The sequence below is a fragment of the Ictidomys tridecemlineatus genome, chromosome 6 (genome assembly GCF_052094955.1).
Source record: "Ictidomys tridecemlineatus isolate mIctTri1 chromosome 6, mIctTri1.hap1, whole genome shotgun sequence".
Lineage (NCBI taxonomy): Eukaryota > Metazoa > Chordata > Mammalia > Rodentia > Sciuridae > Ictidomys > Ictidomys tridecemlineatus.
In genome coordinates this window covers 47,552,304-47,624,392 of record NC_135482.1, presented here as the reverse complement: position 1 = coordinate 47,624,392, position 72,089 = coordinate 47,552,304, and the positions used below count along the sequence as shown (strand labels likewise).

At 40.3% G+C, this 72,089-nt stretch overlaps 1 long non-coding RNA gene across 1 annotated transcript; it reads left to right on the top strand.

The window, feature by feature from the left end:
• The first annotated feature begins 33,926 nt into the window (after window positions 1–33,926).
• LOC110598480 (uncharacterized) lies at window positions 33,927–62,502 on the top strand. The gene is made up of 4 exons (XR_002484318.3): window positions 33,927–34,253; window positions 45,351–45,457; window positions 46,288–46,389; window positions 61,773–62,502. It is a non-coding gene; the product is annotated as an uncharacterized LOC110598480 (long non-coding RNA).
• The last annotated feature ends 9,587 nt before the right edge of the window (window positions 62,503–72,089 follow it).

The following is a 72,089-nucleotide window of genomic DNA, read 5'->3' as shown; positions in this document are numbered from 1 at the left end:
GGTGGACACAACATCTTTATTTTTTATTTTTTTATGTGGTGCTGAGGATCGAACCCAGTGCCCCGTGCATGCCAGGCAAGCGCATTAATTACCACTTGAGCCACATCCCCAGCCTCTGCAGAGACGATTTTTGTTGCCCAATTGAGAAAACGTGTTTAAGGAGGGAGCCTGCCATGGATGAGGGTGGAGCAACTGCATCCAAATGGCATAGATCCAGCTGTATCTGAATTCTAGGAAAACTACTACTTGACTTTTTAATTGAAAACCAGTGCATTCCAGTTTGGTTCAAACTAATTTGAGTTTAATTTTGTCACTTGAAATAGAAACTATTCTGACTAATACGACAACATATGCAGAAATTCTTGGTCAAACAGGAAGTGAAGAAATAGGATTAATTTGCTCTCTATATTTGTCTTCTTCCACAGAAAATTTCACGGGGGCCAGTAAATGGTCTCCTGCTGTCAACTATGAATGAATCAAGAGTTCTTTTTGTTCCTGATTTTCTGCCAACACAGATCCATATGGAGTAACTGAAAGTTGCTTAGTCAGACTGTCTTCTGATTCTTCTCCATCCAGCTGGTGTAGGCTGTTTCTATACAACGAAGGACATAATTGTTCTGACCATAATTTTTGAAAAAAAAATATTAGTGATATTTTGTTCTTTGAAATCGGGATGCACTGTACTAGTCCCCAAAGTGTCCATTACTAAGAACATTTTTAATTTCTTTTCTGTATGAAATGTGTTGCTTATGAAAATATCACACTAAGTAATTTTGAATTTGATTTTATGATAAGGAATAAATCAATACATAGAAAACAATTGATAAGAATTGCTTATCATTTGCTAAAACCAGCATTTCTAGACAGAACTAGTATAATGTCCGCTGTAAAATGAAATTTTGAGTGTATTGTTATAGTCTCTTTTACTTTTTTTGCAATATTGTATATAATTGGTTTCCTGCATCTGTGGGAAACACATTCATCACACATGCCAACCACAGATCAAAAATATTCAGTAAAAAATTTCATCTGCATTGAACATGTACAGGCTTTTTAGTCATTATTCCCTAAACAATACAGCATAACAATTATATAACACTTACATTGCATTAGATATTATAAGTAATCTAGAGATGATAGAGTTGTGGGAGGATGTGTATAAGCTATATGTGAATACCAAGTCATTTTATATAAGAGACTTGAGCACTGAAGATTTTAACATCTTTGGGATGTCCCAGAACCTATCTCCTTTGGGTACCAAGAAATACCTATATATTGTAGACATAAATATATTGTAAATATTGTATATAAAAAGATAACTAGGTTCCAAAATGGTGGGCCAGAGGGAGGAAGCCATTTGTGTTGCCCCATGACCTGGGATTCAAGTTGTGAGAATAGGATTTCTCTGCCAGCTCTATTCCTGTCCCCTGTGCAGGAAGCACCATACTGTCCAGGGCTCCAGGCCTCAGCATCAAAGTAGGTCTCCCAACTACTGGCCCATGCAGTACTGGGTACCTGAGTGAGGCCATTGGTGGTGGTGGCAGCAGCACCCAGGAAGAAATTTCGGCCACCCACTCAGCAGAAATCATAGACACTGCTCCCACAGAGGACACCTGGCAGTTTCCCATGAGTAGGAACTCTGGCCACCCCCCCTGTGTGGACCCCCATCCACCAAAGTGGAGCTCTTCCGGTGGCCGCCATCTTGGGACTCTGAAGCAGCAGACATAGTCCCCTACACACAGTAGCCTGCCCGCATCTGGGAACTTCACACAAGCTCTGAAGTCAGCCAACACTGAAAGCCACAGAGGTCACGGGTGAACTCATCATCCAACACCATTGCCAAGCTCCCCCCCACCAGACCCGACACCCCACAGCTGAAAGCAGGAGCCTCCATCTTGAGTCACCTTGATCACTGTCTTCCAGGTACCGAGTTTCTAATTCCCCACTCTCCCCAGCAGCTGCTAACCCGGCACAATGACAACCCTGATTACCTTCATCATCCTGAGGGCGGAGATACCAGCTAACAGCAGACAACCCCACCTATTGGATGAGAAGGGAAGCAGGAAAGATTCTGATCTCCAACCAAAACAAGCCCTGTGTCTTCCTTCAAGATTTAAAAAAATATATATTTTATTTTCTCTCTCCCCCCGCCCCCGCCTTTCTTCTGCCTTCACATCCCCAACATATGTGAAACCAAGTACTTTGCATGAATTAGGATTTTGAGGTCTGGGAGTCTGAATAGTATATTATATTGTGTTGTACATTCTTTTTATTCTTTTTAATTTTTTTCTTTTTCTTATATTCCACCAATTTCTGCTATTTTAACATTTTAATTTTTCTTGATATATATTTGTGTTTGTTTTTTGTACTCTACAATCTTCCCAATTACTTGTCTACCTAAAAGTACTTCTTTTTCTTTCTCCTGCTACTAATCTTCCTATTTAGATTTCTCTTTCACACTTCCTAAGGTATAACAACTCTATATCCTCACCTCCTATTTCCTCAGCATATCATCCTACTCCTCACCCCCAGTTCTTTGTCTACCATCAGAAACTGTAAACCCTTTTACAAACCTTCTGAGTATATTGTAGATAATAATTGAATTCAACTTCTCTGTACATTGTGAACAAACTGTAAATGTCTCATTAGCAAACATTTGTATTTTAGGGTGTATATTATTTATATTGGGATCTGATAACATTGTCCTTCACTGCAAAGGAGAGTATTGGATTCCTATAGGAGCACAATAAGCCTATAGGGTAAAAAAGGTAACACCTAGGATCCACAGTGCCAGAACAGAAGACACATAAGCAATAGGAAAAGACAAGGGAAGAAAGTGCCCCAAACAAATCAAGATATCACATTATTAGACTCCATGGCCAGCACAGCAGAAGAAATGTCAGAGAAAGAGTTCAGGATGTACATGATTAAAATAGTCTGTGAATTAAAGGATAATATAAGAGAGCAAATACAGACAAAGAGCTACATAAACAAATACAGGAAGCAAAAGAGTACTTCAATAGGGAGATAGAGGTTCTAAAACAAAACAAAACAAACAAACAAAACCAAATCATTGAAATGAAAGAAACAATAAACAAATTAAAAGTTCAATTGAAAGCATCACCAACAGACTACTTAGAAGATGGAACCTCAGACAACAAAGACAAAATATATAATCTTGAAAAGAATGTAAACCACACAATGAAAATGGCAAGGAACCATGAGCAGAACATACAAGAAATAAGAGATAGCATAAAAAGACCAAATTTAAGAGATATTGGGATAGAGGAAGGACTAGAGTTCCAAATCAAAAGAATGAGCAGTCTATTCAATGAAATAATACCAGAAAATTTTTTAAACATGAAGAATGAATTAGAAAACTAAATTCAAGAGGCTTATGGGACATAAAATGTACAAAATCACAACAGATCCACACCAAGGCACATTATAATGAAAATGCCTAACATACAGAATAAGGAGAGAATATTAAAAGCCATGAGAGAAAGGAATCAGATTACATATAGAGGGAAACTGATTAGAGTATATGCAGATTTTTCAACCCAGACCCCGAAAACTAGGAGATACAAGAATAACATATATTAAGCTCTGAAAGAAAATGGATGCCAACCAAGAATGTTATATCCAGCAAAATTAAGCTTTAGATTTGTTGATGAAATTAAAACCTCTGATGATAAACAGAAGTTAAACGGTTTTGCAACTGGAAAGCCTGCATTATAGAACATCCTCAGCTAAATATTCTATGAAAAGGAATTGAAAAACAACAATGAAAATCAGCAAAGGGAGGTATTACACTAAAGGAAAAACAAATCAAAAGACAAACTAAGTCAAGTTAAAAACCCAAAATGAAAAAAAAATGGCTGGAAATACAAATCATGTCTCAATAATAACCCTGAATGTTAATGGCTTAAACTCAGCAATCAAAATACATAGACTGGCAGATTGGTTTTTAAAAAAATACCCCCCAAATATGCTGCCTCCAAGAGACTTATCTCATAGGAAAAGACATGTACAGACTCAAGATGAAAGGTTGGAAAAAATCATACCACTCACATGGACTGCAGAAGCAAGAAGGGATTTCCATCCTCATATCAACTGAAGCACATTCAAGCGAAAGTTAATCAAAAGGGATAAAAAAGGATATTTCATACTGCTTAAGGGAACAATTCATCAACAAGACCAACAATAATAAATTTATATGCCCCTAAACAATGGCACATCTACATTCATCAAACATACTCTTCTCAGGTTCAAGAGTCAAATAGACACAACACAATAATTCTGGGTGACTTTAACATATCTCTTTCACCACTGGATAGATATCTTCCAAACAAAAGCTGAGCAAAGAAACTATGGATCTCAATAATACAATCAATAACTTAGACTTAACTGACATATATAGAATAGTTAACTTTCTTCTCAGCAGCACATGGATCCTTCTCTAAACAGACTATATATTATTATGCCACAAAGCTACCCTTAGCAAATATAAAAAAGTAGAGATATTACCCTTCATTCTATCAGATCATAATAGAATGAAATTAGAAATCAATGATAAAATAAAAAATAAAAGCTACTCCAACACCTGGAGACTAAATAATATGCTACTGAATGAACAATGGAGGAGATTAAAACATTCTTAGAGGTGAATGAAAACATAGATACAACATATCAAAATCTCTGGGACACTATGAAGGCAGTACTAAGAGGAAAGTTCATTGCATGGAGTTCCTTCCTTAAAAGAAGAAAAAGTCAACAAATAAATGACTTAACATTCGTCTCAAAGCCCTAGAAAAAAGAAGAACAAATCAACACCAAAAGCAGTAGAAGACAGGAAATAATTAAAATCAGAATTGGAATCAATGAAATTGAAACAAAAGAAACAAGTGAATAAATTGACAGAACAAAAAAGTTGGCTCTTTGAAAAAATAAATAAAATTGACAGACCCTTATCCATCCTAATAAAGAGAAGGAGAGAGAAAACTCAAATTACTAACATACATGATGAAAAGGGAAATATTAAAATAGACACATTATAGAAATACAGAAGATAATTAGAAATTATTTTGAAAACTTGCTACTCTAATATAAGAGAAAATATCAAAGGCATTGACAAATTTCTAGAGTCATATGATTTATCCAATTGAATCAGGATGATATACACAAATTAAACAGATCAATTTTAAGTGATGAAATAGAAGACACCACTAGAAGCCTATCGACTAAGAAAAGCCGAGGACCAGATGAATACACAGCTGAGTTCTACAAGACCTTTAAAGAAGAACTAATACCAATACTCTTCAATTTATTCAGGAAATAGAAAAAGAGGGAGCACTTTAAAACTCATTCTATGAGGCCAATGTCACCCTGATTCCAAAACCAGGCAAAGACACATCAAAGAAAGAAAATACCTCTAATGAACATACATGCAAAATTTCTCAGTAAAATTCTGGCAAATCGAATACAAAAACATCTCAAGAAGATAGTGCACCATGATCAAGTGGGGTTCATCCCAGGGATGCAAAGTTGGTTCAACATACGGAAATCAATAAATGCAATTCATCACATCAATAGTCATAAAGATAAGAACCATATGATCATCTCAGTAGATGCAGAAAACGCATTTGATAAAATACAGCACCCCTTCATGTTAAAACACTAGAAAAGCTAGGGATAACAGGAACATGTCTCAACATCATAAAGGCTATCTATGCTAAGCCCCAGGCCAACATCATTCTAAATAGAGAAAAATTGAAGGCATTTCCTCTAAAAACTGAAACAAGACAGGGATGACCTCTTTAACCACTTCTATTTAACATAGTTCTTGAAACACTGGCCAGAGCAATTAGATGAAAGAAATTAAAGGGATACACATAGGAAAAGAAGAACCCAAATTAGCACTATTTGCTGACGATATGATTCTATACCTAAAAGCCCCAAAAAATTCCACCAGAAAACTTCTAGAACTAGTAAATGAATTCAGCAAAGTAACAGAATACAAAATCAACACCCATAAGCCAAAGGCATTTCTGTATATCAGTGACAAATCCTCAGAAAGGGAAATGAGGAAAACTATCCCACTTACAATAGCCTCAAAAAATAAAATAATTGGGAATCAATGAAAGAAGTGAAAGACCTATATAATGAAAATTACAGAACCCTAAAAAAAGGAGTCAAATAAGAGCTTAAAGGATGGAAGGAACTCCCTTATTCTTGAATAGGCAGAATAAATATTGTCAAAGTGAACATACTACCAAAAGTGCTATACAGATTTAATGCAATTCCAATAAAAATCACATTCCTCATAGAAATAGAAAAAGCAGTTATGAAATTCATCTGGAAAAACAGAATAGCCAAAGCAATTCTTAGCCAGAAGAGTGAAACTGGTGGCATCACTATACCAGACTTTAACTATACTACTGAGAAATAATAACAAAAACAGGATGGTATTGGCACCAAAATAGACTGGTAGACCAATGGTACAGAATAGTAGACACAGAGACTAACCCCAAAAATTACAGTTATATTAGACAAAGGTGCCAAGAACATGCATTGGGGAAAAGATAGCTACTTCAAAAAAATGGTGCTGGGAAAACTGGAAATCCATATGCAAAAAAAAAAAAAAAATGAGATTAAACCCCTATCTCTCACCATGCACAAAATTCAACTCAAAATGGATCAAGAACTTAAGAATACAACCAGAGACACTGTGTCTAATAGAAGAAAAAGTAGGCCCCAATCTCCACCATATTAGATTAGGCCCCTACTTCCGTAATAAAACTCTTATAGCACAAGAATTAAAATCAAGAATTAATAGATAGGATGGATTCAAACTAAAAAGCTTCTTCTTAGCAAAAGAAACAATCAGTGAGGTGAATAAAGACCCTACAGCTTGGCAGCAAATTTTTTTCCACTTGTAATCAGATAGAGCACTAATCTCTAGGGTATATACAGCACTCAAAAAGCTAAACACCAAAAAAAAAAAAACCCTAATATCCCAATCAATAAATGGGCCAAGCACCTGAACAGACACTTCTCAGAAGAGGATATGCCATCAATCAACAAATATATGAAAAAATTTTAATCATCTCTAGCAATTAGAGAAATGCAAATCAAAACTACTCTAAAATTTTATCTCACTTCAGTCACAATGGCAGCTATTATGAAGACATACAACAATAAGTGTTGGCAAGGATGTGAGGGAAAAGGTTCACTCATACATGCTGGTGGGACTGTAAATTGGAGCAGCCAATATGGAAAGCAGTATGTAGATTCCTTGGAAAATCAGGAATGGAACCACCGTTTGACCCAGCTATCCCACTCTTAGGTCTATACCCAAAGGACTTAAAAACAGCATACTGCAGGGACACAACTACATCAATATTTATAGCAGCATAATTCACAATAACTAAACTGTGGAACCAACCTAGATGCCCTTCAGTAGATGAATGGATAAAGAAAGTGTGGTATATATACACAATGGAATATTACTCAGCATTAAAAGAGAATAAAATCATGGCATCTGCAGGTAAATGGATGAAGTTGGAGAATATAATGCTAAGTGAAGTTAGCCAATCCCCAAAAACCCAAATGCCGAACTTTTTTTCTGATATAAGAGGATGATTCATAGTGGGGTTGGGAAGGGGAGCATGTGATGATTAGAGGAACTCTAGATAGGGAAAAGAGGAGGAAGAGGAATGGAGGGGGCAAGGGGTGTAAAAATGATCGTAGAATGAGGTGGACATCATTTCCCTAAATGTATGATTGAAGACACAAATGGTGTGAATATACTTTGTATACAACCAGAAATATGAAAAAAAAGTGCTCTATATGTGTATTATAAATTGTAATATTCTGTTGTCCTATAAAACAAATTAGAATTAATAAAATAAAATAAATGACAAAAACAAACAAACAGTATTTAAATAAAGATCATTCTAATTTAAAACTTATAAAAAAGATATTTATGTTCTTCTACCTTTGGACACTCAAATTGGACATATCTGATCTGGCATTAGGTTAAGTACTAGGAAGATACAATAACATAGGCCCTGCCCTGATGGAATTTATAGATCAACGTGTAGTGGAGAAAAAAACCAACCTTTCTTTCTCTACCCGTGTAGATTCTTTGACAGAGATGCTGCAAATTAGACTGACAAAAGACAGATTAAAAGGCAAGAAGGCATATAGATTTTTGTTTTACATGAAATAGAGCTTTTCCTAGGAAAAAAGCCCCCAAAGTTTGAATAGGCATGAGTCTGTAGGTTCCATTTTTAGCAAGGGATGATGAACTGTAGAGACATAGCAAGACAAAGAAAAGGCTTTGGGGCTTTTAAGGGTGGAAAAACCGTAGGAAGGTGAAGATAGGGGGAAGACTAACAGAAGATAAGGGTTACCTTAGCAAGGTTTGTTTTATCCATCTTGGTGCCAAATTTCCATCATCTTCAGGGCCTCAAGACTTTCCTGGGAGGGGGGATTTATGGCAGCTCTCATTTCTCAAAAGTTTCTACTTTTAGTCACATAACTCTGGGAAGGCTTCTTTTTGTATCTGTTGAATCTCAAATGTTTTCAGCTCAAAATTGCCTGTATGCCAAAGTGGCATATTTTGGAGTGGCATATTCTGCATCCCTTCAAGTTTCACTCATCCTTTCACCAAAAGTTTATTGACTGCTTCTCAAAAAAATTTCATTGCATACACATTCATTGTAATGAGACTTGGATTCTGCTCCTCAGGACTTTATAGCTTGATGGATGAGAAATGAAAGTAATTCCACTCTCAGGCCACTATTGCCCTCCTCCGTGCTATAGTAGATGGATATGCATCTTACACAATTGAGAAATTAGAATTCCATAAGAACACTGCGCACTGCCTGTAGCCCCTGCCTCAGTCAGCTGTGCTCAGTTTCTGCCACAGTGGAGGTACAGTTGATATTGTGTATCCACAGAGTAGTCACCATTGCCTGGCTGCAACATGATAGGCATGGGTGATGGGCCAGTAGGAAAACAGCAAGATGGTGACTGGTGTGTCAAGAACCAGAATGTTATAGGTGGGTTTGTTACAGATTGTTCTTTGAATGACAAATTGTTTATGCTGGATTTTCAGGTAATGTGATTGGGGTTAGATGTGGCTGAGCAGAATTCCACTCTGATTTCTGTAAGAGGCTTGTTTCACCAAGCTTCTTGTCCCATCATATACAGGATTATTTCAAGCACAAGGAGAGACCCTACTTCATACTGGGAGGGTTAAGGAAGGGTTCCTGGAGGATTGTCTCAGAGAGGGCCCAGGAGCATATTGAAAAGCAATTAGTAACAATTATCTGAAGAGACTGTGGCTGAACAATTGAATGCACAGTTATTGTCAGAACATTGTGTAATCATTCTGCCATCACATGGAAAAATTCTCTCAGCAAAGTAAGATCTGCAGCCAGGGACCTCCAGTGGTGTTTCCTGAATCTTTAAAACCCAGTGACTTCAAAGGGTCTTGAGATAGGGATTTAGTATAAGGAGAGAGACATATGCAATCTTAAGGGAAACGCCTTCAAGTCATTGAAATGCAGTATCAAGCCACTGAGATGCAGAAAACACAGTTGCAAACCTTGGCCCATGAGCTTGGCCCAAACTTGGCCCATGCCCTTGTAAAATGAGGGAAATACAAAATTGCAGGAAAAATGGCAGAAATTGTACAGCTCTACCCTGGTCCTGATCGACTTCCAGTTAGGCCCATTGATACAACCCTTCTATAAATATTGAACCCTCAGGAAACAGGGGGATAAGCATTGCTGCAGGGCTACTTTTCACTCTTGAGACAGCCCTCATTCTCTCTTTTGAATGTGTATCTACCTTTATAAATAAACTTCTGCCTATGCTATTGTCTGGCTAGTACTAAAATTCTTTTCTGTCACATAGGCCCCAAACCCTGCTGGTCCTGATCTCTGAAAATCCAGAGATCCTCCTCTCTTCTGGGACTCCTCAGATCCTTTTCTGGAGACTTTGCTTCTCCTGTGACAGTATTACTTCCAGAATCAAAAATGGGTATGACGGGAGACTCAGCTCCCACCTTAAAATCATGTCTTGTCAAACTTATGCAGACCTTCAGGACTTGTAGATTTATTCCTCTTTCCTATGCAAAAATGCATAGGAATATTTTCTCTGTGCATTAAGAAAGAGTCATGCTCTGGCAGCTGCATCCTGAGTAATCACTTTTGAGAGAGATCTATTTCCTAGCTTCAAAGGCTATATTTGAATTTCGCCAGCTGCTTTCTTAGTGATTACTAGAATATTTTTGGTAATGGCACTGGCTTCAGGAGAGATAATGATGCCACCTAATCTTTTCTTAATAAAGGAGATTTTTGCATCAGAGGAAATTACACTTATCTTCTTCCTGGGTGTCCCCTAATTCTGCCAGTCTTATTGATCATTTCAACTATTAGTACTCAAGTAAAAATGGTTTGAGATCCCATCGCACATGTAAAGGGGAGGACACCCACTTTTTTTGTCACCTATGCATGTCAGCTGTTTTATAGCAATAAATAAAACTTTCTCTAAGGAAAGTCTCAGGCATAGGGGTGGAATGGGATGGATGGAGTGGGGTAGGGTGGTATGACTTTCCTCCTAAACCTTCTGTTTTAGTGTCACTTCTGTATAGCCTCAGATGGTTTTCTAGCCTCATTCTTCATCTTCAATAAGTTATGCTTATGGAAAGGATCTGTGTATAATTGATTTTGAAAAAGGATTTGAGGAAACAGGGGGATAAGCATTGCTGCAGAGCATAGCAAATTTTTCAAACTAAATGCGATTTCCCCATTTATGTCTAAATGGAGATATCCTCAGCTCTTTCTGTCAGGTCAGTGAGAATTTCTCTCCAGCTCTCCTTTCCTGAGCCTCCAGATTCCATTTTCCTGGACCCTCTCCTCCCACCATCTCTTTCTACCTCCTTCTTTTTTCCACCAACTTGTCCTGTCCCCACCTTCTCTATCTGCTTTTGGACATTTTCTTATTCATTATCATTATGCAGGGGCACCTACTTCTTACTTTGGCTTACTGGTCTTCTTTATGGCCAATATTTCAGGAGTTAAAAAAGCTTTTTAAAGCACTCTATTGAGCAATAGACATTTCACTCTTAAGAGAACTTTCATCAACAGCTTTTAAAATAAAATCTTGTTATCCCCTTGCTATATTAAAGTCTTTATCTTTTCCATCATCATTATTTTTATAGTATTACCAAAAGAAGTCCATATGTATTAAAAATCATTTAGGAGATGTAAACTTCATTATGGCTAGAGTTTAAATTACATTCTTTCTATGTATGTATAATTTTTTTGTAATTTCTTCATGTTGCTTCCAGAGGAAAAGTTTCTTTCCTACAGGCAGTCATATTATTCTCTTCAAATAACATTTTATTTTTATTTTTTTGGCAGGATTGGCTTTTATTTCCAGGAAACTATGAGTTAACTGGAGCCAGATATTAAAATTAAAATGATAAAACTGAAGTTATATCCAATAGGTGCAAAACTAATAAATTTGGAGAGAGATGAAGTGCTTGCTTGCTTTCTCATCATCTTTGTTTCAGACAGAAATTTGTATGTGGAAACATCCAAGAACACAGTCTGGATAAAGCTCTGGCTTTGCATCAGGCATGTCCATTCATCATGCACGATCATGCATGTTCATTCTAGGTGCCTCATCACATCCCAAGACTATAAAACTCTTCCTTCCAGTCTTGGGAAATGAGAGTTGGTAAATCCCTGAGATGTTAATGTTGACAGCCATCCCATTGATGATTTGAAAGTAGTTTCCCTTTTCTACTTGATCATAATCTTCCTTGGTACCATGTCTTTAAGACAATGTTCTTTTCTTGTTTGCAGTTTGCTAAGAGGTTCCCAGGCAGCTCAGTTTGGATACAAAGGACTGTCATCATGGAAGCTTCCCACCAGGCACACTTCCAGCCTTCTGAAATGGGCCTGAGCTGAGATGATTTTTTGAGTTGAGGAGCAAGACATGTGTTGTGCACCCACAGCTAGACTTCCCCAGGATCACCTTGTGACTTCACATAGCAGCGATGCCTCCAAGGCCTTCAAAGCTCCTTGGGTCCTGTCCAGGCTTCTGGTGGGTGGCTCTTGCCTGATTCTTCAACCCTCGAACAGCAGGACCATTGCTAAGACATTCATCAGCTTAGCATTACATTTCTTCTCTAGATATTCCCTGGTTTTACCAACTGTGAATATAAAATAGAGTCATGTATCTATGATACAATATTAATGTCTCTGAAATCTTTCCATCTGTATGATCAGGAACCTAACACCCTGAGAGTGACCCTGGTCATCTCTGTGATTTTCCCAAAAGGGTTTTGTAAGAGCTCACAGAGCAGGTTGGTCATTTGGTGGCCCTCATGCTCTTTCTATCTCTATTTCTAGAACCCATTTTTCTCATCATCTATGTGTTTCACCTGTTTTATAACAATATATACAGGAAACATTTGCAGAGTTACTATCATGTACTAAATATTATTGCATAGGCCATGTAAGAATTTAGTCACTGAATCCTTATGGCCATTCTGTGAGATAGGAGCAGATGAGAAATCTGGCCCAGAGAGATGCCAGCAAGTAAGAGGTAGGATTCAGAATCCTTGCCTTTAACCATTTTCCGACTGCATGTGGTGGATTTGTGGTGTGTCGACTTTAAACCCTGCAAGGTATGAACACAGGCCTTGATAGGAGTCAGAGCTGGATTCTAATCCTAGCTCAAGCACTTACTCTTTACGTAACTTTGGTGAGTTACTTAATTTTTCTGACCCTCTGTATCCTCATTTGTAAATGGAGAGAATATTAGTACTTTCATCTTCAGATAGTTGTGAACATTAAGTGGAATAATGCATGTAACAACACAAACTGAAGTCCCTGTTATGTTGGAAGCATGCACTAAATGTTAACTCTTAACATAATAGCAGCAATAATCCTCAATATCCTTTTTACAGATTAGCAAACTGAAGTTTGGAAAAGTGGAAAACTTGTCCAAAATTAAATGGCTTTTGAGACAGAGGGCTTGGGGCTTTCAAGACTGTGCTCTTTTTTAGCTAGACCATCTCTGTCCATGAGCATCACTGATGCTGAAGACACCCTGTGCAAGATGCCACATGGGATATGGTTTTGATCAAGGAATCCCCCGCTCTTATACACAGTTACTGTGAGAATTTCCAAATGACAGCACTCAATGAAGTGTGGCTGGAGTGCTGAGCAGCGTGGAGGTCACGTGCCTTCTAGCCCAAATCATTTCTGGGTAGTTTCAAAACTTTGGCCCAGTGCCTAAATCCGCATTTCCCCTCTTGCTGTGCAACTCTTATTTTTCTTGAAACCCAAGAGTCCAACTCCACATGTAACGTAATATCATGTAAATGAGGGTGATCTTGGAAAGCAGACTGCTTGTCTTACTATGGTGGCTTTGTTTCTATAATGAAAACCACATGCTCCAAGGTATTTTTAGAGCAGTTAATATTAGCAGGTCAACAGCATTTTTATTTAGATATGGCTATTACAGCTGCTTTTTCTAGTTACTACAAGAGGATTCCAAGTTTCTACCAAACCATAAGAAAATCAGAAGAAACTGGCCAGTTGTTTGCACTGGCTTTTGTGGCTTCCACATGGAATTGCTATTTGTTTTCCAGAGTCTTTGCGGAAGAGGGTTGTGGCTGATCCAGCACTTTGCTTTCAACGAATGGTGGAACAAATAAGCAGGTGAAATGAATCATGAGATATGACTTGGCTTTGTCCTGGAGGCAGGAGAGTAGAAAAAAGAAGACAGAGGGAGGAAAGGGAGCATGCCCAACCATCTTGCTGAAGTCTTGGACTTTACTGACATGGTATGGTTATGATTATTATTTTCATTGTTTTGAAAAAGGGAGAATCCTTTCCATTCTTGAGGCCCCCCTTTGAATCTCAACATTTGCGTCTTTCAGGGGAAGTTTTATATTTTTTGGGAGAGGTCCTTAAATTTCTTTTCTACCTAAATTATGCCTCTTCTAAAAATGCCACTTCTTTCTCCCTGGGGAGGCAGGGTGGGGGGCAAACAAGGCAGATGGAAGGCTTTGACTTCAAATCTAATGATGTCTTTAAAAGCATCAATCTCAGTCCTTAGGTGGGGTCCTCATTACATCCAGGGACTGATTGATGGGCACTTTCTCCTCTGAGCTGCTGGCTGGAGGAAAGGGGTTTGAAAAGGAATTATTAGGGTTCTTCATAACAATCCTAAGGACAAAGATTCATTTCCTAAGGATCAGGTTTGTTTATGCCAAAGTCATGCAAGCATCATCCAGAACCCTCTGTCAGTAGAGGGCAGGACTGATGAGATTTTTTGCTTTGGCAATTTTTGTTTCCTTGCAACCATTGTGTTCTGTATATGCTGAGCCTAAAGCTATAAACAGGAAACTGCTTTATTTTTCCTGCCCTGACCACTTTGAGAATAAACTACTCAGCCTCTCCTCCTGGACTGCTTTGTAGTCTGATTCTTTGCATATATATATATATATATTTAAAAAGTGAGTCTTCTTTGGAGAACTATAATTCTTTTATGAATACTAAAAAAACCCAATAGAGTCTCAATGAAAACGCCAATCTCAGCTCTCCTCTCTCCAAATGAGTAAAGAGGGTCTGGCCTCAGGGTCTGTGTGTTCTCTTTTCTTGCTAACTCACACCTTTTCCTCTGGCTGCCTTTGTTCTCCAGGGCTGGAAGTGTAGCAGGAAGAGAAACAGAGGAAAGTGGTCTCTCCACATGGCTGTGCTGTCTGTGGATCTCTCCTGGCTGCCATTGCCAAGGCTGTGGGCCCTCATTATATCATCACACCAGATGTGTTGGGCTTTTCAGAAGGTCTCATTACCAATATGGGCAATATGAACTTCAGTTGAGCCCCGTGACCCACTTTCACTCTCATTCCTGTCCACAGGGTTATGTCACCAGACGATACTGCTGGTGTCCCCTTGCTCTAGTGTGCCATGCTCTGGGGTGGGGTCCTTTCAGGGTATTTTGAAATACATTCCATGGTGTTCACCAGGCTCACAGGAATGCATATTTTCATGCTCCACCACACTAAAAATGCAGGCTTCTTCCTCTGCCCCCTGTGTCCTGGCCTGCTCCCAGGCAGCCTCAGGTAGGTTCCTGCCTTCAGAATAGCCCAAGAGGGAGGCCAGCTATCCAATGCTCTGTATAACTATGTCCTCAAGTCTTGGAGGACATGAATTAGCTTCTTACATAGAGAGTGGAGAGTAGCCAAGTGATCCTTGTTCTTGGAAACTCCCTTCAACAAGCTCTCTTAGGGGATTTCAAGTCTTTGTCTATGTATTCCCAAGGTGAGACACCGGTTTGACCATCGCTCTGTGAGCTTGGGTACCCCCTCAGCAGGTCCTTATAGATTGGGGAGGGAGGTACTTGCTGCTTATTGTTTTCCTATTAGGGACATTAGTCAAAATGCAGAGACATCAGCAAAAGTCCAGTTTGCACCTAGTAGAAATTTGTAGGTTGAAAGTTCCCAGGGAGAATTTTCTGGATTGACTGCACTTTGAGATTTCCTCATGAATCATTTGGAAAAACATTTTCAGATTGTACTATCTCTGGGAATTAGTCCTTGTTCTTAGGAGATGTCTGTGACTATGTATATATCTGCTTCAACAATTATTTGTTAGATAAACAGAAAAATAATAGACATATCCACATGGGTGGGAAACCATACGTAGCTGCAGCTAAATACACCCTGCACTTCTTTGCTAAGCTCGCTGCTCTGTGTATGTCTTAACTATTTGAAGTCTCACTATTATTATCCCTATATCATAAATAAGGAGACTGAGGTATAGAGAAGTAAAAACACATGACCAAGGTCATACAACTATGAGAAGCAAAGCCGTATTCAAGCCTAGTTGCCTAGTTCCAGCGTTCCTGCTTATGCTCTCTGCATTCTTCTACCATGAGAGCTGACCTGCTCTGAGGCAGAGGGGTATGACCCCCTTGCTGGCCTCCTGACAAAGCCCCTCTGAGTTTTGTTAGGATGAATGAGTCAGGGAAGTGGACCCTGGGGAGGAAATGGATTATAGGTCAAGGTCAAATCTTTTGGGTGAAGGGTTGAATTGCTCATTGAATTGCTCTGTGGAGTGGGAAGAACGTGTATCTGGGGAGCTGTGAGCAGGAACAGGCTATGCCCATAATGAGAACCCTGTGAAGCAAGTCTACCTGTCTTGTCATTTCCCCATTAGGCCACTGGCAGAAAAACAAGCGGTATAAAGTTAAGTTTTGCAAGGGGAAAAGGGTCATCAGTTCCTTGAATTACCCCAATTGTTCAGATAGTACTTCCACTGCTTTGTGGTGACACTAGAAAACAAAGGGTCTGATCTCTTGGTTGAAGTGTGGTCAGCCCCATATCAACCTCTTATCTGAGTCAGGAGAAGGGAGAAGTACTCATTGAAGGGGGTGGTCTGGGAGTTCTGGAAGGTTGACCAACGGTGGGTGGCAAGGGCCAATGGCAGAGCAGGATTAGAACAGGATGCTCAGAAGCAAATTCTACTTCAGAGAAGTGATGGAAAATAAAGCTTCCCTTTCCCAATATACTCCTAGAGAACCGACCCTGTATCAGGGGAAGGGGAGGAAAGATTGGCTTAGATATTTCCTCACTACAGACCAATACAACTGTCATTTCCTGCATGGCTTCAAACACAGCAAATCAGTGAGAAAGTGCATAGAGTTTGGTAGAAACAGGGTCAAGAAGCCTGCTGGGTAAACAGGGGCAAGGGGATGTTAGGCATCCAGCTTTGATGGGGATCCCAGTCAGAGTATCCTAAGTGGGCAGCAAGGACAGCAGCCATCTGGGATTCAAGGGGAACTGGGGTCTGGGATAAAGTGGGAAGACAACCACACCACAACAAAGCCCAGGTGTAGCACCTCAGAAAAGCAGACCAGACAACACTTCATGTGCAGTGGATTTCATTCAAAGACCAATTGCGAAGAGCAATTTCCTTCCATTTCACAATGACTCTATTTACAATACCTGGCCTTGCACTGAGCCTGGGGACATCCTGTGACTGGAAGGATGCCATCTGTGATTGCACAGAGTTCCCAGTCCAGGGGGAGATCTGGAACATCAACACAGTGGTCCTGAGTGAATTAATGCTCTAGGCTCACAGGAGGGCACACAACCTAGATACAGTCAGGAAGGTGACATCAAAGAAGACTTCCTGGAGGAAGTAGTATCTACAGAGAGGCCTGAGGAGATAAGCCACTATTAACCCAGAAAACGGGGATGGAATGGGGAGGTTGTTTCAGGCTAGGAACCTCAACTTGGCTAAGAGCCCAGAGGCAAGAGGGAGCCTTGAGTGGTCTCATATGACTTAGGGAGGTTCTGCCAGGAGAAAGTGCCTAATCTGAGGGTGGAAAATAGAAGTAGGGGCAGATCAGGATGGGTTTTATATCAGCTGATGAGGAAGGTGGTGATGTCATCAGTTTATAGCTCAGGACAATGAGCTCAGAGGATGAAATGACTTGACATGAATCTTACAGTGCCGGTGGCAGACAGAGCTGGATTTATTTGTTTCTTTTTTGGTTTTGGTACTGGGGATTGAACTCAGGAGCACTTTACCAAGGAGCCACATTCCTAGCCCTTCTTATTTTTATTTTGAGATAGGGGTCTCACTAAGTTTATGAGGGCCTCACTAAATTGTGGAGACTGGCCTCAAACTTGGGGTCCTTTGGCCTGAGCCTCCCAGGTCACTGGGATTATGGGAGTGCACCCCTGTGCCTGGCTCAGAGCTGGATTTAAAATCTGACTAGTCCCAGAGATGAAGCTCCTTTGGGGCTTCACTCCTCCATGTGCTTTTTAATCTGGGAAAATTTAAAATTTGTTCCCAAATAAATAATGTGTCCATCTCCAATAGGCCTCTCTGCTCCCTGTTGAGGTTGAAGTTGCTGCATTCCTGTCAGGATTAAACAAATTGAAATTTATTTTAAAATATTCTTCATGGATCCTGATGGAGGCAGCAAATCACCAAGAACTCAGCTCTTTGCTCAAGACTAAAGTAGCTGTAAGCAAAACTTTGGGAGAGCCAGGCTACATCTGTGTTCCCAGGGAGAGTCAGAGAGAAAAGCACATATAAGTTCCTTTCGTAAGAATTTTAAAAGGACTAGTTTGTTCATGACCTTGCCTGATGGGGGTCAGGAACTCAATGTGATAATGCTTAATACATCAAAAAAAAAAAAAAAATCTGTTTTCTCACTGGCCTATGCTCTTGAGGAGACTTCCCCAGCTGTAATTTTTCTTCATTTAGCCCAGGGGAAATGCAAGTCAGTTTGGGTCTTGTTTTTTTTTTTTTTCTTTTTTCTTTTCATTTCCCCTTCTTTCCCCAGTTAGGGGCAAAATTTGATGTCATTATGGCATAATGATAAATGAAACATCATTTGAAAAACAACAAGTGTTGTCATAGCTCATAAAAATCTACAATCCCTGAATGGGGATGGCTGAATTTTCAACTAGACACGCCTGGTGACGATCCTTCTGTTATATCACGGGCTTTCGGCTCCAGTTACTGTATGTCTTCTGCCCTTGGGGACCAATTGAGATATAGGTAAAAACATCTTTGGGGGAACTGGGGTTGTGACTCAGTGGTGGAGAGCTCACCTGGCATCTGTGAGGCACTGGGTTTGATCCTCAGCACCACATAAAAAATAAATAAGGAAATAAAATAATTTCTTCTGTCCACCTATAACTAAAAAATATTTTTTAAAAATATTTTTGGAGTTGTCAAGATTCCTTTTCTTCCTCTCTCATGAGACTTTACACCCAATGGCTTAGATACCAGCACATTTTTTTTTCCATTCCATGAAAATGATGACCAGAAATGAATCTTAAACTTAATCTTTGGAGAAAAGGAAGGAAAAAAATATGATTATAAGAATTAAAATAATTTCTTCTGTCCACCTATAACTAAAAAATATTTTTTAAAAATGTTTTTGGAGTTGTCAAGATTCCTTTTCTTCCTCTCTCATGAGACTTTACACCCAATGGCTTAGATACCAGCACATTTTTTTTTCCATTCCATGAAAATGATGACCAGAAATGAATCTTAAACTTAATCTTTGGAGAAAAGGAAGGAAAAAAAATATGATTATAAGAATTGACACTTAGCATATATGATGTGCAAAACACATGGTTCTGAGTTTTATGTACATTACTCAATGAGTTAACAATAACTGGGCTCTAGAGAATACCATATCTCTCTGTTATTCATAGAGGTTAATTCACTGATGTAAAGTCACATAGGTAGAAAGTGGTAGAGAGATGGTCTGAATCCAGGAAGACTGGTCTTTTTCATGCCATTAACTTACAGAGAATGACTTATTTGAGAACGTGGGTGATTAATTGGCAAAGGTATTATAGGCACTGTTACTTACTATAATGCATTATTTAATTTAATTTTCATAACTAGGTTTTTTTGTTTGTTTGTTTGTTTCATACTGGGGATTGAACCCAGGGCACTTAACCACTGAGCCACATCTCCAGTCCTTTTTAATATTTTACTTAGGGTCCCACTAAGTTGCTGACGCTGGCTTTGAATTCATAATCCTCCTGCCTCAGCCTCCCAAGCTGCTGGGATTACAGGTGTGCACCACTGTGCCCAGCTTTTTTTTTAATTTATATATAACAGTGGAATGCATTACAATTCTTATTACATATATAGAGCAAAATTTTTCATATCTCTGGTTGTACATATAGTATATTCACACCAATTCGTGTCTTCACACATGTACTTTTGATAATAATAATCATCACATTCAACCATCATTAGTTACCCCATGCCCCTCCCTTACCCTCTAATCCCTCTGCCCTATCTAGAGTTCGTCTATTCCTCCCATGCTCCTGCTCCCTATCCCACTATGAATCAGCCTCCTTATATCAGAGAAACATTCGGCATTTGTTTTTTGGGGATTGGCTAACTTCACTTAGCTGGTTTTGATATAGATTTCTGTAAACTCATTTTACAAAAACCAACACAAAGAGGATAAGTGACTTGCTAAGATTTCATACCTAGCAGCCGATTATGAATTGGAACCATGGTCTGAATGATGACAAATTTCATGTCTTTTCCCACTGGTGGATTCTAGGATCCAAACCATCAATCCACCAGAAAGCATCACTCTCTTCAGATTTTGTACTTTAAAAAGTATCAGAGCCTCAGGTTAGATGGTTGGAGCTTTGATCATTTGGGGTTGTGCATTGGATGACAACTGGTAGGTGGGAGAAACATTATATTTGTGAGTGGAGAACGGGTGATGAGACTTTCTTGGACCCACAAATTACCCTTGGTAGGCTGGTTTCCATCAGCTGTTCTAGCACAGCAGCCCCATATAGCTTTTTCTCTTTAGTTCTAACAAATGTATTTGACCAGCTTCACCCCAGAAATTCACTGCCCTCCCTCCACCTCAAGTTGCCATGTCTGAAATTAAACTCACCCTTCTTACCTTCCCATCCAGGGTTAACAGTGTCATCTAAGCTGGAAACGTTCCTTCTCTGGAACCTGCCAAATTTATCAGCTCCCGAGTTCTATAGATTCTGCCTTTTACCAAGGCTTCTGGTCTATTCTTTTATGTCCCCTCCTGCTGTCTTTGCTTAGGACATTCTTCATCCTTTGCCTAATAGTTGTAGTCATTGCCCAGGTGACCTGCTCACCCTGGATTTCGTCTCTCCTAATGTATCCATCACATTTTCCTGCTGTTCTTGCTCTCATCTGGAAATTCAATCATGTCACTTCCCTGCCCAACATCTGTCAAGGGCAGCCCCTAGCACTTGTATGATATTTCCTCAAACTTCAGGCTATGGGCTTCAGTAATGTCCTCTTGGGGACTGATGGTGTCTGTCTGAAACAAAGACTTTAATTTCAAGGACAGTTTAAAATTTAAAAAAGCACATTGATGACCATTTGTAATCAAAATATGCCAATTAATTTCAGTTTCTACATCTGAACTTGTGTTTAAAATGACCCTGGGGCCAAGTGGTCCTATTTTTATGGTCCCATACTACTGAGAAAAGAATAGAGACAAACTTGACACCTAGATAAGTGACAGCCAAGTAACATCACCACAGTTTCTTTTGATGGTGGTTTCATGCTAGCCTGAATAGAGAAGGAACAGGGGAATTGAGTCATGGTCACATTGCTAGCTGAATTTAAAATATAACTCATACTCATGGTCAGTACCATATTCACATGCCCGTTGCCATTTGGTTTCAGATAAACAGGAGCATCTCTTGCATTAAATACATTCTGGATATTATTGGGCTTTATTTTGTAGACTTATTTTGGTTTTATACTTGTATGAGATTTATACATATTGGGAAATCATAGCTGGTTTATGCTTTTATACTTTTAACTATTGTTGTAGTAAAGGTAATTTATCAATATTGAGAATAATAAATTCTTTTTAAAAGTGACTCAAACTTTTTTTCATACTTAACTTTGAGAAACCCTGTTCTACAAAATCAAGTGCAAACTCCTTAGAGTGATATATGAGGAGGCCCTTTGGTCTTATCTCCACCACCTTTAACCTTATTTTCTGTGCTTCTCCCCAAGCCTGCTTCTTACCCAACTTGAGCTTCTCAACAGAAGGGACTTTTTCTATTTATATTTCTACCTACAGAACATGATGCTCAGTGAATTTTTTTTTCAGTAGTGGAGATTGGATCCAAAGGAGTTTACCACTAAGCTATATCCCCAGTTCTTTTTTAAATTTTGAGACAAGGTCTTGCCAAGTTCCTGAGGCTGGCCTTGAACATGTGATCCTCCTGCCTCAGCCTCCTGAGTCTCTGTAATTATCAGCATGTACCACCATGCCTGGCTTTCCGTGAATGTTTGTAGAACAGATTAATGAAGAAATAAGCGAATGAACATGTGATGGAAACCAAGATAAAAAGGGAGAAGGCTGTTCCATAGACGTAATGGCCAACTCCTAACAACACTGTAAATAATAAGGTTTTGTGCGTGACCCCAAGCTGGGACACCTTCCAGCCTCTCCTATCTCCTCAGCCGCAATTTTATTACAGAATAAATCATTTACAGGAAGAGGGCAAGAGAGAGAGAGAGGGAGAGGGAGAGGGAGAGTCAAAAACAACGCCTGAAGGGTGAAGGTCAGATGCAGCCTGTATCCCAAGAGAAGGAATCATCTCCCCACAGCATTTTCCACTTGGAAATTCTCAGAGGATCAAAGAGAGACTGTCTGCATTTCCCCTAGTCCCATGGCCTGTCAACTGCTCCCCTCCCACCCATTTCTAGCTTCCCAAGGAAGAATGATTGGTTTAAAGAGACTTTTCTGTGAACTTTATTTTTAGTTCAGGAAGCGTTTGCTTTTTAATGTTTATGTATGGGAATGTGAGTTCAGATCAGCTGATGTGGGATTCGGGACAGACAGCTGGCTGCAGTGTGGCATAAGTAACCGAGTAAATCAAGCTGTATAGATTTTTATGATCTCCAAGGCCCTTGCCAGTCCCAAAATTCTATGCCCATATTATTTAGCAAGTGTAGTGGGTCTCTAATTAATTGTAAGGAGGATTTGGATGTACTGTGTACTCAACCTCACCCCTAAAATGGAAGAAACTTCTTTCTTTTCTATATTCTTTCCTTCTTTCTTTCGAAACACACAATAATTGCTTCAAGTTCTGTTCCCTGTGCTAAACTTGTCAAGCTGTTGACCCTGATCAGATCCAACAACATTATAAATTCTTGTATCTACAGAAAGCATTACATATAGACAATTTGGCTGTGACAAAAGAAGATGTTACACGTTCTTTGGTTCTTTCCTTAGCATCTGCCTTTTAATACTGCATTTGGAGACCAAGAAAACTGGGTTCTCCTAGCTCTGTGATCAGGAACAAGTCATTCACCTCTTTTGACCTGAGATTCCTCTTCTGTGAAATAATGGTGGAAAATTGCCAGCTCTTTATTATGTGAGGATTGAAATGAAAATGAGGTCATCTATGTGAAAATTATTTGTCAACCTTAAAAAGTACTAAACACAGGTAAGAGAGGGTCGCTGTTCTTAGCATGCCCCCACATTAGGGTCACTGCTCCCTACATGCATGGATGATGCCATTATAAAGATAGATCATTGGCGGATACTGTTTAACAGCCATGGTAGAACCCTTAGTCATTATATGAAATGAAGGTACCCCTGGCAGAGGTGGGCTACCACCACTGCTGGAGGAAGAGGCCATGTACTGTGGATGGAGGAGACACTGCAGATGGCTGTTCTCGTATAGTATTCAGTGCTCCTAGCTAAACATAAAACAACTAAATGTGATTAAGCTTGCTGGTGTCTTTTCCTTAAGCACCTTTTAATAGACAGTTGTTCAAAAGAATCTAATAAATTCCCAAAGACTTTTCATCACTTTAATTACATTCTCATGTTGCTAAATATCCTGTAAAGCTCAGGAACCCCTCCTTCCTCCATCAAAGAATTATGTGCCTTAAAATGTCAATATCACAGAGGTTGAGAATAATCTCATTTATTCCCCAATTATTGTTTATACTAATTCCTCAGCTTTTGTGATTCTGGTGAGCACTCACTCTAGCAGATATTTATTTATTTATTTTTAAATCAATGCAATTCTTTGGAAAATCACATGAGAACTCCATATTGTTGATAATCCCTATGTGAAAGTAATGTCAGCCACAGATCCCTCACCTGTGCAGAAGTGAGAATTCTAACCAGGAGAGAAACCCCTTGGTATTTTCCAGCAAATATGGGATTGCACTTACCAGTCAATACAGAGCCCAGCTCATCAATTTCTAGTCTTTATTTTTTAAGGTTTACATAACTCTGAATAATGCTTAGGCTTCATCACAAAAGATTTGCATATAGTATGTTTTACTATAGCTTTATTGTTGCTATATCTTAATTTTTTCCTTTTGGATAACTTCCTTGACTAATAGCCTATTTAGAATCGTGTTTTGTACTGCCTAATATTTTGCAAGTACCTGTCCGTTCCTGGTGTCTGATTTCCATGCAGTCGTCATCGCACTCATCCTTTGGTATGTTCGTGGCCTGATGTCCAGCCAAGAACTGTATAGACTTCTAATTGCTTCACCAGTATCCCTCTCGTCTTCTTCCTTATCCAAAGAATACGGGTTCTGTCAGTTGGCAAAGTGTGCTACTTTAAAAAATATCCTACAGGTTTTCTTATATTTAGTACTGTACGTGTACATGTTCTGTAACCCTGGCTTAGACAAATAAGCAGAGGCCACTGTGTGGGTCTTTGAGAAAAAGCTCTTGGAAGAGGGGCCTTCTTATCTGGATTCCTCTCTGTACATTTTGTTCTTTTCTACTTCTCACCTTGCAAGAGAAGTACTTGGTGTTAAAAGATCCACCTTCTGACAATGAAGATGAATGCCACAGTCTGGGGAAGACGCTGCAGTGAAGTCACAAGGCTCACAGCCTCCCCTGGGGCCTCTTTGAGTGTCTGCACCAGCCCTGCATTTGTCACTTCCAGACCTCCTATTACATGCGGAAAAAATAGAGCTGATTGCGGGTTTAGCTCAGTGGTAGAGCACTTGCCTAGCACCTGTGAGACACTGGGTTTGATTCTCAGCATCGCATAAAAATAAACATGAAATAAAGGGATTGTATCCATCCACAACTAAAAAAAGAATATTTAAAAAAATTGTATTCCCTCACTGCACCCAAATGGTAAGAAAAAGCCACCTTCTGCCTTCTGTGAGGTGATTTTATTTGAGGTATGATTGACTTTCTTGAGGTATAATAGACATATAAAAAGCCATACATATTTAATGTATACGACTCAATCGATGAGTTTTGAGTTAAGTATATACTTAACTCACCCCCATCAAGGCCATAGACATACCTATCACCCCCCAAATTTCCTTCCACCCACTCTATTATTCTTATTATTACTATTACTATTCCTTGTGGTAAGAGCACTTAGACTTTCTTAGAAAATTTTAAATATACAATACAGCACTATGAATCACAGACTCTATGGTGAATACAGAACCCATTACATCCTGAGTATCTGAATCTTTATCCCCTTTGAGCGGCATCTATTTCAGTTGAATCCACGACTTGGTCAGTGTGAAGAAGGCTGCAATGAACATGGAAATGCAGGTGTTATTTTGAGTTACTGGTTACATTTTCTTTGGGTATTTAAAGGCACAATTGCTGGGTGAGATGGTAGTTCTATTTTTAACTTTTTGAGGGATTTCCATACTATTTTCCAAAATGATTGTACAAATTTAATTCCCAGCATAGTGTACCAGGGTTCCCTTTTCCCCACAGCCTTAACAATGCTTCTTATCTTGTTAAACATCTGCTTTAAAATCACAGTGATAACATGGTTAGTTTGTTAGTTCAGTACAGCCTAACTCCCCTAACCCGGCCTTCTGAAATGCATAGTAAGGGGGACATGTTAAAACTTTAATAATGGGAATAAAAGAGCTTTCTCGGTAATACACATATCCACCCACCTGTTCCTTACCCCTTACCTTAAAAAATGCACATCTCTTCTTCATGAGAAGAGATCCCCCTATTTGAGATGAGAAGCACTTTTCTCTCTGCCATCTTGAACCCCATATGCAGCCTACTCGTTTATTCACTTATTCATCAATTCAAAACAGTGATTGAGAGCCTACTATGTAGCAGACACTATTCTAAGAGCTTGTGATAAAGCAATGAGCAAGCGATACACAGTCTCTGCTTTCCTGGAGCTTTTCTAAAGAGACAGAGGATGTAGTCAATTAAAAAAAAAAACAAGTACATGGTCAAGACAGCTTCCGGTTATGATGAGTGTCATAAGTTAAATGGGAAGCGTGACATGATGGAAATGACCAAGGAAGGAGACTATTTGGGGAGACATCTTTGTGGAAGTGACCTTTGAGTTGAGGACAGAGGGCGAGGAGCTGCCAACCATGGGACGGATCTGGACATGCTAGAGAACCTCAAGTGCCAGGGAAAAAGGCCCTGGCACGGCTTCCTGGGAAGCCCAAGTTTGCTTTGCTGAGGTTGAGAGCAACTGGATATCCAGGTTTCCTGGGCCAGCTCTCTGTCCTCTAAACCGTGTCCTAGTGGGTACTCACAGGGTTAAGAACACCATCTGCTGAATCTCTATGGATTCCCCCATTGCTGATGGTTTCTGGCAGGGCTGGTTTCTAGCTGCTGCCTTTGCTCATCCATTCCTATTTCTAGCTAAGCCTCTAAAACCTCTGCTGAGATCTGTGTCAACAATGCTTGCTAAAGCCAAAGTGAGCACACAATTATTCCTCTTAACTACTGCTACTAATAGGAATATTGACTTTCACGTCTTCAGACCACCTCAGTCTGGGGACTTATAATGGAACTGACATAAGGTCCATCTAAGAAAGGACACCTGTGTAAGAATGAGAAGCAGGCTTCAGAGTGGAAAATCATCCACTAGCTGTTAAGAGCTCTCCTTCCTCTTGTAATGTAATAGGGTAATGTCCCTCGAGTTCATGTTCATCCCAGGTGCCTAAATGGATTTGCCTGGTGATGTGGCCCCTCTCCATCCTGCCCCCTTTTTGTGCCCATCCCTCTGGAAATACTTGAAATACATAATAGTCACTTTTATCACACAATTAAATTAAAAGGAGTGGTGAAGAGAAGAAAACACCCTGTAACTCATATCATTCAGAGTGGATGCTGTTAATACCCAGGATTTCTGGGCCAACTCAAACCCAGAGGTGTATTCTTCTCACAAGTAATGTCATAGTTCTTCCTGACTCTTTATGTAAAGCTTTGTCCCTGAAGGCTTTGACTCCGGGAGCTGACTTTGACCTCCAAGTTCTGTGCCAAGTACCTGTCCATGAGGATCTATTGCTTGTGTGTGTGTGTGTGTGTGTGTGTGTGTGTGTGTGTATGTGTGTGTGTGTGTATGTTTTCTTTCAAGGCTGATCTTTGTGTGCATCATTAAGACATATTTATAAAGCATTTACTATGAGCCTGCAATTGCCAGATTCTTCCTGGTCTGTTCACCTCTATGGACAAGCTAAATGTGGCTTTAGGCCATGTGAAGCTTGAGGGACACAGGCAGAGTGGCATGGGGTGACAAGTACTTTGATAGAAGTAAAATAGGAGGTCTAGGGAGCACAGAAGACAGAAAAGAAAAAGGCTGCTCTCGTGAAGGGGGTCAGAGATATTTCTGCCTCTGCTGCTCTCATCTTCTAAATGTTCCCATTATGTTTCTCCTCTTTCCTGCTTCTGGCTACAGATTGCCACTGCCCATCTAGTCAGCTCCCAGCCACACAGCCTATCAGAAATCATGCTTTTTATCCTCCCTGAAGTCTCTGTTCCGTATGATTTACCAAACCAAGCTTTCTTCCTGGCCTCCTCTGACCACTCCCATGACAAATGACGGAGGGTTTCGTGTCCAGGAACAGGGGGCTATTGGTTAGTTGGAAGAGGATTCAGGATAATTCTCCTAGGAGTTTTGGTGCCTCATGCTTCTTTTTTTCTTTTCTTTTCTTTTTTTTTTTTTTTGAGAGAGAGAGAGAGAGAGAGAGAGAGAATTTTTTTTAATATTTATTTTTTAGTTCTCGGCGGACACAACATCTTTGTTGGTATGTGGTGCTGAGGATCGAACCCGGGCTGCACGCATGCCAGGCGAGCGCGCTACCGCTTGAGCCACATCCCCAGCCCCCTCATGCTTCTTTTGACACTTCTAAGTTAAGGGCTCAGGAGAAGAGTTCTTTGGCTATAGGAAAAATTCTTTCTCTGAAGCTAACAAGCCTGTATGAGGATAAAATCAGCTCCTGAGCCTTCATTAGACCTGAGCACTACCCAGATGATGCAGGGTGGAACCGACAGTATTAAATCAACTATTCAAATGAGGAGATTTGCATGCATTTCCAAGCCAGGACTTGGTGTACCTGCTAGAATTTTAATAATTTAAGCTGTGACCTTCAGCATTTTTAATACACAATGACTGACTATACTGAGAAGGAAAAATGCATTAATAAAGTGTATTGTATACTTCTGGGGAGCAGGTGAGATTTTTTAAGACGAGTAGTGTTTATTTCTGTGCCAACTACCACATCTCTTCTCTTATTCGGTGTGATACTTATCCAGCCTATGCCACAGGAAATGAATTAATGAGTTTACACATTTATTGTATTCTAGGATCTTCTCTCTTTTACAGAATCTTTACATTGCCAGGTGTCATTTGTCACTCACTGGCTTGAGATGGAAGATGAATCTGGTTTTGGTATTCTTTCTCTAAATGCACAATAAACTTGAGGCCAACTCCCTCTGACTCAAGCCTCTCTTACTGATAAGTAAATACAGTAGAGCTTACTGATCAGAATACCAGAAAAGGTTCTGAGTCACCTTAGATAAGGGTCCTGGTTAGGTAAAGCTCTGTGTCCAGGTGCCTGTTCCATGGCTGTGGTAAGCATCCTCAAAATTTTCATGGCCTCAATATCCTCCTATAGGTCTTTTCTAAAGCTCAGAATTCCTTATTTTATATATAACCATTTTTTATCATTACTGAAATAAATTTGTCCTTTACAGAACAGTAGAAAATAAATAAAAGTCAACAGTATGAAATTAATCCATAATTCCGTGCTCCTTAAGTTGTAGACACTTGTTGGTATGTATTCTTTTAGATTCATCAGCAGGCTTGCACTATGTGTGTTTTATAATTTGTTTTTTTTTTCAGTGAATTCCTTTTTGAGAACTCTTCTTTTACACTATTACATGTCCTTCCATGTTCTTTTAATGGATGCCTAATAATATAATTAAGCCTTATAATATAATTAAGTGGGATATTTAGCATTTCTAATTTTCCACAATTCTGTAATAAATAGTTTTTCACAGTACTATCATTTCAAGGAGTCTCTAAATGTTTATCATTTGGGAACATTTTCCTGGGTCCAGGCCAACTTGGGCAACCTATGACAAGAGACAGTCACAGAATTGTTGATTCTCTTCAAGAAGAAACTTAGTGATCGCTCTTGGCTGAAATATGAGTTAATGATAATGATAATACCTAACTCAATGTTTCCTTCCTTCCTTGAAAGATAATATGTTCTTTTAGCTCCAGAATAATATGTGGTAAAGAGTTTTTATTTTTGTTATACTTTTTCTCAGATGGGAAGGCAGAGTCTCAGAGTGGGTAAGTGACTCTAATTCATGGTGTGGTGTCTGGTAACGTCTTGGTCTCCAATTCAAGTCCATGAGCGTGTACTTGTAAAGGTTAGGGAAGTCTTCTCAGGGTTCTGCTGCCTGATCTGTGTTTATTTTTTAATCCAAGTCACACATTGATTGGTTTGCATCCCTCTATCTACTTCTTTTTTTATGTCTTAGTAGAGCCAAGTTATTCTTTTGTCTACCAGATAGTCCTTCCTGAATGTCTTTGTGGAGGTAAAATAAATAAGTTTTGAACCAGAGAAGGGTTCATACAAACAGAGGCCATGGGATGCAGAGCAGGAAGGAATGGTCCCAGCGGGGGTTGCCTAGTGTGCTACTTGGGTGAGAGGTGAAGTTGGCTTGGGTGGGAGAGGGAGAAATGAGAGCAAGTATGAAAGACCTCCCCCAATACACCTGGGCCCTGGCAATTCCCGCTGTTTAATTGGCACCACATCTGCTTCTGAGACACTGGGATGGACACAGATTTTTGTGATGAATGCACTTTCATTACATCTTATCATATTCTGATCATCAGAGTATCAAGAAAAGGCATATATACAGGATAGACAACTATGGAGATAAATCAGTTGAGATGATTTCTCTCTCTCTCTCTCTCTCTCTTTATTGTGAATGCTTTGTTTGATTTCCTGTCATTCGTAGTTGTTTCTCTGATGCAGCATCGATAGCGTTTGCTGAATGCTGCCAGACAGAATGTGGTCACTGAAGCCCCGTTATGCAGGACTCTGGGTGTTCACTTTCAGGAACACAGCGCAGAAGGGCAAATCCCAAAGCAGCCCATGCTCTGGGAAACACACAGCCCTCAGCTGAAGAAGGAAGGCTGGAGGAGCGCCCTCTTGTGAAACTTGGCTCCTTGTCCAATCTGCCTGGTAACAGGCTATCTTTTGCAGCTTTTTAAACCAATGGGTATTTTTTCCCCCATGGATTTGTGTTTGAATGTATTCCTAGAAGATTCTAAGTGCAATTCCTGGCTGCTTTTAATATCCACCAACAATTGGTCACCTCAAGTCAGTATGCAATCCAAAAGATTGCTTTTTCTTTCCCTTTGAAGAAAACCAGATTAACTGTGAATTGTCGCCTTATTCAGCACATAGTAATTATTTTTGTATTTTTTTTGTGCAAAGCCTTTCAAAATACAGTTTTATGATTAGATATAAAAAAGCAACAACACCCTAATTCTCCACCTGGTAGGTTTTAAGCAAATCCCAGGAAGTTTGGGGCTATTTTTAGTCCTAATTAATTATTCAGCTAAGATAATACCAAGTTCAGCAGCTTATTTGGAGAAGGCAGGACACCTGGGCTCTCAAGGCAGCCTCGGGTCAAAAACCGACATCTTTACAACAAAATAGTGCTTTCCCCATGTCCGGGGAGAGTGCAGGGGGTGGCATGTTCTGTGATGCTGGTGTCAGCTTTGCCAGCCTGGAGGCAGTGAGTGCAGGAGAAACTGCTGATTCAGAGGACTTCAGACATGGCTGATCTCACTGCATTGAAAATAGGTCACGAATGACACATGGCAAGAAGCCAGAACACAGTGGCCAGGAGCTCTAAATGGTCTGCTGGTGGCAAGATCCAATTTTACTCCAATTCCAGAAAGAAAGCAATGTGCTTTAATTTGTTTGAAACAATCATAGGGTTATAGAAATCACATGCTAAGATTATGATCTCACCCCCAACCCTGCCTTTATTTTCCTAAGTGTTCAAGCATATTGTTTCAGTTTATCCCATTTCCATTCCTGTGTACTGTGATAACTCCAGAGCTCCTTCGTCATTTTTGAACAGTCACATAGATATGATTCTTTTTTTTTTTTCCTGCCCAGGCAGCAAGGAGCAAAATTTAGACAATGATGCTATTAGCCCCTCTGATTCCTTCTGTATGGGCACTGAAATGATTCTGGTCTATCTGATCCATACCACCTTGACCTTCATGAAACCATCTTTGTGATTCTAAGGAGAGTGGTCTCCTTCATCTTTGAATTTCCAAACTCCAGCACAGTGCCTGACATAGAGAAAGCATTCATTAAGTGGTTGTTGAGTTAGTGGGTGAACGTTTTCAGCTGGTTTTCTTAAAACTGAAGTGGGTTCTAGGCATTACTTGTCTTATGGTATGGGATTACCTTATGTGGGATATTGATTTCATTGAATGATGAAATCACTGAGATTAATGCTTAAAACACAACAGAGTGAGGAGAAATGAGGGAAGATATTTGCTTTAGGGCTGCCCACAAAGAACTAGGAGTTAGGTAGGGTTTGGTTAAAGGAAGGTGAACCTGTCCAGGCAAATAAGGTATTTTACCCATGATTTGTCATAAGAAACCTTCTTTAAGAGGTGACCTGATGGCTTCTCTCTAATGCCCCTTCTTGGAATCCTGAAGAGCAGGGTAAGAATGGCTCTTGTATCAGGGAAGAGTTTTCAGTAAGGTTTATAACTCAAGGGACCATCACACAGCTTGGAAACAAGCGAGTAGCACCTGGAGATCCCTCCCGGGACTCCTCTAATCTGTGTGTTTCTTTGTTTAGATGGGAATGCCGGCAGAGTGGAGTTAGTATGCAGAATGCTCTTCCCATGACCTTGAGCCAGCAGCTGCAGCTTTGTCCCTCCTCAGTCCCTTAACATTTTGCACTGCATTAAAACCATCTTGCCGATTGTTTTCTGGTATCCACTGTGCCTCTTCTAGTTTCCATGTTTTTTTTTTTTTTCTTTCCGTCCTTCTGCTTGGAATATCTCCCTTTACCCATCTGGCAAACCTGAGTCTGAAAAACCAGACTTATCATTTACAACTTCCCTTAGCAGCCACCTCCTATGGAACGTCTCTTTGGGTGTCTTTCCCCTGAGTTCTCATAATTAACCTGTGACTGCGTCTATCACAAATTCACTTTGTTATTGGATAATTATCTATTAAGTTTCTATTATATGCTGGGCATAATACGAGTCACTATAGTTGCAGTGATGGACATGCAATGGTTCTTGTCCTTAACTAGCTCACTGTCTGGTGAGAGGATACAGACAAATAAACAGATATCTGAAACAAAGTACAATGTCTTAAGATAGGAATAAGCATTGGATGCTATGAAGGTACATAGAAAGGCCCTGACCCTGACTTGAAGGGTTAAGGAAGGATTTCTAGATGAAGTAACATTTTGTTCAATATCTAAAAGGTTGAATAGCATTTAGCCAAAGACATGGGAGTAGAGCACACCAGGGAAAAGAAAAGATCATTGTGTATCTCTATGATTGGCTGCAGATCACAGAGCTTGAGGACTGAGACTGTTTTTATTCATTAGTCTAATCCTAGCTCATATCACAATACCTGGAACACAGTAGATTTCCAAGAAAATGTTTATGGAATACATGAGTGAGTAAATGAATGAATGAAGGAGTCTCTGCTGAGATGACTGATAACCTACCTCAGAGATGATGATTCTTAGAAAATAAATATTAGCTCAATGACTCTTGATCCTAATTTTTGTATGCTCCTTTCTGTATTCTTATCAGCTGGTTATTAGCAACATTAAAACTACATGGGCTCTATGTATAAGTGCATTTCATGTTCTGAGTTCAAAGTTGACGTGGTTTCCACATGCAGCAAAATGATCCAACCCAATGCTTCTCAAACAAATGTACAATTTCTAAGAAGACTGGTACAAACAGAATTAGAACTGACTGTGCATTTTTACAGTGCTTAAAGTTTCTGTTAATCAAACTGTGTTTTCACGAACAGGCCTCTTTCATTTTTTATGATTGGAATAATACTGATTTTAAAAAATGTTTTGTTGTTGTTGTAGATGGACAGCATGGCTTTATTTAATTTGTTTTTATTTTGATGTGTTGCTGAGGATCAAATCCAGTGCTGCACATGATGGTAGGCAAGCGCTCTGCCACTGAGCTACAGCCCCAGCCCCTAATACTGATTTTTGTTGTTGCCATTGTCAGCTGCCTCTCAAAGTGTGTTCCGCCATGAATAGAACAGTGAGGAAGTTCCGCAGGCCCACGCACCTCCACACTTATTGTTAGTGAGCTCTGCATTTCTGAATCACCTTGGGAAAATGGAAAATGATTAATTCCAAGCAAAAAGGTGATTTATATTTTCTGAATGAATGATAGTAATTGAGTGGTATCTCTAAAGGGATTTGCAGAGGAGCTCATGAAAGAAGTGGAGAGCATCTCATTGTTCTCAGGAGTTTCTTTAGTATGACAAGCTCTGCCTGGAGTAGGGGAGGCCAAATAGGCAAGAAATAGTGAGTGGGAGAATTGGAATGACATGATTTGAGAATCCTAGAGCTATTCCTCTGTGCCATGACTGTGTGGGCTGGAACCTGATGGCAAATAAATGCTCAACAATGGCTCATAGCTCACCATGGTGCATAATGGTGGTTTCCAGCTGTGGGTGCACATTAGAATCATCTGCAGAGTTTTAAAAAATACCACTCCTAGGGCTTCATCCCAGGAGTGACTGTAATTGGAGTGGGATGAGATCCAGGCATTCAGTATTTTTGAAAGTCCCCTAGGTGATTTTAATTGAAATCCAGGGTTAAGTCTAATTGGTCACAGCAGATTACGAGAGGCTTGTGCCAGTTGCGGGGTGCTCCTAGATGATGAGCTTTCCTCTACCATGATCTCCCTCCCAGGACAAGGGAAGGGAAGGGAAAGCAAGAGGAGAGGAGTAATTAAGGATTTAGTGTGATCCTCTTGAAACAGCTGGAGAGGCTTTAGGAGACCAGATTACATGCACATTGGTTGGTATTATTACCCCTGGAATCAAAAAGAATATGAAAAATGAAGAGTGGGCTAACATTTTAAAATGATGGGGCAATGGGTTGCCAGAAAGGTACTTCCAGGATGTCTTGAAACCTATTTGGAAGAAAGTCACCGATCAGATGAAGGGGCTTGTGAAGTGATATTTGATGGGAATGGAAGAAAAGTACTGGAGAGGGGTGGCTGAGGAACGAGAGATCAAGGGATATGCTGCTAAAACACTCAAGAAACAAATGGAGGTTTCTCTGTGCCTCCCAGGAGAGACGAGGAGGAGATGCAGGGATAATGTTCACAGGTATGGATGTTAATTTGTATTTTAAGATTTTAATTTTTGAGAACTGGAAAAAAAATTCAATTAATTATTTTAAGTATCATCAAAGCTGTGAGGCCTGGGACTTGTAAATGGAACACTCCACCAGAGTTATGCCTTCTAGTTACAGATTTCTAGAAGGTGTAAGGCATTCCAACGTTCATGTATTTCATTCAAAGCCTTTTAAGCCTCTCAGAACCATACTGCAGTACTCTTGCGGGGAAGTGTCTTCGTAGAGAAGCACCATTCCAGCACCATTTTAAGGATGCACAATCAAGTTGTTCTAATTGGTGCCAATCTCAATGTCAAATTCAAATTCACTTCGAGAAATCTCTGGTCTAGTCCAGCAGAAGGTCCTGGGTTTCTTTCCTTGGCCACCTGCTGTTCTGAGTTTCCTTTGTTTCTCTCCCAATAGGAGCCATTAGAGAGCCACAGCAGCAAGAGCCGCCATTGGCTCCATCTTGGAAAGCCCCCAGCTTTCCTGCAAAAAGAACGCTGGATCCCCCTGGAACCTGGAAGTTTCTAACCCTTTCAGGAGCTGCAGCATTATCTAAGCAAAACTATGTCTGCCCAGGGGAGAGAGGTTTTGTGGCCTATCCTGTACCTTGTTTATACATCTCCTAGAATTCATGACTTATTGCATAACTCAGGGCCAACAATTCTTACCTGTAAACAGGATATCGGATCTCACAGAAGTCAAGTCTCTGCCAGAAAAAAATACAGCTACATTCCTGACATCTTCCTGACATAGCACAACTCCCAGCTCTCAGTACAGGAGTGATTGTGTTTAAATGAAAAGATTGGACAGGATCAGCTGATGCTAATGCAAGAACCTTGCTGAAAGAGGCCACTATGCCCTGAGCACTGCTTATAGGTCACTTCTTATCAGTTTTCAAAGGATTCTAAAGGGCAGAGGGCCCTGGCTTCTCTTTTCTCCATGGGATGCCTTTTCTGATCTCTTTTCTTATTGTCTCTGGCCTGAAATACCTGGAGGGTTTGCCCCAATGGTATGGTTATCCTCAAATCTCCTTTAGTATCCACTAAGCCCATAGGTCTTTAATTCTCTCAGGTTTGTGGGAAACCGCAAAGGGGTGATAGGGGAGATCTATTCCAGTTCTGTACTCACTCCATTATGATGCAATATATTTAGCAGAATTTGTATTTGAAAATCAACAATGTCAATCCTAATTCTTCCAAGCAGCTCTGAACTTTGAAGATCAAAGTTCATGTGCCTCTGAGGTCTTATAAAATACAATTTGGTTATCTAAAGAAATTAGGACTCTGGCTATTTCATATCAATAATCATCATTTCCATCAACCTCTAGATAGTGTGTGAAGGCTCCAAGATCCCTTGTGGGTTATTGTCTAAAGCCAAAAAGAAAAAGGCACCAGGCAGCAAAACAATCTTCTCTTTGTCCCCAGTAGGTACGGCTTTGATACTATTCACTTTTTAAAATTGGCGCCATGAATGAATGGGACTGGGGATGTTGCTCAGTGGTATAGTGCTTGCCTAGCATGCATGAAGCCCTGGGTTCAAACCCTAGTACTGAAAAAAAAAGTGGTATTGTGAAAAGTGGTGTCTCTGATGGGTGGTGTTGGGTATTCTGAACCTAGGATTTGTGTTTGGGTCTTCTTTGGTGTCTATTTAGAAAACAACCATTCTCTCAAATATAAATTTTTCTGGATTTTTTATTCTTCATGGACTATGTGTAAGGCTCAGAAATAGTAACTGTGATCTCTTAGATGATTAAACTCATCAAGACTTTCCCTGGGTGGTAAGGGTTTTCTACTCTATAGAATCCTTGCAGCCCATGAACAGGGCACCTGGCACTCTCAGAGCTACGCACTTGATTTCTGGCTTGAAATGTGCTGCTTAGTCTCATCTTCATCTGCTCAGGGACAAACTGAAACTTGCCATTCTTGAGGGACACTCTCAAGAATGGAAATGGGATAAGGTAGTGCCCAAATATTTCCAGCTTGTGTGGTTTTCTGCACATGTTAGCCATACCAATGCTGCATGCACATCTGGATCTGCATAGCAGACATGCTGGAGTGGCTCTCTGGACCCAGCCTCCTCTTGCATGCCTCACTTCTCCCCTCACTCTCACAATTCATATTGGGGAAGAGTGACTGGGAGACTTCTGCACTTAAGCCATATGATCCAAAACCCAGGGCAAAGGCACAGGTGCTGGCTCTCAAGTTTCATTAAAGACTCCTTAGCCAGTGTCACTGAGATCCAAGTTTCTCCTCTTCTTGTGGCTTCTTCTGCCATGGCCACGTCAGATACACTTGAACCTCTGCTTCTGTGAATTCAACCAATTTCAGATCAAAAATACTTAGAAGAAATTGTGTTTGTTTTGAACATGTACAGAATTTTTTTTCTTGCCATATTTCTTAAGGAACATATTTCTTAAGTACAATAACTACTTACATAACATTTACATTGCCTTGAGTACTCTAGAGATGACTGGACCAATATGAAGGCTTTGTATATGTCATACGCAAACACTATGCTATTTTATATAGGAGACTTGAGCAGCCGCAGATTTGGGTATTGGGTCAGGGGTCTTGGAAGCAATCAGCAGATCCTGAGAGACTACTGTATGGGGGTTGAGGGCTAGGGTTTTCTGCTAGCAAGAGACTGCTCCTGGAAGGCTGGAGACATTGCGAATACATTGTCTCTCAACCTTCTCAAATGGTCTTTACCCTGAGACACCAAAGAGGAGTTGCACAGATTTTGCATATTCTCTTCCTTTCCATAGCAACGGCATCCTATGAGCTGGTTTTCTTTTTCTTTCTTTAAAGACTGCCCTTCCAGGCCTCTCATCCTCCTTAGCATTAGCAGCCTCATCCCTAAAGTTCACTGGAATCATGGACAAGTGCGCTCGGAGGCCTGTAGCCCTGGGTATGGCATACCCTTCTCCACAATGGCCTTCAGCACTGAACTGGGACCTTGAAGTTCTGGAATTTCTCTTTGTTCATTTCCTGTTTAGTTTTATTAATTGAAGGAAATAAGAGAGCCATCGCTGGTATATCAGCCAGAATTCCTGCTGCAGCTTCCTCTTCAGAAACGACATAGATCCACCTTGTCTATATATTTTCCCTTTCCATTGTCTTTTGTTTTTCCTACTGCATTCTATAACAAAGTTTCTAGGATCAATTTTATAAGCAGAGGTCCTTCTCCTTCCCTCCACATATGGTTGGAAATGGGGCCTGCTTGGTCCTGTGGTTGTGGGCACTCTGGGCTGGCACAAGAGTCTTCACTGGCTGCCCCGATGGGAGGTAGTGTTCACCTTGAGGCCATCCAAGACCTCAGACGTCAGGAGCCTTGTACCAGCCTTCCTTCCTCCATATGTTCCCCTGCCCTTCTCCACAACCTCTCAGAGCTGCCTCTGGTTGTGATCAGAAGGTCCCCTCCTGACCCTCTCCCCCTCCCTCCAATGCTGGTGAAGTGCTTCCTGCAAGAGTTTCAGTGTTTTGTGACAAGTCAGAGGAGAAAAGAACACATCAGACTCAGGAGGTTTCCTGTGGCCAGCACATAGCTTGAAGGTCTTAAGTTTTCTGTGACACAGTGACTAACACTAGGTTCAAGTATTCCTAAGAGAATTCCTCAAGATATACCCCTAGCACCAGGCCTCAGCATCGTGTGAGGATAAACAGGGAACAGCGGGGGTTAAAACTCCAAGCCTGTGGGATCCATATGCTCCATCTGCATCAGAGAGGACTCTGAACCCCAATTTTGAATTCCTCAGCCCTACCAAACGTCTCTGGGAAACTCCAAGTATACATCAAAATGTGCTCTTTTTAGGGGAGAGTTTACTGGGGATTGAACTCAGGGGCACTCAACCGCTGAGCCACATCCTCAGCCCTATTTTGTATTTTACTTAGAGACAGGGTCTCACTAAGTTGCTTAGTGCTACACTTTTTGCTGAGGCTGGCTTTGAATGTGATCCTCCTGTCTCAGCCTCCAGAGCCACTGGGATTACAGGCATGTGCCACCATGCCTGGCAAGATGTGCTCTTGATTTAGGCAAATATAGCTGTAAACTTTCTAAAAAGGAAAAGGAATGAAGGATTTTAGTATCAGCACAGATCGAGCAGGAGAGGAAAACTTAGAAAAAGAAAATGCTAGAATTAAATAAAGAGAATTGATCAGTAAAAACTCAGGAGAAAAAACTGGCTGACCATTGGAGAAAAAAGTAAACCCTTTACTCCACGGCTGATACCAAAATTAACTTCCACAAAAATATGAAATAAAAATCTGGGTGGTTTATTTTTTATAACATAGGAAGAAGGAAACACTTTCTATATCATCCAAAAAGTGACTCATAAGTATAATTAGCTCCTGATACTGTTAAACACAAATCTAATGCTTGACCCATAGTAAGCAGTTTAATACTAGCAGCAAATCTATGAGGCATTTGCTATTTATTTCTGCCGTTTCTAGATGATAAAATGAACTTACAGAGAGGTTAATTGTCCAAAGGTCTCCATGAGAGGCTGTGCCAGGATGAAAAGTCAAAAAGCATAACTTCAGGGTCTCTACTTCTAAATTACTAAACTATGAAAGAAAGTATTAAGATATGTAAATATATGAAAAAAATCAGGTAGAATGAAAGAGAAATGACCATGGGGAAAATATCCTTCCACATATGTAACAGATAAAGTATTAATATCCTTTACAGAGCAGTTTCTCAAATGTTATTGCCCAGAACACCAGTGTCCTGAACGATGCTAATGGGTGTTCTGTGATAGAAAAAGTTTTGATGGTCAATTAACTTTAGGAAATGATGTGTTAAATCTGACCACGAAACCCTTTTTCTCCCTCAGCACGCCTATTAACATCTCAAGGGGCAATAAAGTTCCCTGAAATACAGTCTGGAAGATGTTGTCTTTGTATGTAATGAGTTTCTACAAATCAGGAAGGAAAGTATGAATATCCAATAGAAAAAGGGAGACAAGACAGATGATTAAAAAAGTGAAAAATAGCTATACACATATGAAAACATGTTCAACTTTGTTAGCAATCAAGGGAAAATAAAACAATATGGGGATACCTTTTTTTTTTTTTTTAATCTTTCAAATGGATTTAGAATAAAGGCTATGTTCAGTATTTGTGAGAGTAGCAGGTAAAAATGCACTCATGAGGTCAGTGAGATTGTAAACAAAAATGCAACTTTCCTGGAAGACAGCAATTTGGCACTATGTATCAAGGATCTGGAAAAAAATGTGTATGACTTGATCAAGCAAAGTTTATGCCTAGAAATTTATCATAAGGAAATAATTGGGTAAATGTTAGATGTGTGTAGCAAGGAATTCATTACATCATTGTTTATATTAACAAAAATAACTATTCAAATAATTAAATTAATGCATAATTTTATGCATTGTACTGTGCACTTTTAAAAACAGTGATTATTGATCTATATATTCCCATGGGAAAATATCCATTGAATGGGTAGAAGTAAATCAGATTATGAAAATAAAAAATAAAAAGACCAAAAACATATTTTTAGCTTTTTTTCTTTACACCTTTCTTTGTTGCCTTTAAAAAAAAATTAATCAATTAATTATTTGTCACTTTGGCCCTATTTTGAAATAAAATTTTATTACTCTGAAATAGTGAGAAACAGATAAGGAAAATGAGAATTTCATGTTTTAACAAATACTAAGTTCTTTATTATAAATTATCCTCAGTCTGATAAGCTAAACCCCAAGTGAGAGTGAGTAGGATTTATGAAGAAGAAAAAAAAAGAAGTTTTAAAAAAATCTGGAGTGTGCAGAAACAATAGATCTTTATAAAAGAGATAGAAAAGAGGGAATTTTAACCTTTGCAGGGTTTTGAAGCTGCACTGAAATCATGGGCTTGTCAGAGGAAAAACCTGGACAGTTCATGGTTCTTCTTGTGTTGGACAGGACGTCAAAGAGTGCTTGGCAAAGGGACCCACAGAGCCACCTCCAGCAATTTCTGAAGGGAATCTCAACTCCTTGTTTCCGAATTTGTAGAACAGGATCTGGGCCAAACCCTTCCCTTTTTTGACTAACCCAAAATGAACTCCTTATGCAAAATCTGGAGCCCTTCCAACATACCCAGTGTTCAAGGTTGTCAGCCAGCTGTTGGCAGCTCATGCTAACTTTCTTTCCTCTTAAATGGTGCAGAAATATGTTGCTTTACATACATGATAAAGAAAGAAAGAAGGAAAGAACGAAGGAAAGAAAGAAAGAAAGAAAGAAAGAAAGAAAGAAAAAAGAATTTGAGGACCTAAATTGAGAATACCCCAAACATCCCAAATCAGCTATAAGACCAAGTCAGCTGAGTTACCCGACCATTCTGTTGCACTGACTGGGTTGAAATGGGAAAGGGTCCCCTGGAGAACTGCCTCCCTATTTGTGATATGTGAAGGGAATTTCCCAGCAGATTCCCTTGGAAAGGAGACAACTTGAAAACTAATGAAGGACCCATCTCCCTTGTCTTTCTCTTGCCACTGGCAAAATGCTCTTCAAAAGCTCACTGTACCCCCCAGGGATCCAAAGGGGTGCTGAGGAGGGAGTGGGGGACCAGCTCCCAGTGCGGTCTGAGCTTGCAGGAAACTCCCTTCCATGCCCGAAAGGGAGTTAAGATCCAGGGCTGCTGTTCTTTGACATGTTCCTTGAGGAATCATGTTTGCTTCTTAAGCTTTCATTCAAGTGCCCAGGAGATTCTTTCCTGCATAAATTTGTGGTAAATTAGCATATTATCCAATTTAGGAGCTAGGTCTCAGACCATCTCGTTAGGTAGATTTTAATTTTGTTTAATGGCAAAAACTTTTTAAGCTTTTCAAGTTCTGGTTGAAAAGTAGCTCTTTTAAATAGAATTGACATAATTCAGAAAATAAGTATTTAATATATTACGCTTATTCTCTGTCTTTCCAGTCTAGTGGTTAAAGTCAGAAGCACTGCCGTCTACTTCCTCATCCATACGATAATATTTATTCTACTGGGTTATTGTGAAGATTAAATGAAATAATGGTTTGGAAGTAAACAGTGGCAGCCCGGCACAGACCAGTGGATGGAAGCCAGCAGTATCTACCACTTCCACCTCCCGGACCACCCTCCACTTAGCACATATCTCCACAGAGCCCTCAGGTGTTTAGAAAGGCCGGCAACACCAACTTTTATTGTGCTTGTTTGGAAATACCTTGTCTGTCTTCAAAATACCCCATAGCTTCACTTGCCTCCTGTCTTTACTTTCACCTTCTAGGAGTTAAGGATCAGTTTCTTCTTCCCAGATGGTGAGGTGAGCTCTGGAAGTGTCTGGGGCTCAGACAGGTTCAGCAAATTTCCGGGTCATGGGAGGATCATCTGGGGGGATATGTGAGAACATGCCACGGAAGACCCCTGCACAGCTGAGAGAGAAAAACCAGCCAAGGAGTGTGGTCATAATGTTCTTGACAGGAGCCAGCCAGACCTGCAGCAGACCTCCCGGTGCTGGCCTCCCACAAATCTTTGTCTTAGCATATACTCTCTGATCTGCCTTTCTTGTTGAGCCTCAGTGGAAATAAACATTTCGGAAAAATAACCTTTCCTTTCTCCCAGCCTTCCAGTCATAACAACTTTAATTCTTCTTCAGACAAAGTGGATACTTCTGCCCACTAGGGGAAAGGTCAGGAAGTGCTGAAAAGAAAGAAAACACAATGATTATTATTTCAAGATCTTATCTTCCACCCTTCCACCTGTGTAACAAGAGCCTTTTCTTCATTCTGTGTAGTTGTTAGGGATGCAGGAAAAAGAGATAATTGGGAGTGTGATGCCCTCCTGGGAATGGAGACTATTAAATCAGGAAGCCACTGACTCCTTGGGAGGCTCTGGGGTGGGGTAGGAGAGCAGGGCTGGCTCAGAGCTCAGCACTTCTGCCTTTCTGTTCCTTGAAACCCTCCCCCAGCCCTGGAAGAACAAGAAATCCTCACGGCTGACACAGGAGTCCTGGTGTTCAGCAGGACCACGTTTGTCAGCTGGCTGACTGCACAGCTGGCACCTTCTAGATTGTGAGATGCACAAGCTCCTCGGTCATGGAGAACTGCCATGCTTAAAACGGGGCCTGGCTCCAGTTTTTCTCTCTGATTCATGAATTAAAGGGGAATTTTCCAGAACAGTTTGATCTGGGAAGAATCCTTTTCTAAAGTCTTCAAGTCCTCTTTATGCTCAGAGCAAGCTCCCAGGGCCACGTGTGGGCAGCCCTTGCCTACTCCACCAAGGGCCAGACTCCCGTGTGGGAGGTGCAGGACAGGATTTAGAGCCTGCTTTCATTGATTCCAACAAGAGTTGAGGGGCTTAATGATAAAGTGTATGCAGGAATTTGAGTTCTTTGTTTTTATTAAATAATGTATTATTAAGATAAAAGGAATTCCAAGGTACAATTTCCCTGAGATAATCATTTACCACATTATGCCTCAATTTCCACAACTGAGAAATAAAAGGGTGGTACAACTTTTCGAATCTTTTCTGGAATTAATGCTATCATTTAAAAGATTAATAATAATATTATTTTTTAGATAATATTATTTTCTCTTATTTAAAAAAAGCAGCTCTAGCTGACAAAATTTTAGGCATTATTTCTTTTTTATAACTTTTTTCCCCTTTTTAAAAAATTTGTTCTAATTAGTTATACATGTCAGCAGAATGCACTTTGATACATCATATATAGATGGAGTATAATTTCTCATTATTCTGGTTGTACAAGATGTAAAATCCTACCAGTCATATGGTTATATATGTACATAGGGTAATAATGTCTGATTCATCCTCCTATCCTTCCTATCCCCATACCCCCTCCCCTCCCTTCACTACCTTCTACCTAATCTAAAGTAACTCTATTCTTCCCTAGCTCTGCTCTGCCATGCCTATTGTGAATTAGCATCTACATATCAGAGAAAACATTCTGCCTTTGGTTTGGGGGATTGGCTTATTTCACATAGCATGATATTCTCCAGCTCCATCCATTTACTGGCAAACACCGTAATTTCATTTTTCTTAAGGCTGAGTAATATTCAATTGTGTATATATACCACATTTTCTGTATCCATTCATCTGTTGAAGACACCTAGGTTAGCTCCATAGTTCAGCTATTATAAGTTGAACTGCTATAAATATTGATGTGGCTGCATCACTGTAATATGCTGATTTTAAGTCCTTTGGATATAAACCAAGGACTGGGATAGCTGGGTCAAATGGTGGTTCTATTTCAAGTTTTTTGAGGCATCTCCTAGGCATTATTTCTTGTTTGTTTTTTAGGTAATGGTGAGTATATTTGTCAAAGGTTCGAGCTAATTGCTTTGCTTTTTGAGTGAATGGTAATACTAACATTTAAAAATAATTTGAGGGGCCAGGAATGTAGCTCAGTGGTAGACCATGTGCTTAGCATGTGCAAGGCCCTGCATTTAATTCCCAGCAACACACAAACACACTCACACACAGTAAATTTGAGTGAGTGTAATCCCTGAAAGGCTGTCATTAGCATGCATTCTCAAGTAGGATTTCAAAGTCAAACCCCCAGGAACAATGACTGGAGTGAATGTGGGATAATGACTCTTCATTACTTAGGCCTGGAAATAGAACCTTGGCTGTAGGAACACAATGCCCAAGACTTAGGAGAAGCTTTGAGTGACCAAGACTATCTAAACCATGGGGAGTGATCGAGCAGCAGCCCACGATGGCAGGCATCACATTCATTTCCCAACCACTCTTTATGGGTTATTTCTGTAGACAGGCGCTCGTTGTGGTTGGAGCAGGAATGGGCGAGAGCAGGGGAAGGAGGCTTTGGTGTCCTTTGAAGTGAATACTTTAAAAAAAGAAATTCCTGCAAGGGAGGTCATTATTTATTTTGTTTGGTTTGCTTTTCCTGTTCAGCAGAACTTCTCAAGAGAATCTACCACCCAGTTTCTTCAAGTCACTTGGAGTCAAAGGACAGATAAGAGATAAAAAAGAGATGTCAGTTTGCAGAGGTTTATTGGCCTCCCCTCTCTGCTGGACTCACAGCATGCTTTGTTGGCCCGATCTGAAAATACCAGGAAGAGGGTGGCTTGTGTTGGGAGAGCTCAGAGTCATGCCCTTCACGAGCTATCAGTGGTGTCGAGGGTCTCTATTGTTTCAATTAATATTACTGAGACTTTTGGATGTCAGGGAGTCTGCAATTCATGTCCTCCTTCTTTAAATGCATACAAATGTTTCTTGCCTTGTCTGGGATTATCAATCTTTACCTTTGATTTACTCTCATTTCAGACATGAAAAAAAATTCTTATATCACATGCTGGAGTTTTATACTTAGAGTTTAGCTTGATTGTAAAATTCCACTCATGGCTTCTTCATACCAATTTTGGGTCCTTTGCTATAATGGAAATCACTTGACATTCTGTCTATGAAATATTTTCCTGCCTTTATTGCTGAATCCAAGCTTGTCCTCCTGTCTGGATTTGATGATTTTTTTTCCTCCTTCTAATGTTTGTTTAAAAATAAAAGAAAGCCAACTCTTCTGGAAATTTACTACCACATCATGGTAACTCTTCTAAAGCTTTCCACGAAAGTAATTGGTGGGATAGTAAAGCTATCCCAATCACCACCAAAGCAATAAACGCCTCTAGATTATACGATGTGAATTGTATTTGCCTATAGGGAGTTTACAATTGAACATTCAACTACTGACCCACATAGACATGGCTAAGCTAAGAAAATCAATAACCCAATAAATTGTTGGGCTAAACAACCACAAAGATTAAATGCTTCATTCAGGCTCTGGGTTTAGGAATCATGGGATGGAATTCCACCTCTATACACAGTCCACATATGTGCATGCCAACTACAGAGTTTCTTAGGCTAAGATTGCCAAATGGAAGCAGTAATATTTTACTCCGTAAAAAGAAAAAGAATTTTCATGACCAATTTAGAGAAATAGCATGCCCTTGTTTTATTAAAATTCAAGTTTCAGAATATGGGTTCTGGTTTCATGGTTTTGTCTCTTGTGGATAGTGCTTTTTCCTTAAAGTCAGGCTAAGGCTCATTGGAACCAGGATACAATGAGCTGATAATTTTGTTTTATTTCTTCTCCTAGGAACAATGTGGCAAAGCATCTCTCTGAAGTATTTAATGCAATTTGTCCTTCCAACAACTCAATCGCTACCTCCACTGAGAAGGGAAGAGACACCTCTTAAAGATCTGGTAAGTATTATGCATTTATTTGTGACTCAATGATTTAAGCATAACTGAGCATACTATAAACAGAGTTAAATAGAACAGTTGTAAGAATGGGATTTTTTTTCCCTTTTTTTCCCCTGGTGTGAGGATTGAACCCAGGTCCTTGTGTATGCTAGTCAAATACCCTATGCCTGAGTTATACCCCCAGTCCCTAGAATAGGGTTTCCTAATATTATTCAACTTCTGTTTGCTGCCCAGTGGTGCCCAGGATGATTGATGGACTTTTAGAGTTACAAGTAGTATTTATCCCAGGACTTCAAACTGGATCCAATTCTGCATTCTTATCTCCACGGACTTTTCCATCATTAAACTTGGAAATCATAGAAAAGAGAAACTAACTCAGAAACTCAGAGACCAAAAGTTTTTGTTTTTTAATTCCAAGGAGGAAAATGAAAATTCCTGAATACAAGTGACAGGGTATAAAAGGGTAGATTTTCTGAGGCCTATTTATGGTAGCCTAACCTCATCATGGTGATTGGAGACTGTATACTTGCCATGGGTGGCTGAAAAATGAAAGAAAAGTAAAACATTTTTTCCCTGTTGGCAGGTCGGGAGGCAAATCCATTTAATATAAGAAAAACAACTTCTTTTTCTCCCTGAATTGGATTATTTACCCGCCTCTGAATTCTCTCTCTGACAGTGGTTTATCAATCTATCTTTTACATGAGAACCCAGGTGTTACCCTCCCTGAGACAGGCCAAGTGACTTGAGATATATATATGAGTCGTATTCTTAATTTTTACTTGATAATATATTTTAGTTCAATAATCTTTCTGAATTTTTTTTTATGGTAGCAGCGGTGGCTCATGAGATGGTGGCTGCTGTCTTTTATACTAGAACACACAGGGAGAGCAGAAGGAGCATTCCCAAGTGGCTAGACCTATATAAAGGAACAGGTAAATGTCACAAAACAACTTTTTATTTTCTTCTCCCTCTTCAAACTAACAAGCGCCATCTCCCTGCTGTAAAGAAGGGTTCTGCCCTTCTGGGCCTCTGGTGAGCACAAGGCACAGTGGGTGGGAAGCAGGCATAGTTTGGCACAAGGGGAGGCCCTTCACACCCCCTGTCAGCCCCCTCTTTTGCTGCCTCTTTGCCACTTTGCACTGTGGGAGGTCTAAAGTGGACCAAAGCTGCAGTTGTTACCTGCACAAAGAAAGGTGAGAGTCTAAAAAGAACCTGAAGAGGTAACAGTAATTTTAATCAAGAAAGGAAAAGTTTTTGAAATGGGTCACTGTCTTAAAGATGTCCATTGGCTGTTTGCCCAGATGTTACTTTTCCTGCCTCACATCATCACGGGACAGCCTCTCCTGAAGAGAAGAATGGGAAAAAAGACATCAGGGGGATCCAGATAGCCAGGGTGGCTGCCATGGTTATCAGAGCCAGGTGGCCAATGTTCCATAGTCAGTGAACTCACTGTCTTGGCCATTGTCTGTGCAAATTTGTGGTCTTAATGGACCCAGGTACCTTAGACTTGTTTTAAGGGGGCACATGCCAAGGAGAAATTGCTGCCTTGAGAAATGATGCAAAAAAGAGGCAAATAAGGGGCACAAGTGAATGTGGCTTTGTGGGCGGGTTGGACTTGCACAGGATAAATTGAGCCAAGTGATGTTAAATGAGAGACATCAAACATGAGATTTAAAAAGTTGATATTCTTCCTAATTAGCCAGAGATGCTTCTCCAGCCTTGCAGTGTAATTCAGGCAGGAATATGCAAATACAAAGACCTAGGGAGAAATGGAAAGTTGGAGCAGCCACAGCAACAACAACTAAACCAGGTGTGCAAGGCTAATGTGAGAAAACCTGTGGGCGGCATCTCACTGCAGGGTGAGTGTGTGACCCCAGGAGCCTCTGATACCAAACACCAGCATGCTACACCTGGCATCAGTTCTTAGATGACGGCAACATTGGTGCTGTACTTTTGAAATTGTTGGGTGCCTATTTAATAAGACGGCAGCTCAGCAATGCATCTTGGTGTTCTCACTTCGAGAGGACCTTGTAGCATTCCTTGTAGATCACTGTGGTCACTGTGGTATCAGAATCATTCTCATCACAGCACTCAGAGTGGTCAGGGTTGGCCCAGGAGGCGAGATCCATTTGCAGTCCCTGCAGTGCCTTTTGTCTTCTCAACGGGTTTGCTTGCCAAGGGCTGAACAAGAAAGCTCTATTCAGGGCTGTTAAAATAGAAGCACTTTAACTGGGCGTTGGGTCACTAAGTTCTGGGGCCAAGGTTGGCAGCTCCCCACCCCTTGATAAAGTGACAGTTAATGACTGACTGTCCAACAAGCTCTGTCGCTGTGTTGCTATGTACCTGGGCAGACCAAAATGCCCAACAAATAAGATAGTCTCGGCAAGAGTGAGTGTACATCTCTTTTTAATGTGTGTTGTGGTGTGTGTGTGTGTGTGTGTTTGTGTGTGTGTGTGTGTGTGTGTGTGAGAGAGAGAGAGAGAGAGAGAGAGAGAGAGAGAGAGAGAGAGATTAATTCTGACTATAGGAGTGACAAAATACACAGGTTTTTCTAACACATAAAAACACTAATTTATGCTCTCCTCGCCTGCTGCCATTTCCTGTCATAACCAGCCCCCCTTTTCTTTGGAGGACACAATTGAATCCAGTGCCAGCTCAGATATGACCAGCTGTGCTTCCAGCAACCACAGGTGTCTTGGTCCTCAATGACCAAGTCAACATGTACATAACTCCTTTCATCTAGGAGCTTGTGTAGTTGAAGAGCTGGGAAAAGTCTGCCTCAAGTCGTTCTGTGGAGAGGGTGCCAAGAGAAGAGATCCTTGCCTAAGTGTGTGGTTATAATGTGTAGCAGGATGATATTTCACAATCTCTGACTATGGGGATTTTTTTTTAACCTTATGGGAGGCTATTCTGTTTAGTTTATTCCACTTCTTTTTGACTCACCCTCCCTCAACAGATCTGAAAGTGACTCTGAAAGTTATCTTATTTTTTTTTCTTAAATTAAAAATTGAAAGTTATTGTTTATTATTGGGTAGGCCCTGTTCTCTTATTTTTTTTTTCTGTTCTCCCATGAGTCAGTAAAGACCCCAACCTTTGATGAAACAGATAAAAAATTGACCAAGCTGCATACTGGGAAGTTTAGTTGTTTTGATTTACTGTATTTATTTTGTAAGGCTCCTTGATATCTGTTTTTTTTTTTAATAGTCTAGGGAACCAAAATAATACTCCTTGAATAAATGCAAGCAAAACGTTCACACTGCAGCCCATGACTTCCTTATTTTCACACCCTGGCCACCAGTCTGGCTAGCAACACCCTTGCACACCCTTAATAGTAACCAAGTAGACATTAGATTCCTGAGTGACAAAGAACAGTTATTAGCAAGCTAGAGAAGAAAGAGGTGTTCCGTTGGTATACATGTCTCCTGGGTTAACACAAAGGCTGTAAACTGCTATTTCAAAAGCTTTTCTTGTGTGCCAGGCTCTTCGCTAAGTGTAATATGATATATTTCAAATTCTTTCAATGGCCTCGTAAGAATAGGTATTATTTTCCTAATTCGTGGATAAGAAAATTAGGGCTGTATGAAGTTAATCAACTTGGTAATGCTCACACAACTTTAAAGGGCACCACTGACAGTGCATGTTCCTGGAAACCCCTTTTTTTTTCATACCTCCTTGCCTACCTTGGCTATTGATCAAGAGATCTTATCAATGACTATTAAGTGGAGAGAGTACATTCCAGTTTATGAAGCACTGTTATATTCTTGATTTCCTGTCCCTCAAACTCCTAATAATCCTGTGAGCAGGTCGTCCTAATCCCCCACAGCAAACAAAGAAACTGAGGCCCTAAATCGTGAAGCCATTATATGTGTGAAATCACTCTAAAAAAAAAAAAAAATGACCAGTCAATGTGCTATTTCCAGTGGGGACTGTGAGCAGGCTCCTCTCCAGAGAATTCTGATTCCTGAGACATGAACAAAATCAAAGTAAGCTTAATAATCTCTTCACCATGTGGGCCCAGAGAGGAGGACCAAGAGGGACAGACCCAGAGAAGACTAAGAATTATGGATCATACCAACCTGGATCAGAGCACACCGAAGGTGGTATGTGTGCAGGGGTGCTCAAGGAGGGTTGCACCCTCATCATCCCTTTAGGGAGGGACAGCAGTCACACCAGTGGGTTTTAGCCAGGACCCAATTGTATATGTCTTATAGACTCAGACTATGCTGGTGAGAGGTCCATAGGGATCCTCCTTGTAGGGAGTCACTTTAATCTTGCCACGAACTGCCACACATTAAGACACAGCCTTTGCCTGCACAGTCCCACCAAACCCTTTACATGATCCCTCTACAGCCTGCGCACATCCTTAACTCAACCATGGCACCGTGCCTACCTTCAGTCTCTGCACTGCAACCAAGAGGAAGCCTCTCTCACTTAGGACCTCGAGGCCACTGCAACTTTGGAGACCTGACTGGTGGCCCAAGAGAGAAGCATTTGTTGTAATAAGGTGGATTTTCCCAGGTTTTATTTGTCTCTCCCCTCCCCCTCCCAAGTCCATTATCATTATATCTGAGGAGAAGCCACACTGGAAGAAGCCATGGCCTAGGTACACTTTGAACCCATTTCTTTTTGGAATTACTGATCCTAGACGATCTCTTCAAATCTCCAAGCCACATGTGTTCCTTTACACAATATCACAAGGACTCACAGGGGCCACAGACAATATCCATAAACCTGCATTTATGCCAAGGGCCCAAAGGAGTCCAAGTAATGTTGCTTTGGAGCTGCGCTTATAATAAAATGATTATCTAAGTGGAATTTTCCGTTCCTCACATCTGTCCCTTCCCTGTTTTACTATTCAGCTGTTTTTAGGAATTGGCTCCTTGCAGTGATCCTTGAAACCAGAGGTACTGTGTCGGCGGCCCCTAAGAAACAGTTTTCCACTTGACATGTCTGGAGTTGGAAAGAGGAACGGGCCAGGGTGGGTCTGTTTGAGTGTTATTGTTAACACAGTCTGTGTCAGCAAGGGCTGCGGTCAGCTTGTTTGTCACATGTCCTTAAGCCTCACTCAGACAACCACTGGGATAACAGCTGCCTAATCCAGCCACACAGAGAAAGCCGGAGCCTGTGTTGGCTCTTCTGTCTTGGATGACTGACTGGAGCTGGGTGTTCACATCACCAAGTCATCCTTTACCTAAACATACTCTACATAAAAAAAAAAAAAAAAATTCTTGAAGAGAGTTAACACCAATGAACAGTTGGAAGTGAAGTGATTTTTTTCCCCCAACACATTTGAACGTTTAGGAAAACCTAGAAACGAAATGCCTAAAATAAGCTTCTTTCTTTATTTCTAATCATTTTTGAATCTTTAAAAATATGTGTGTGTGATCTTCAGGAGGGAAGGGAAAGAAGATATATATATAGAGATAGATCATTGCTGCTTCCTGTTTCTAAAGATAGCATTTTAGTTTCTATAAATCATACTCACTACACTGATGATCTGTGTCCAAAGATGAGAGCTTTAAAGTAATGCAGTTCTGAGGCCCTCTTCATCTCCCATTTCTTACCCATTTTTTATCTTTTCTAAAGTATGGGGACCTTGGGAATCCTGATCAGGGATTGAAACAATTCAATTTATTTATTTTTTCCCTGAAGGCTGGATTAAAGTTTACCTTTGATCTATCTATATGTAGCAAATAGAATCTGCTAAACAAAGAATCAGTACAAACTGATTTTCAGAATTGTTACTTTGTTTACTTAAGCAAGTATTTTCATCAAATTTAAAACTATTTTAACATCATTTAAAGGCAAATAGTTAAAAAAATTTTTTTCCATAGTCAGGAAAGTTTCTTTTTAGGTTTTACTTAAAAGTACAAAGATTTCTTTGAAAACTGTAATTTCTCACTAATTCATAAGTGTCTTCCCTAGGTTTATTTCAAACAGGGGAGAGTTTACTGACTGTGAACCCCATGAAAGTTTGGTTTAGGGTTAGCCAGACAGCATAGCGGACATCTCTTCATCTAGAGAAGTCCTGCCTAAGCTGAGCCCTGGAGTTTGGGAGCGGGGAGGGGAGACAGAGAGAGAAGGAGTGATCTAGAACACAATATAGAGGAAGTAACCGAGGCAAAGGAGAACAGGGCCTGGAGAAGAGAGTTCAGAGGAGAAGAGAGTTCAGTAAGTTGGAGTATAGAGGGCAAAGGTGCTGGTGCCCATAAGGAAGCTCCGCAGGTAGGAGAGCCATGGAGCATTACGCCCCAGATCAACTGCTCCGCCCTCCTGAGGTCTTGGCTTACCGACTTCTGGCTTCCAAGACAGCACATTCTCTTGGTTTTCCTTGCACATCAGGGATCATTTTTCAGTCTCCTTTGATGTCTTCTTTTCCCACTGCTCAGCCTCTAAATATTAGGGTTCTCCAAAACTCACGACTGTCCCATTATGTCCCCAAGTCTCTTCTCTGCTCTATTTATATTTTATTTACATTCACATGATTTCATCCAGTCAAGAAGCTTTAAATAGGACCTGTGCCTTTGGATTTCTAAACTCTGTCTCCTGGCCAGTCATTCTCTCCCAAATCCAGATTCATATGTCCAGTAGCTTCCTGACCACTTTCTTTATTTGTTCAAGAGGCAATTCAAACACAATACTTGGTCAGTTAGAATGCTATTGATGGTAAGCAACAGAAGACTCCAACTCATGGTTTAAATATTAAGGTCCTATTTAAGAGTGTTTTTTGTTTGTTTGTTTGTTTTTGTTTTGTTTTTGAGAAAAAGGAAAAGGAAAGTTTATTGTTTTACTAGTAAAGGAGAAATACAGGGGACTCCTGTCCCAGAGGCTATGATTCTGCCCATCAGCAGGAAGAGGCGGCTTTTAAAGAGGTGATTCAAAGACTACATTCCATGTGTTCTCTGTTGGAATTGTAATTCACTTGTTAATTTGGGAGTTAGTCATTTCTGAGATCTTCTGGTCCCATCCCCAAAGTCTGGATTTGTTTCTTTCTGAGAGTGGGTGTGAAGAGTGTAGTTTCTGACTTAGGTACTTCATAAAGATGGTACTGTAAGGGAGGAAAAACCATCTTTTTCTCTATTCTCGTAAGTTTAAAGCTGGGCCTGCAAATTAAACTGATAAAAGGCAGATTAATGGGAGAAAACCTGTTTATGCATGTACGACCCATCTATGCAGGAGTGCTCATTGATGTATAACTCAAATGAGTGGGAAAAATTGGGGGCTTACTCACCCGATATACTAAGGGAAAAGTGGGGGTGGGAAGAGAAAAGGATTTTGTGGGAAGAATACATAGTTTTGTTGTTTGTTAAGTGAAGACAAATGGGATTTTAGGAGAACAAATGAGAAAGATGTTTGTGCTCACATTTATCCGTGTAGGTGTAACTTGTCTTTCCATCTTCAGGGCCATTAAGCTCCTCCACAGGGAGGACATATGCAGGTTTGCTCTTGGTCTCTGCACTAGCATCAGACCCACCCCAAAGAGGGAATTTATGGCAGCTTCATTTTCCAGAAATCTCTGTTTTTACAGATAAAGGAAGTTCCAAGAAGGCTTCTTTCTGCATTTGCTGCATTTCCAGGGTCTTCAGCATATAATAACCTTATGCCAAAGTCGTATTTCAGGGGTGCATATCTGGATCCACCTCAGTGCAACATTCTTTTAGTTAACCAAAGCTGTACAAAGGGATTCCGGTATTCTGAATTGGGTTCTTGTGCTAATTCTGGAATAGCGAGTCTGTGAAGGGCCTAGGTTAGTAGAATTCTTCTAGGCTTTAGCCTAGCCACCTGCCATAGGATTCAAATTGAAGTCAAGAGATATTTTGGACCTACTGTAATACCTACATATGTATATAGAGTCAACATTTGACATTTTATGGTTCCTACCATAGCCTGATGCATTTGGAGAAGTTCAGATCCGGTGTAGCGGTTGGTTGTATTAACAGCCCCCTTGAATGGCCTCTCTGGGTCCTTGATTTTCCCCTGTAACTTTGTTATCCCTCCAATTCTGATCTTGAGCTCATCCAAGAGAATTGCTTTGGACAACAGAATGATGGCTGGTGTGAGTATGCTATGACTCAAGGTTTGCTTGCTTTCTTCTCTTCTTCCCCTGTGATTATTATAAAAGCAAGCCCAGACCTGCTGTTGCAGGACGAGGGACTGCACGAGCAGCATTGTCCTAGCTAAGGTTGTTCTAGATGAGGCAGATACTGGGCCAGCTAACCATACTTGTGTCAGTTTAATCTGGTCCAAATCAGTAGAACTGATCTGTAGACTCACAGTAAATAATAAATGGTAATTATTTTAAGCCTAGTGGTGGTACCAGAGGTAGCTTGTTTTATAAAAACAGCTACCATATATGTGGGAAAGCCCCCCTCTTTTTTTTTTTAAATGGAGATGTTGATAGGACACCTTAAGACAGGGGTACTGTGTGACTTGGCATGGACGGTGTCATTGATCTTATTATCCTGACACTAGCCAATTTAATTGGACATTAGCCTGGGAAGCAGTTATTTTCAGGGACTTCTGTAGAGATCTGACTTGTACTTTGATGAGCTTGTAGTAGTTTCATATGGCTGCTGTAACAAATTACCACCAACAATGATAGGAAATAATAATAAAGATTTATTATCTTCTGTTCTGGAGGCCAGAACTCCTCAAATGAAGGCACTAGCAGCACTGTTTCTGCTGGAAGCTATGAAGGGGAATCTTATTTCCTCACCCTCCCTTCTCTTAGAGGCCACCCACATTTCTTGGCTCACGGCCTTTTCATCATCTTGAGAGTTAGCAGTATGGCATTGAAAAAAAATCTAATTTGTTATATATGACAGTAGAATGCATTACAATTCATATTACATATATAGAGCACAATTTTTTATGTCTCTGGTTGTACACAAAGTAGAATCACACCATTTGTTGTCTTCCTACATGTACTTAGGGTAATTATGTCCATCTAATTCCACCATGTTTTCTACCCCCATCCCCCTCCCTTCCCCTCCCACCCCTTTGCCCTATGTAGAATTCAACTAATCCTCCCATGCTCCCCTAGCCAACTCCATTATGGATCAAACTTCTTATATCAGAGAAAACATTTAGCATTTGGTTTGTTGGGGTTAGCTAACTTCACTTAGCATTGTATTCTCCAACTCTATCCATTTACCTGTAAATGCCATGATTTTATCCTCTTTTAATGCTAGATAATATTCCATTGTATATGTATACACCACATTTTCTTTATCCATTCATCTACTGAAGGGCATCTAGGTTGGTTTCACAGTTTAGCTATTATGAATTGTGCTGCTATAAACATCGATGTGGCTGTGTCCCTGTAGAATGCTGTTTTTAAGTCCTTTGGGTATAGACCGAGGAGTGGGATAGCTGGATCAAACGATGGTTCCATTTCCAGTTTTCCAAGGAATCTCCATACTGTTTTCCATATTGGCTGCACCTTTCAGTCCCACCAGCGATGTATGAGTGTGCCTTTTGCCCCATATCCTCGCCAACACTTATTGATGTTTGATTCTTAGTAGCTGCCATTCTGACTGGAAATCTCCAACATGTCAGACTAGGCCCCAACTTCCTTAATAAGATTTCTATAGTGCAAGAATTAAAACCAAAAATCAATAAATGGGATGGATCCAAACTCCAAAGCTTCTTCTCAGCAAAAGAACAATCAGTGAGGTGAATAGAGAGCCTACATCTTGGGAACAAATCTTTACCACATGCACATCAGATAGGGCACTGATCTCCAGGATATATAAAGAACTCAAAAATCTAAACACTAATAAATAAATAAATAAATAACCCAGTCAATAATAAATGGGCCAAGAAACTGAAAAGACCCTTCTCAGTAGATGACATACAATTAACCAACAAATATATGAAAAAATGTTCAACATCTATAGCAATTAGAGAAATGCATATCAAAACTACTCTAAGATTTTACCTCACTCCAGTCAGAATGGTATCTTCAGATCTCTCTTTCTCTCTGAGCTCTGCTTACGTTGCCTGTGCTTCTGTCTCTGGTTCTGATCTCCAGCCTCCCTCTTATTACACCTTTGCGATTACTCTGAACCTACCCATCTTCTCAAGGTCTTTGACTAAGTCACACCTATGAAGTCCCTTTTGCCATGGGAAGTGGCATCTTCACAGGTTTCTGGGATTCACGTGTGGACATTTTTGGCAGGGATTCATTATTTTGTCTGCTGTATACAGAAAGCACAGGTGAAAGGCTCAGCATTCCCTCCCAGGGAACAGTGTGCATGTGAACACAATAAAAGGAAGTCGGGTCTCCCTCTCAAGTGGGTGCCCTGTGGGTGTCCACTTCAGCTTCCCCTCTTCCAGGGTTTCTGGTGGGAAACCTGCTCCACACTGGCTTCTCCCCTTCCCATACATGGCAAATGTAAGAAACTTTTACAGAACTAGAAAGAAACATGGATCTGTATTTTTTCTCTTCTGCTGGTGAGAAAGGCTATTCCTAATAGAGAATCAAGAGAGAGACAAACTCACAGTGGATAAGATGAGCAGCAAAATCCAAAGACAAAATTATGAGTCAAACAAGAAGCTTTAAAATATTTACAAAATGTGTGTTGTGTAAATATGTTTAGTCCATAAAGAGCAGTTACAAGTTAATTAGGGGAAAAGACAAATACCCACAACATAAAATAGACAAAAGAAATAAGAAAAAAGAAATAAGAAAATGATGTCTTCACAAAAGAAGACATCAAACGGCTTATACACAAGCGGCAATGTTTTACCTCATAAGTAGAAAGGAGATAAAAACTAAAAGAGTTTGACAAATATACAGATAAATGATAACCAACGCTAGTGAAGATGTGGAGATGGTCTTTGGGCTCCTTCCTGATTATTGGACAGAGTATGAATGGAGACAACATCTTTGAGATTCCACTTGCAGTATGTATTAAAAGCTTAAAAAATTGAACATACCCAATGGCATAGAAAGTCTACTTGTAGAAATTTATCTGAAAAAAAATCATAAGAATTACCTACAAAAATTGACCTGCAAGGATTTTCATATTACACAGTCTGCATATTTTAAGTAATTGCAAAAGAAAGGAAATAATCTGTTTGAAAAAAGAAAAGATGGGTTAACTATATTCTATTTAGTTGTAAAGTAGAATATGAGGCAGTCTGTTAAAATGAGAATTGCATCTATTCTATCTTTTTTATCTGATTGTATATTTATTGTTTTCTTTCTGCAAAACAAGGACAGAGACTTTACCATACTCTCGGTGATTATATGAGTGTATGGTTTGTTGGTTGATGTACTGATATGAACCATCTTTTCAAATAACAAAATGTGAAACATCCATAATTTAAAAATATAAAAAAGAAAGATGAAAGATTAAAAAAACCTGTGGACATTATGATGCAAAATAAGATTTAGAAGGAAATACATCAAAATGTTTATACTTTTATCTCTGGATTTATTATTTTTTTCTTGGTATATTGTGAAGTTTCCAAATTTATCATGACAGTGTATTAATTCTAGAATTGGGGGATATTCAATAAATGGCAAAAATTTTAAGAGTAATAGGACTTTCTTTCAACATCACAATTTATCTCCTGATCTTTCGGTACTGGTGCTCCAAGTGAAGTCTCTGGATGAACAGAAACTTTGCCCCCACCACACTGCTATGTTGTTATCAAGATAAACAGGTGACTTGTGCACACCTTAACATTTGAAAAGCACTGGTTTTGATGATTTAAAACTGATCATTTCTTTACTGTGTTGGTTTTACTAGTTACTGTCAAGTTGTCATATTGGCATTCTGTACAAAGAGGTTATCAACCCTTTTTGTCATTGAAATAACTTCTACACATGTTCAATAATTTGAATGCAGATGACATCCCCTTCTGTCCCCACTCTCACCACAGGCCGTTTCAGCTCTGATCATGCAGCTGTGCTGGGCACCCTACCGTCTTCTCCTCACCCCACTGCCTGCTTGACTCATCCCTGAGTTAACTACCTAATGAATGAAGCTTTTGCTCACCTACTCACTTTTGCTCATCCCAGTCCAAATAGGAAAATATACCATCACTTCTGGGGTTGTCCAGAGAGTTAAAAACAATTGTTGATCACTTGGTGTCATGTAAATAGCAATTGCTTTTATAGAGATTTCTTTCTTTCAATCATTGAACATTTACCAGATAATTGATTCATAAGGCAGTCCATGACCTCAAAGACCTCTTAATAACCTGGCAGGGATCATGTTATTAAGAGGTCTTCAAGGGGAGATGGGAGACAGGCATCACATAAAAATATTAACCAGCCAATGGAATACATGTTTTTGAGAACGCAAAGAGTAGAAAGCCAGGAAGGATGTGGGGCAGAGGTGACATCCTTCTGTAACCCTCCTGAGATGAAGTTGCTCCCATGTAGAAATGTCTTTAGGCTGTGAACACACCCCTGGTTTAACCATCCTCTCTGGTGGATGGAGAGTTCAATGACAGCCCAAATCAGTTCTCTGAGGTTGGTGACGGACGTGCACAATCCACATCTGTGGTATGAAGGGATTTGCTCTGAATCTTGAAGGGAGGCTTGGACTTGGCCATGAGGATGGGTGGGTGGTTCTCCCAGGCAGAGGAAGTAGCCTGCGTCAAGGCAGAGGAACAGAACACCAGACTGTGTTTTATCTGTCTTTGGCACACTTTCTCCAAATTGCAGTGGATCAGGGAAGCATTTTCATTTTGAAAAAAAAAAAAAAGGTCTGTGTGAATCTGCTAAAGTTGGGGGATGTGGAGAATAAAACGTTTGGGTCAGTTAGCTGTGAGATTTAAAGCTACGCGGCCAGCCACAAGCACATCTCAGGATATGGTTCCTTATTTCTAAGACAAGGCTGTGATGACGCCAAAGGCTGCCCAGGAGTCTTCATCCTGTGCCTTATTTACCGTGCTGTCTCCTTCAAAGAGGGCTGGAAACGTGCTCTGAGCCAGCAGGCAGTGCAGCATCGCAGCCTGGGTACCTAGAGCTCTCTGAAAAGGAAGCAGAGCTGGAGGGCTGCCAGCACAGAAGCTGTCTGCAGCACACAGAAAAGGAAAAGCTGGGCTTCTTCTCTCCCCAGTGTCTCCTCACCAACATCTCCAGTCTCCATGTCCCTTGGCACTTGGACAGACTTGCTGTTGGTTTTGGGGAGAGTGACGTACACCGTGACATTTGTATTAATACCTTCCTGATGACTGCCTTCTGTTTACCAAACCCTAACATGGAGGTGGGTGGAATGACTCCAGAAAAATCAAAGACTAATGTGGGCCAAGGGCAAAGAGCCCCCAGGTTTGGGATACATGTCCTGTGGTTGCTGAAAAGGGATCTGTCACAATGTCCTCGGGGTTATTGCTACTTGCCCTATGGTTGGGGCACCAGGCAGGTTTGGGTGGACAGAGAGGCGCTCTCTGTCAATAAGGATCAGACCACAGGGAACCAGCCCGGGGAGGTAGGCCGGCCAAAAGGGAGTGTGGATCAACCTGAAATGCTGGTTTCAGAAACCTGCTCCTAGGCCAAGGCAGCCACTCCCCAGGACTACACCGCCCAGCCTCCGGGTTCAGGGTCTTTGCCAGGTATGAAATCGAGTCTCTGAGAGAAATCGCAGCTTCAGGTAGAAGGTAGAGACCATTGCTTCTGCAGAAGGATGTGAAAAGAACATCTGAGCTGTAACAATCTGCACTGAGCTCAGGGACACTGCAGAGCTGCCCGCCTCAGTCCCAAACTGACTTCATTCAGCCTCTAATGAAAGGGATTCCCACAGGTGTCCAGGTGGACTTATCAGCAAAGCCTGCGACAACCAGGATGTGGGAATCAAGGTGGGGAAGAAGGGCTTTCTCACTCTTCATCCACAGCACAAACTGCCTTTCTCATCTCTCTTCAGTGCATAGGAGTGGTTTTACTGTTTGGCGCAGGGCTCCAAAACCCCAGGCCCTGACCACAGAGAACTGAATCTGAAAGCTCCCTTTTACAGAAAATGCCCTCTGTGTTCCCAAACCCTTTCACACTTTTGCAGTCTCCTCAGAAAGACACAGCCCACCTTTTGGGGTACCTGAGGCCCGTCCTGTGTTCCTTGGATGCATATGGCCACGAAGGAAATTAACAAGGGCCTCACCTGGGATGAACCCAGGACAACTGACTTCAGTGCCCACCACCGCACCAGGGACACTTATCTTTGTTTTATCCTCAGAAGCCTAGAATGTTGCAGTCTTCTGTGAAGGAACAGACACGTTTGGGAAATTTACTTTCTTCTACATCTGGGACTCACATCTCAAGTTTTCTGTGGGCTCTTGAGTGCAATATCTTTCTTGATTTTGTGTGAATATAGTTTTTAGTTTACAGGAGAGGAATGCTTAGAAAGTATACAACTTGCTGATGTCAGGGCAAGAGAGATCTAATTTCTATAGTACCACAGAATTCAGCTTGTATACCACTCATATTTTATTCAACAGCCATAGTTCCCATTCTTATCTGCATACTGCCTAAAATAATTAATCCTTTGGTCTCTAGCAACCGCCCTTTGGCAATCCTGCCAACATATTGCTGGAAGAATCCTTTATGTACCAGCTTCCAGTGGATGGCATGTGTGAGGGCTCCATGCAGAGCTTTCTTGGAGGCTTCCTTTTGAGAGGGGCTACTTTTTTCTAATTTGCACAAAAGCTGTTGGTGGGCTGATGGTCTCTGGGAGAAAGAGAACTCTGGCAGATTCTTTCTATGCATGATTCCTTGTCTTTGACCATGAGGTTTTTGGGAGGCCACTTCTCTTTGCAACCTAAGATCCTTTGAATTATTACAATATTATAATACTAAACAGTTTTGAATAGAGCAAGAAAATTAATAATTCTATAATATTCCGGCATACTCTGTTATTCCAACCCCTCTATAATATGCATATCATATCAGAATGTTTCACAATTTTCTGGGCTACCTTTTCATGCTGAACATTGCTTTCACCATAAACATTTCATGTGCCTAGAGGTTTCTTGTTTTTATAGTTACAATTTTAATAGTACATAACCTCCATCGAGGAAATGCATGACAACTAGCATAGCTACTCCTCTCTTGCTGGACTCTCTACATTGCTTCTGGAGTTTTGCCTTTATAGACTTCCATGAGCATCAGGGTGTCACCTCCATAAAGTTCCTTTTTGTGTGTTTGAATAAATTCCCGGGAGTGAGATAAAGCATGGAAAGTTTTATGGCTCTTGATATGTGTTGCCCTATTGATTTGTTAAAGGATAGAAGAGATCGGCATCCTGTGGATTCTCTACGATTGAATAATGCATAAGGCAGAGGTGGTCATTACAATTTATTAACTGGTTAGGGCATCAGCAGTGACCGATCTAAGCCGAGCCAGCTGGTCAGACTGTCTAGGAACACTGCCTGAATATCAGCCCCATTTAGACAGCAAACATTTAGTTGCCTCCAGGGCACTTCCCCTCTGTCCTCTTTCCTTGCTAGTTCTCTTCTGCTCCTTTAGCAAAGTAGCAATAGGAATCGCAAGAGCTGACCGTTCTTGAGTGTTTATTCTGGATTCACATGTACTTGCCTATTTAAAATAACCCTAGCAGGTTATTTTATATTTATCTTGAAATAACCCTAGCAGGTGGATTCATCCCATTTGGTAGCCACGAATACTGAGGCTTGGAAGGCTAAGACTCCTTCTCAGGCACGCAGAGATGAAGTATGCCAGAGTGAGATTCAAACCAGTCTGGTTGGCTCCATAGGTCTTAGCAACAAGACTTCCAGGCTGCAGGGTGCTGAGGTGCTGGGTGAAGGAAAGAACAGGAGAGGGAGAGAAACTGGGATCTTCGAAGGGATGAAGATTGTCTGCTTCAGTTTCCTTTTTGCTCTTTCGGTTGCTGCATTATTAAACTTTTTGATTAGTTTCTCCTGGTGTCATATTTATTTGCAGCTGTTAGACATTAGAAGACTTCAGGGGGGGGATTTATTTAGCATAGTTATTAAAATGTCTATTTTGATTTAAAGATTTCTTCTGCTTTGTGTTACTCACTTGTCTCATATCTCTTTAATCTATAGTCATTTCTAATAAAGACTATCAGAACCCACCAGCCAAAGCACTTTAAGTTATTCTTGCCAAGTCTCATTTAAGCATATTATCTCTTGGCCAAATTATCACTCAGCCAAATCCTTGTCTTTTTATCATTAATAAATTTGGCAATGTGTCCATTCAGGTCCATTACAGAGTCATCTATGTAGTTTTGAGACTAAACCATGTTTACAGTATTCTCTTCCCTGAAAAAGCTTTCTGATTATTTTTCCTTTAATGTGCCATTGTTCTTCCGTTGACTTTCCATAGCAGAGCAGTCAATGTTGACCTCTGAAGTGGAGATGGCTGATGGTTGGTTTGGAGGAGTTGAGGAAAAGAACTATCTGCTGCCAACCCACAGATCCCTGAAAGACAACAGACAACTGATGTATGAAGACTGTGCCTTGTGAATGTTTCCCTCAAGAACCTGGGACATAGACAGAGAACCAAGGCAAGTTGGAGAGCGAGGGCAAATTCCCTCTCTTAGTTGAGTTCCCCTAAAGCAGAGTCAGAAGTAAGGGACTAGGTGATGTTAGTGGGAGAGTATGAGGATGGGAGACAGGGAGGGAGAACAGGTCAACACAAGAGGAAGAGCTTTGAGAAGTACATAGAGATTCTAGAATCCTCTTCCTACAAGCCTGGAAGCTATAGCATGTATCCCTGCAGCTCCATCTCTTGTTGGTTGAGGGCTGCTCCTAGCCTGTGCTCCTGGGTGTGTCTGCCTGCAGGACAAGAAGGCTCCTTTAGTACTAAGGAAAGATCACAGGCCAGGGTGACGCCCAGGGGCTATCCATTGCAGTTCTGTGGCTGAATTCAGAGGTGAGCCAGACAAGTAGCAGTCACCAGAAGTTTGTAACAGTCACAAAGTCAAACTGAAGGCACTAAGTCCAAAATACATCTTGAACTTGACCACTTTTCTCCACCTCCACCATTATTAGTTGGGTCCGGGCCACTTTCTCTAACCTGAACCAACTGGCCTGTTTCCTTGTTTGTCTTTCTTTCTTTTCCCTCTCCTCTTTCTTTCTTTCTTTCTTTCTTTCTTTCTTTCTTTCTTTCTTTCTTTCTTTATATTTTCCTTTCTCCATCTCATTTTCTTCCTCCCTCCCTCCCTCTCTCTTTCTTTTTGCCCAAAGAACCTCTTAAAGCTCAAACCACTTCATATCACTCTTCTGTATAGAATCCTCCAAAGACTTCCCCTCATCCTAAAAATATAATCCGACATTCTCATCTGGCCCACAGCTCCTTGTTCAGCTTCATTTCCTGTGAGTCTTCTGCTTGTTCACTCTGCCCCAGCATGCAAGCATTCTTACCCTCAAACACGCCAAGAGTGATTCTCTTCCTTTTCCTTCAGCCAGGTGGTCTTCCTCCAGTTCTCACTTGGCTCACTGCTGCCTCTACTTCCTCCGTTGAGATTTCTCTGACAGCTCTTCCTAAATTAGCATCCTTTTACTCACTAAGTAGGCTTATTGAGATTTATCTTTCTTCTTTTTTTAACAGTCACTAGCTTGCCTATTTATTACTTTATTGTTCATCTTTTGCACTAGAATAAAACTCGGTGAAGACAGACGTTCACCACTCCACATCCAACCACTGAGAACAGTCTGTGGCATATCATAGTTTCTGAATAAATATTTGCTTACAGAATGAAGGCGTAAATGACACAGGAAGCACAATTGTCTCCTTGGTCAAATTCTCCCCTGAAATGCTCCAATTAATGTGATCACCTGTGTGACCCAGGAGTGCCTCACTTTTGCGTATAATTAATCATTTATATCAGTCCAATGAGAAAGAAGTGAGAGTGACCATGGGAACTGGGAGCCCAAGTGGGTGGGAAGTACATGGCACCTGTAAGAGGAAGGTGGGCAGCCGGGAGGCACAGGCATGAGGCCACTTCACCCACTTACCATCCCGTGGTGTGCTTGGCACCAGCCCTGATGGGTGGAGGTGTAAGAGCCAATGCTAGTACTGGTAAATTCTGTGCTACTTGCTTCTTTTCTAACTCTCTTCTTTCTCCCACCCCCTCAGGAAGTGACAGGGAAGGAGAAACTAGACCATCTGGGGCTGTGGGAAGGTCTGGCAGAGAGAAGGAACTTGACAGTGACGGAACTTGGGAGGCCTGACTCTGTCTCCCTGTATCTAAGGACTGACTGAAAGGAAGCAGGCCGTCGCCATTTATGGGAGTATGCAGAGCATTGCCAGGATGTGCTTTTGGGAATGTTGGTAGAAGTCTGTATTTTGAAGAGAATCTGGGAAACAGATTCTGCGCCCCCTCTTTCTTCACCCTCATGCCAGGTGCCCTTTTACCAATACCAGGAAGATGTTATCATTTCCCTGGCTCATACCCCAAATCCTCAATCCTGTTTTCATTCAAAACTTACCTGCCCTCTTCAAGGTTCTGTTGCCATTCCAATGAGAAAAAGCTGGGGTCCTCTCCTATTCAAGTAACAAGGTAACAGGGACATTCTAGAAACAATACTCCCAAGTATCTTTCCTAAGCTTAAGAAGTGATTGTAAACATGGACATTCAGGCTCCTGGGAGGAAAGAAAGGACTATCAGAGAAGGGAATCAGGAACTTGCAAGGCTTCAGGGTTGGGAGTTGTCTTCCTTGAGGACAGGCTCTGGAACCTGACTCCCATGATTTGTTTGAATCTGAATCTACCATTTAGTTAGTTGTGGATATTGGGAATTTGTTAATCTGTTTGTGCCTCAGTCTCAGCTTCTGCACAATGAGCATAATAAATGGACGGACCTTCCTCATAGAATTGGCACAAGTATTGATGAGATCACTGGGCTTTTCTTATAGCCTGGCATTAGTGTCAAGGGACCATCGTGTGTGCAGCTGCTAAGAACAATGCTTAACAGCACAGTAAGTTTCAGGGATGATTACCATGGTAGTTTCTGGAACTCACAAAGAACCAATGATTTTTTTTTTTTTAGCATTTATTTTGACTTGGTAAGTATTTTTTATCTCATTTTCCTGCCTACAGAACTGCCTTCAAACTCCTCTGACTCTATTTTTGTATTGACTAGAGATTAAACTCTCTTGAAAAGGCCCTCAGGCCTTCTCCAATTTGACCTCAGCTATGCATCAATTCTTGTAGTTAAAAGTAGTGGAGAGCAATTCAGACAGGCTAAACAAAAGGGTGGTGTGTTGTATCCCTCATCATGACAAGATCCCGGTGTACAGATGTGTTGGTCTCTCTCTGTGTCAGGCACTTTTCCTCAGAGAGCCCTTCGAAATTCAGGCTTAACATCATCGGTATAGCTAGCAACATCATGGGAAGAGAATAATACTTCTTAAAATCCCAACAAAATTCTTGGGATAAGTCCCAATGTGTCTTGACACACTGGATGACTTGAGCCATGTGCTCAACTCTAAACGAGTGACTTCATCCAGGGATAGAGGTCCAGGGATGATCACAGGTCCTACTCTGAATCTTAGGACCAGGATCATCTCTACTCTTAAGATACTAAGAATAGATGGATTTCCCTAAAGAAATCATTCTATGATTACAAAGAGAATAGAGAATGAATTGCCATTAGACAAAAGTAATGATGTCCTCCACAACCTGCCCTCCCTGAATTGCTTTTTCTTTGAACACATGCTGCAATTTCTATTTTCAGCCCATGATGTTTTCTTTGTTTAAAAGTCCATCCCACACCTCCACCTGTCGAGAGTTCATAGTCCATTTTAAATTATATTTGCTCTATGTGACCTACTCCTTGACAATCATAATTTATTACCTTTATTATAGCTCTGTCATCATCTAACTTGTACCATATTACATGGTGTATGTGCCTTTCTTTTCTCACTGGGTCTTTTTTTTGTGTGTTGAGCTTTCTTTTTTTTTTAATTTTTATTGTTGGTTGTTCAAAACATTACATAGTTCTTGACAAATCATATTTCACACTTTGATTCAAGTGGGTTATGAACTCCCATTTTTACCCCGTATACAGATTGCAGCATCACATCGGTTACACATCCACTGTTTTACATATTGTTATACTAGTGTCTGTTGTATTCTGCTGCTTTTCTTATCCTCTACTATCCCCCATCCCCTCCCCTCCCATCGTCTCTCTCTACCCCATCTACTGTAATTCATTTCTCCCCCTTGTTTTTTCCCCCTTTCCCCTCACTTCCTCTTATATGTAATTTTGTATAACCATGAGGGTCTCCTTCCATTTCCATGCAATTTCCCTTCTCTTTCTTTTTCCTTCCCACCTCCCACCCCTGTTTAATGTTAATCTTCTTCTCATGCTCTTCCTCCCAACTCTGTTCTTAGTTACTCTCCTTATATCAAAGAAAACATTTGGCATTTGTTTTTTAGGGATTGGCTAGCTTCACTTAGCATAATCTGTTCTAATGCAATTCATTTCCCTGCACATTCTATGATTTTGTCATTTTTTAATGCAGAGTAATACTCCATTGTATATAACTGCCACATTTTTTTTATCCATTCATCTATTGAAGGGCATCTAGGTTGGTTCCACAGTCTTGCTATTGTGAATTGTGCTGCTATGAACATCCATGTAGCAGTGTCCCTGTAGCATGCTCTTTTTAGGTCTTTAGGGAATAGATCAAGAAGGGGAATAGCTGGGTCAACTGGTGGTTCCATTCCCAGTTTTCCAAGAAATCTCCATACTGCTTTCCAAATTGGCTGCACCAATTTGCAGTCCCACCAGCAATGTACAAGTGTACCCTTTTCTCCATATCCTCGCCAGTACTTGTTGTTGTTTGACTTCATAATGGCTGCCAATCTTACTGGAGTGAGATGATATCTTAGGGTGGTTTTGATTTGCATTTCTCTGACTGCTAGAGATGGTGAGCATTTTTTCATGTACTTGTTGATTGATTGTATGTCCTCCTCTGAGAAGTGTCTGTTCAGGTCCTTGGCCCATTTGTTGATTGGGTTATTTGTTATCTTATTGTCTAATTTTCTGAGTTCTTTATATACTCTGGATATTAGGGCTCTATCTGAAGTGTGAGGAGTAAAGTTTTGTTCCCAGGATGTAGGCTCCCTATTTACCTCTCTTATTGTTTCTTTTGCTGAGAAAAAACTTTTTAGTTTGAGTAAGTCCTATTTGTTGATTCTAGTTATTAACTCTTGTTCTATGGGTGTCCTATTGAGGAATTTGGAGCCCGACCCCACAGTATGTAGATAGTAGCCAACTTTTTCTTGTATCAGATGTTTATTTATGTTACTAAACATGGTTTGTTTTCCTCTTTGATTATTTCTCCCCCATTTACTGTCCTACCTCCCACTGTTGGTTTTCATTGTTATTTTCCATTTCCTCTTCCTGTAATGTTTTGCTGAGGATGTTTTGAAGAGATGGTTTTCTAGCTGCAAATTCTTTTAACTTTTGTTTATCGTGGAAGGTTTTAATTTCATCTTCCATCCTGAAGCTTAATTTTGCTGGATACACAATTCTTGGTTGGAACCCATTTTCTTTCAGTGTTTGAAATATGTTATTCCAGGATCTTCTAGTTTTCAGAGTCTGTGTTGAGAGATCACCTGTTATCCTGATTGGTTTACCCCTAAATGTAATCTGCTTCCTTTCTCTTGTAGCTTTTAAAATTCTCTCCTTATTCTGTATGTTGGGCATCTTCATTATAATGTGTCTAGGTGTGGATCTCTTATGATTTTGCACATTCAGCGTCCTGTAGGCTTCTAGGATTTGGGATTCTTTCTCATTCTTCAAGTCTGGGAAGTTTTCTAGTATTATTTCATTGAATAGATTGCTCATTCCTTTGGTTTGGACCTCTATACCTTCCTGTATCCCAATGACTCTTAAGTTTGGTCTCTTTATGTTATCCCATATTTCTTGGATGTTCTGCTCATGGTTTCTTAACAGTCTTGCTGAGCTGTCTATGTTCTTTTCAAGTTGAAATACTTTGTCTTCATTGTCTGATGTTCTATCTTCTAAGTGTTCTACTCTGCTGGTAGTATTCTCAATTGAGTTTTTAAGTTGGTTTATTGCTTCCTGCATTTCTAGGATTTCTGTTTGTTTGTTTTTTTATAACCTCTATCTCCCTGTATAGTTGATCTTTTGCTTCCTGGATTTGTTTATATAATTCATTGTCCGCCTACCTTGTAGGCTCGGTTGGTGGCTCTGCCCCTCCGCGGGCCACTGGGCCTGTTCTGTTGGTGGTCACAGTTCCACAGTTCCGCCTACCTTGCAGGTGCGGGGGGAGGGGGCAGCTGTGCCCCTCAGCAGGCCGCTGGGCCTGTTCTGCCGGTGGGTTGCAGGTCCTCCTACCTTGCAGGCGTGGGGGGGAGGGGGCGGCTCTCCTCACTGGGTCTTTATAAGCTCCTTAATGGAGAAGACCGTGCCTCCTACAACACTGTACATAGACACAAGACTTGGAGATTGGTGAACATCCCCCACTATGAGAAATGCTTCCTGTCAGCTCTGAAGTACCATAAAGAACTATATGCTGTTGTTACCACCATCATTTTCTAGCACCATGTCTTCCATGCTTCAATTTTCAAATAAAAATTGGATTTACTGGACTATCTCATTGCAATCAGAAATGATTTTTTAGCAGCCTCAAAATTCTCCATATTCATTCTACTTTTTTGCTAAGCCCAAGATTAACATTTTCAGGTACAGAAATGTGCTTCTTTCAAGATGTTTCAGACATCTGGGCCAAGCCAACAGAGTTATGATTTTATTTTGTGTCTGTATTTAGATTAGGTTCTTTGGCATTGCTTCAGTTTTATTCCTTAAAAAAAACGTTTACATTTTAATACTCTCATATCTTATGAACTTTAATCAAATGCAAAGCTATAAGTTGTTAAAGAGCCTTTATAAGGCCAATGAGCACATCTTCACTTGCCGCTAAATTGTCTGACAGCCTCTAATAAGCATGCCTACTTACTAGTCAGCCAGATCTCTGTGCTAACGAGGCTGTGAGCTTGCCTGGACCCTGGCGGCTTTGGTTTCCCGGGTTCTTTATTCAGAAACCACAGCCCATTCACCAACCTTGCAAATGAGGTAGAGTGTCACTGTGCACCAAAAGCTTAATCCCTGGCAAAACCCAACGTGGATTATTATTTCTTCTTCTTGGAATACCAAGATAGATAGCAAGTACCCTGCAACGGTAGGATTAGAACAGTGAGCTATACCTGGTGGAATGGATTTCACAGAGGTTGATATGCCAGAACTGAGTGTTGAAGAATGAGTAGGAGTTTGATAGGCACAAAACAGGAGAAAGATAAAGATAGAATGCTTGAGATAGAATCACATGTTTCATTTCAACAACTCCAATAAGGGGCCCAATTTAAGAATCAGGGGCATAAGGAAGGCCAAATGGCCCCATGCTTGTGGTCCCATCATTTGATATACCTGGGAGAAACATCAAATGTGAACTCTGTAGGTTTTGGGGTGGGGATTAAATGGATTCTGATAACATGATACAGCAAAAATATTGTAAAGGGAACTTGAAATCTTCAGAGGAAGTAGTGGATATTTGACTTTTGTATCTAGAGCTTGAGGAACAGAGAGGTGGGGAATAATGAGGACTATAATTTAGGTCAAAACAACATGGAAGAGACCTAAACGGAAGCAAAGACCCTTAAGCAGAGGCTTCAGGGAGATTGTTTTAGTCAATTGATCTTAATAGAACAAATTCACTGATGTGTAAAAATTGATATTAGTCAGTGATACATAAAATAACAAAAAATAAAAAATAAAAAAAACCCAGGTATCTCCCATAGCAGAACTGTTAGGTAAAATTATTTGTATTAATTCAATTGAATTTGATACAGCTGTTAAGAATAACTGTGTAGAAACACAGAAATTACTAATATTGAAATAGCACCATACAAAATTACATTCACACTTCAAGTACCCTCAGGCACTAGAAGTTAATTCACAAAAATGAAAGTGGTTGTGTTGGTTGCTATCACTATTTTTATTTTTCACAATTTAAAAGGAAAAGGTTATCTTGATGTATTTTTTCTGAGGTTTTGTCATTACCTTGAGAGTGACAGTAACGACCATTTGTTGAATGTGATCTATGTGTTACACATTGTTTGATTTCATGGATTATCGCATTCAATCTTCAAAGCAGTCATTTGAGGTTATTTGGTGAAGGTGGCTGAAGCCTCTTGCCCCAAATCTCACAGGTAGAACTTGGATGTAAACTCAGGCAGCTGGACATCAGAGTTCATGCTTTTTACTACCACACAATACTACTTCAACTTTAACTGCCTGGTCATTTTGATGTGACCAGCCTCGCTTGTTTCAAGGTGGCCTAATGTCATTCTGAATTCTTCTTTGGGGAAATTATTTTGGAAAATGTATGTACCTGGGGCCATTGTATGCAGAATAAGCTTTCACCTGGAGAAAATTGGATCCTCTACTTAGTTTTGACAGGAATGGCCCTGCTCATTTGGAAAATTTTAATAAGTCCTTGTATCTATGCAATTATTCAATCTCTCTGTATACTACTATACTCCTTTGATATGCAAACCCCATGCATCTGGTAACTCTTAACAGAAAGGAGTTTTCTCTATTAGCTCAAGTAAGACAATCAATTACTAGAAATAGATGTAGAACCAAATAACATTCACTTTAAGGAGTCTCTGGACAAATCCTGTTCAATACTTTTCCCCCAAAGCTGTCTCAGGTGTACCAAGGCTGGTTCTGACTGTGCGTTGCAGTGAAGTCTGATACAAGAAACTTTTGTCTTTGACACTAGATGCTTTAAGATGAGATCATTTGTGACCAGAACAGCACCTTATACTTTGTAATTCTTTTTAAGAATGTAACAGTATTCTATGATATTATTTCAATTAGTCTCTATTATGAGTTGAATGTGTTGAAGTTCAGTACATCATAATGTGTTCTTATTTAGAAATAGGGTCACTGTAGATATAATTAGTTAAGATAAGGTTATGTTGAAGTAAGGTGGATCCTTAATTCAACATGACTGGTGCCCTTATAAAAACAATGAGACCATAATTTCCTGTTTTCCTTGTTTAAGCCACTCTGTTTAAAGTACTTTGTTATGGCAGGCATAGAAAATTAATAGATTCTACCAAAGTAGTCTCTTGATGTATGCAAACTATGATTCTTTATCAGATAAATAATAATCAACCTTGGCAAGTTCACGAAGAGTACCAAGTGCTTTATCTGTATGAATACTTACAAGGAGGTAAGTGATTTTATGCTACCCCATCTTTTGCAGACAAACTAAGGCACAGAGACTTTTAATATGCCATTCAGTTACCCCCCAGTTTTGAGTGCTTGGGCCAGGTTGCTCATAGATTTCGAAGTGAGTGCTCTTTCCATGATGTTGTATTGGCTCTATGAAAGAGAGACAAAGCCATGGGAGAGCTCCGCAAAGAGATGGAAACACATGGTGAAGACAGTCTTGATAAGGAAGAGGAACTTGTGGGTAGAATGAGATCTGAGGGTTGGGCATATATACTTTCTTTATAAATATTTTCCTGTTATTTGGAGGTACATTTCCCAAGATATATTTCACAGAAAACCCTTGCTATAAGATGCCATAAGATACATGAAGAGATGTTTGAGAGTCACTTGTGTGGGGGAAACACAGCTCACTCTGACACAGTTGCAAGAAGAAACTCTTATTTAGCTTTGTTGAACCCAGAACATCTCTGACTTTTTTAACTAGGGGATCTTTTTACCACTGTGTTTCTCTAATGTTTCCAAACAAGCTCTAAGGGATAGAGAGAGAAGTTGGAGCAAAAAGACCTATAGATGAGTATAGATAGGAGTAGGATGTCCTAACTTTAATTTAGGTTCTTGGGGGGTTCTAGCCCATCAATTCCTTTCCCCTTTCATAGCAAGACTTAAATATCCATTGACTTTTTAAGTTGTCAGATGTACATAGACTAAATAGAGGCTAATATAAAAAAATCATGTTTTTAATATTACTCCACAGAAATATAACATTATAAATATAGTTGAACATTCTGTGGGTGACTTTTTTTTTTTTGCAGTGCTAGGGTTCAAACCCAGGACATCATGCATGCCAGGCATGTGCTCTACCTCTGAGCCACATCTTAGTCCTTTCCCAATAACATTCTCCTTTTTATAACCTCACCTGATTCCCAGAGCTTACAACCAGTACTGTGCTGAATTTTTTGTTTATCATTTCTATGTGTATATCTTCATGCTTCACCATATATGTTTGGGAATCCTAACAACAGGATATGGTGTAACAAGACCTTAAGCTCTGTGGATCTGCTATCATATTGTGAATTCCCCCCGTAACTTGCTCTTCTTGTTCAACATTGTATTTAATGCTTTTTCTCTATGTAGTTATATTAGCTCTACTTCATTCATTTTCTCTGTACTGTAATGCCACCTTGCATAAGTATACCAATACATCTTTACTCATGCTTTCTTATAGACATTGAAGATGTTTCCTATTTTTCTATTACAAGTAATGCTGCAATATATACTTGCATACATGAATAGAGAAAGAATGTGAGACTTTAGGGTCTAGACCTGGAATGGCTGTATTATAGGGTATGTTCATATGCTATTTTCTTAGACATTGACAAATTGTTTTCTGAAGTGGTTATGCTGATTTCAGTTGCTACCACTGT